We start from the raw sequence: 70,225 nt of genomic DNA on the forward strand, positions 1-70,225 counted from the left end.
CTACAGAAAGTCAAAGGTCAGCTGAAGGAATGACCTGCTCTGGTGTGCACAGCAAAATGCGCAGAGAGGAAAATACTAGTAGAGGTGGGCTGGTCTTGTGAATGATACTGTGCTGGGACTCAGGAGATCTGGGTTCAATTCTCCATTCCCCCACAGCTGCTTAGCTGCCTGTGAGCAAGTCACTTATTCTGTCTGCACCTTGCTTCCTGGGGATAACCATCCTTCGTCTCTATCACTTACTTAGCTTGTCGGCTCTTCAAGCACTGTCTCCTACAATGTGTTTGTACAGCACCACGCACAACGGGGTCCTGATCTCAGTTGGGTCCTCTGGGCGCTACTGTCATACAAACAAATGATGATAAACTGGCCAGAACTGGCAGTGTGGATTTGAAGCGAGATCAGAGAACGTACAGTGAGGAAAAGACAGTCCCACCCTGCTGTGATGTGCCGGAGAAAACAAACTCTGGAAAGACCATGGCCAAGGCATTCTTGGGAGACTCAGACACAAGGACTTGATCCGCTTTTGACCAATGCCTGGAAAAGAAAAACTCCCCAGATGAGAGATGTTTTGGGAGACATGGGAGAACTGCAGACTGAACTCTGAGGCTCTGTAATGGGGATGCTGGCAGCCCCTCAGCCAGCTGGCCCCACACCGTGGAATCTTTGGCTCCCATCTCAGCAAAATAGGAAGCAAGTTTGGCTGAAATGCCTGTGGAGACGGTCGGTGTGATAAATGGGGCTATGAAGCGGAAGCATGTGGGAAGCTGCTTTCCGGGTACTTTTCAGCACAGTCCCAGTGTAAAGCTCCCAGCTGAGGAACAGGACTTCCCTGTCCAACTATACAGGGCGATGCAGCTTTCTATACAGGTTTTGCTTTCAAATTGTTTGTAGTGAATTTTATGGAGCAGAGTGGATGGCCCTGGAGATAGAAGACCCTTGTATTCATAAAACAACATCAGCCAGGCAAGCTTGCCCCACTGTGCCCTGCTAATGTGCCTCCGTCCTGATATAGGGCATGTCTCCAAACACGGCAGTCACAGGGTGTGACTCAGCATGAGCAGACATAGCTAGCTTTGATCCATAGCATGGGTGCCGACATCTGGGGAGCCAGGGTAGCTTAGGCTACCTGCCTGAGTATTTACCCAGGGTCCTAGGCGGCTTGGACAACCTTCACTTGTAGCCCATGTGGCCTCATCTTCTCAGCTGTTGGTGTACACGCTCCCTAGATCCAACGAGCTCAGGTACATCTACCCAGGCTGCAATCACCTATCTGATGGCAGTGTAGACAGACCCTTAGAGATGCCACCTCTGGAGTGAGAAGGGACTTCAGTCTCCATGGCCTGTTCAGTTCTCGGTCTCTTTGCAGTGACTGAAGAAAGGGTCCACTGTGGTGGAGTTGGACCCAGATCGCAAAGACGTTTCACGTAAGCCACTGAGTAGCATCAGACAGCAACATGGCTTGGGCACTGCCAACTGACCTGAACCGGTCACCGTCTCATGCTCAGTCCCCAGGGCCATGCAGCATCCTCTGCAGCTCATATGCATTGCTACTAGCAGGACAATGCCTTCTGTTCATTTCAGCCTATGGATTTTAGCGTCAATCATCAGCTGCAGCCTTAAAAGCATAAAATCACTAGACACTAAGTGGAACTTACAGACCTCTCATTATTCATTATAAGCCCCATTTTTTCAGCATTTCAGGTACATGCTTCTCACTAGCTCCAAGGCAGGTCTGTGCTAGCTAGTAACATACTTTATTGTGAAATTTCTAAGTATGCAGCTAGATGACTTCATCAAAGTGCTTTTATTAAATACAGAAAAGAAATTCCAAGTGATTATCTAGTCTAATCAGCCAAAACAGCAATGCTCTGTCAGTCCACTTCCATCTCTAAAGTAATTTATGAAATGCGGGTACAAGGTAGAACTTTAGTTGCAACATTGATTGCTGTTTTTCAGCTATTTCTAGCCAAGAGGAACTTTGCAATGCATTTGGATGGCATCTTAGCCCATGAACATGCAATGTGAGCTACTTAGCTATGTAGCGACTGGATAATGATATCTAACAGTATTATCTCTTACACAGCCTGAGAGTCCCTGTGGGGAGCTTGGTAGAAACCCCTGTGGAGTGGAGCTCAGACCGCTAGTTAAGGGGAACCAGCTTCTACACTTTGGATATTATTTATACCTCTAGGCTCACATTAGTTTATTTCCAAAGATGGCAGGAGAGGCTGGGTTTCATGTGTACCTTCAGTATTTGCCTGAGCCTCTCAGACCAAGCATCTGCCTCTGCTTTTATCTCATGATTTACACTAAGATGAATGTCAAGCTCAAGATTGTTTTCCTGGATCCCATTTCATTGCTGGGTGGACACTCTCTGCCCAGAAGCACTCATTAAACTGTAAAATGAGCTGTGAATCCATTGCAGCCTCTCTTCCGTCTGACCTCTGAGATTCCTCTGTTAGCCCTGCAGAGGCAGTGTGTGGGGGAAGGCCCTTCAGACTCTAGTAACTGCACGGGACAGAGAATCTGAACTCAGGGCAGTGATTTGTTTGGAAAAACATTTCCAAAAGCATGGCACAAGATGTACCCCCTCCACCATCCGCACCCGCTTCCACGGGCAGAGGGGAGCAAAGATTGGAGGGCGTGGGCAGCCAGGGCTCAGACACATACTCTCTCATCCCTAGATGCATGTCATGTAAGGTCAGGAGTTAAAATAGCAGGGCCCTGTAAACGAGGGCAGATTTCTGGGTGGAAATACACGTGGGAGTTAATGGTGCTTCCCACTGCTGTGATGCCCTCTCTGCACCTTCTGAGAGCCTGGAAGGTCCAGAGGCAGCAGGACTCAGCAAGGCAGCAACAGGAAAGGGCTGGGATCACAACACAGCCAGGGTTCAGCTCTACAAGCGGATGGAAACCCCTTCGTAGAGGGGAGAATGAGAAGGGGGCTCTGCAGGTGACCCTGTGGTACTGCTTCATTTGGTGCTGTGGCTCAAGCAACTTCTTTGCTTTCATAACTGACATGCCAAGCCCAGAGGTGCCGGGGCTATGAACTGCCAAGCTCAGAGGTGCCAGAGCTCAGCCCTGGCAAGTCCTGGCACAAATTAAGCACTGCCCTGTGGACCTTTTCCCTCTTGGGGGTGGGTTTCCCCAGGGTTGGGGTGACCAGACTCTGGGCTCTGTATTGCCAGGGGCTACTTTGATTATTTTCTTTTCCCCTCTGCCTCTCAAACCAAAAAAATAGAGTCTTTTACACTGTTTTTTCACTCCAGACAGGCCTACAAGGGTATTAAATGTTTATAAATCTGCCTGGATGGCAGCCAGTCCTGCACTGTGCCAAAGTCGCACATATGGGAGCATTCCTGACAATTGCAACAGAATTGAAATGTTGCATTAGTAAGTTACCAGGCTAAGCTATGAAACCAAGCATCATCATTACGGGGTATAGGACGTGCCTGCCAGCCATCAGGCTACAGTCAGATGTGGCACATATGTTCTGATCAGCTTCATTTCTGATACATCCTCTCCCTGGGGGCTGAGAGAGAGTGGGATTCAAGGGGACAGGGAATCTGGGTTCTGCTTCTTGCTCTCCCATGCATTCTGTATGTGACCTTGGGCAAGTCATTCCCCTGTAGTGCATCAGGTTCTCCAGCTACAAGTCTGAGATGAAGATACCGACCCACCTGGGTAAAGTGGGTGAGACCCATTAGTGACAGGTGTTCCAGAAGCAGCAGTAGGATTCTGATCTCTCATGCAAATTATTTTATCTCTGTGAAGGATAAGGACAAATACACATTTTAAGTGGTAAAGATGAGCCACAGACTGTGCAGTTTGCATCTTTCTCTGCAGCTTGGAAAATATTATTTAACTGCTTCTCCCACACAGTATTTATACAGCCTACCTGAGAAAACCAATTCCATTTCATGACAACTTTTGAGGTTCCAAAACTTGTTTTCGTTTTGCACTGGAATGAGATGAGATCTTTAAAACGCTTTGCAAAATGGAATTGTGTTGACAAGGCCAGGTATTGGATTCGGGTCTCTCTCTTTCTCTCTCTCTCTGGCAGTGATTTGAGACTTCAGAAATCTTCTTGATGAAGAACTTTATGGAAACTGATACATCCTTCTGAAACATTTCAGCTTTGACAAAACAATATTTTTTTCTATGAAGAAATGTTTAGCCAGAAATGGTCCAACCAGCTCTAGTGTGTGCGTGCGTGCGTGTGTGTTTAAGAGGCTAACTGCTGTCATATTACAATGCTGAGATTATTATAATTAGTTGATTTGTATTACTGTGGTTCGCAGGAGCACCAGTCATGGATCAGGACCCCACTGTGCTGGGTGCTGTACCAACACAGAACAAAAAAGGTCCCTGCCCCAAAGACCGTCCAATCTAAACATAAGACAAGAAACAACAACTGGATACAGACAGACAGGGGAGTGCAAGGAAGCCATGAGACGACAGCGATAGTACCCCTGTGTTGCATAGCAGATGGAGAAAGATTACACTGCAAGACATTAGGATCCAAAGCTTTTGTTCAGACTGAAACATCTGGTATTGAATACATACATACAAGAATACAGCCCAGACACACTCCATTTATCATGCGCTAATATTGCTAAAGAGGATCCACAATGAAGTCAGCATTCAGGCAGTTCCTGGGTTGATTTGTAGCTGGCTTTGGTCTCAAGTACCCCCAAGAGCTTTCGTGAGGATGCGTGTGCAACCCTCAAGGCAGCAATGTGCAAATGATGAGATTATCTGGGTTCAATGGGACTGGGGTTAGACCAGCCACAGATATTTGCTGACACCACAAGAAACAGTTTCCTTAATCCCATCCAAGCGAGGCGATCTCAAAGGGGACTGAAGAGCTCTGTGCAAAGAGATGTGGCTCAGCTGCTAAAACGGAGCACAGGAGAAGGTGACAGTTTTAATGATACCGGGGGATGTTAACTCAAAGCGTGTGGGACCTGAGTCTGAAATCAGGACTAAGGATAGCTTTTATTATAGAGCACTCAAAATGTACCAGCATCTATGTTTTGCTGCTGTTGGACTAAACAGAGGGAGGGTGAAATCACTGGCAGCAGGAAGTCACAGGAGAAAGCAAGCAGCCAGCATTAGCGCTGTGAGAATATGTCTGGGAACGTTTGTACAGATACAAAACGAGGGTTCCCTTTTGCAAACATTTTTTATTATTTAAACTACAGCACTAGTGCCTAGTGGCCACCACGTGAGAATAGGGCCCAGTTGTGTTGGGTGCTGCACAAACACGTAGTGACAAACAGTCCCTGCCCTGACGAACTCACCACACTCCAGATAGACACAGAATGGGAGGTGAAACAGAGGCACGGAGCCATAAAGTGAGTTGTCCCCAGTCACCCAGGTCAAATCCAGGAGTCAAATCCAAATCATAGACGATTAGGGTTGGAAGAGACCTCAGGAGGTCATCTAGTCCAACCCCCTGCTCAAAGCCGGACCAACCTCAACTAAATCTCCTGACTCCCATTCCAGTGTCTCATCCACTATACCAGATGCCTTCAGGTTTATTTCCAACAGGCATTCCTACAAGTGCTTTTGGTTTGCAGAGAGTAAAAGTCTTCTGAACTTGTTCACCAGAATTGTTTGCATGTCTTCTTTGAAAATGCTTTGATTTCTCTCCTCCTATGTACATTTCATTTATCCAATCAGAAAGCAGAAGCAACTTGCTATGACTTAACTGGCCAAGCACAGCATGAATAATAAATCCAAGATTCAACTGAAGCAAATAATTTGAGAAAAAAACCCAAGGACTGACCAGTCAACCACACACCTCATTTGGAACTGCAAGGATGCAATCAAGCAGCAGCAGAGACCAAAAAAAAAAAAAAAAAAAAGCAAATACAATACAGTACAGTACCGTGTTAAACATAAACTACTAAAACACAAGGTGAAAGTAGCATTTTTCTTCTGCATAGTGAAGTTTCAAAGCTGTATGAAGTCAACGTTCAGTTGTAAACTTTTGAAAGAAGAACCGTAACGTTGTGTGAACATTTCAGAGTTATGAACAACCTCCATTCCCAAGGGGTTTGTAACTCTGAGGTTCTACTGTACTTGTCCCAGCTGCCAAAGCATGAGCCCAGCAAGGGGCTTGCTTTGAGCAGCTCAGGCAGGCAAACAGAGCAATGTTCCTAGCAAATTAATACCCAAGTAAGTAATCTGTACCTGATAACAGCACTGAGATGCAGCATCCTTCAGCACAGGTCTTGTCAGAGAAGTCGGACATTTGGTGAGAGAAAACTCTCCAGATCCCCTGCTGGTGTAAGTCTCCAAGCCAGGGGTGCTCCATCAAAGTACAATGGCCATGGATCTAGCCCAGAGTGCCCGCAAACGGACTAGACCCTGGAGTGTCTGGTATCAGAAACAACAAAACTGAGAGAAATTCTGAGGCCAGGGACCAGATCCTCAGCTAATATAAATTATAGAACTACACCAATTTACCCCAGCTGGGGATCTGATAACATTCAGTTCTCTGAACTACACCCCAAAACCAGCCTCCGAAGGCTGGGTAGAATGCACCTTGCTGGGAGAAGAATCCAGGGGCTAGTGGGCCTCAGATGTTTCTTGCTTCTTATTTTTGGGTCTTTCCTGTTTTTGTGCTTCTGTTTCATTGAGTAGCTGGAGGTGCCAAGTAGCCAGCTCCTGCCCTGGTTGCAGTGGAGGTTTGGGGGTACAGCCTATGATGTCCATATCTTTTTCCCATCATAGTTACTGTGCACAGACTATGTGGGTAAGGGGATGGTTCCCAGCACCACAAGGTGAGCGCTCTCATACATCTGGGCCAGTATGGACCTGTGCTGAGATGGAAGATCCTGGGTTAGCAGGCCAGGGTAGGGTGGAGCCTGGAAAGGGACTGTGGAGAAGGGGGAGGGAAGCTCCAAAATGGCCCCAAAGCACTCACATAACTTTGGTACTGTCTCCGTCAGCAGATGCTGTCTTTGGGTACACTATGGAGGGGAGGGATGCAGGATGCTCCTGATCCAAAGCACATTGGACTCAATGGAAAGCCCCTCCCCCATTGACTTGGTTGGGCTTTACATGAGAGCCAGAGAGTGCACAGTGGGGAAGACAAGGGTCCAGTCCTGCCGCCCTTGACTCAGGACCCCTGGTGACCTGCATCCCTGACTGCCAGGGGCACAGAGCTCCTGACCCTGCATGGGAACATCTGCACCAGAGGGAGCAGGTCTGCCGCGGGAACACATGGACACATTCCCGGGGGCGGTGGCCTCTGCACCCAGGGCCAGTCCCTGTGCGGGGAAGCGCCTGGGACAGGACATTTCCCGGGGCTGAGCAGTGTAGGAGCCGCCGCTGCCCGTCATGGGAATGAAGGAGCGTTTCGTGTCCTGCAAGGATAAAATATAAACGCAGACGCGTCTCTACCAGCCAGGGTCCCCCTTTATAACGCGTCCTGTGGGCTGGGAATACATCTCAGCGCAACTCGTGGAATAGTTTCATTCCTGCCAAGTGAAAAGCCCCCCACCCCCAGCAGAGAACCAAACGGCCCCCGCCCCGAGCCGGCCTCTGCCCCCTTCCCTTTACACACCTCGGAGGAACAACTCGCTCGCCCGCAGCGCCTCAGACGTGCGTAACGGGTGTAGTTTTGTCCTGAACTCCGCTGTCATTCCCTGTCTCAGGCCTTCCCCGCGAAGTTCTAGCGCCCGGCAGAGGAAAGAGACTAATGGGCCCGTGTGTCCGCCAGTGGAGCTGGCAGTGCGTACCGGAGACCGTGTCCGTGTCCAAACGCCTTGTAAAGTGGGACGAGAGATGAGGCGCGATGCCATCTCTGTGCCCACAAGGCTATGTGTGAGAGTAGCTCCCTGGCTGCAGGGGAGACGGGAGAAAGAAAGACAAGGTTTCTTCCTATGCAATGAGAGAAGTGTCGCTCCTCGGGGAGCATTTTGGTGTCCCTGACTCCCACCTTTTCGAACCGATTTGTGTTCGATGGAGCGGGGAAGGAAATTGACACTTTCCGCGGACTGGAGGGGAATAAACGCCTCGAGCCAAATGCAGAAAAGTGTCATTCTCGCTGGAGGCAAACGCGTCACCTCCGTCCCAGTGTCTGTGCCTGGCATCCTTGGGTTGTTCCCTCTTCTCCACACGTGCTAATTGGGCGGACAAGGGGGAGCGTTCGTGTGTGTGGGGGGGTGCGCCTGTGTGTTTGACCGGCAGACGGCTGCAGTTTATGTGATGGGCTTTAGCTTCAGGGGTAACCCCCCAGGAAGAGGGAGTTTGCTGTTTTGCAGCTGTTGTGCGGCTGGGCAGATCTGCCAGGCGCAAAGTGCCCGAGGGGAGAGCCTGCTCTTGTGCTGGGACACGGGTTCTTCTCCTGCCGGAAAGTGCCCTCTCTGCAATGGGCAAACAGCAGGGGGCTGTGGAGAGATGAAGGGACGCAGGAGAGTTAAATTCTCGGCCCCAGGAGAAGGTGCAGGGGAGCGGGAGGGGGAAATGTTGGGATCCAAGTATTTAAAATCCCCGCGGGGGCGGCAGAGAAAGGAGGGAAGGGAACAGACCCGGAAAGAGAGATGCAAAGGGGCGTGTTCCAGGCTGCTTTTCTTTTTTTCAGCGATCCTACGAGTGGGGCAGCCCAGCTGCGTCCTGTGCCTTTAAGGGCTCCTCCTCTGAGCAGTGCCACCGGGGTGTGTGTAGGGGGGGAGCCCATCCCCTGCGGCAGCCTTTCCAGTGCTCCCGGGGAGATGGCACAGGCTCAAGAAGCCGCTCACACGCCCTGTATGGAGCCGAAACTCCGAGCGCTGCGGGGAGTTTGCCCTTAAAAGCTGGCGCCCCGCGGAGCGCGCAAGGCGCGGAGACAGGGGCGCACGGAGAGGCGCGGGGAGAAGGGCGCACGGAGCTCCCCCGCCGAGATGGCTCCTTGGCCCCAGGGCAACGCCACCTCCTGGGGGGACGCCGCCACCAACTGCACGGGGGCCGCCAGCCTGAGCCAGCAGTGGGCCGTCGGGGCGGCCCTGAGCCTCACGGTGCTGGTGATCGCGGCCGGCAACCTGCTGGTGATCCTGGCCATCGCCAAGACGCCGCGCCTGCAGACCATGACCAACGTGTTCGTCACCTCGCTGGCCTGCGCCGACCTGATCATGGGCCTGCTGGTGGTGCCGCCGGGGGCCACCATTGTGCTGAGCGGCCACTGGCCCTACGGCACCACGGTGTGCGAGCTGTGGACCTCGCTGGACGTGCTGTGCGTCACCGCCAGCATCGAGACCCTGTGCGCCATCGCCGTGGACCGGTACCTGGCCATCACCTCGCCGCTGCAGTACGAGGCGCTGGTGACCAAGGGCCGGGCGCGGGCCGTGGTGTGCCTGGTCTGGGCCATCTCCGCCTTCGTCTCCTTCCTGCCCATCATGAACCACTGGTGGCGGGACGGGGCGGACGAGGACGCGCTACGCTGCTACCAGAACCCGCGCTGCTGCGACTTCGTCACCAACATGCCCTACGCCATCCTCTCCTCCATCATCTCCTTCTACGTGCCGCTGCTCGTCATGCTCTTCGTCTACGCGCGGGTCTTCGCCGTGGCCAGCCGGCAGATCCGCCTCATCCAGCGGGACAAGGACCGCTTCCTCCCGGGGGCCCCCGGCGCCAAGGGCCCCCGCCGGAGGAGACCCTCCCGCCTCCTGGCCATGAGGGAGCACAAGGCGCTCAAGACCCTGGGCATCATCATGGGCACCTTCACCCTCTGCTGGCTGCCCTTCTTCGTGGCCAACATCGTCAAGGTCTTCTACAGGTCCCTCATCCCCGGCCAGGTCTTCCTCCTCCTCAACTGGCTGGGCTACGTCAACTCCGCCTTCAACCCCATCATCTACTGCCGCAGCCCCGACTTCAGGAGCGCCTTCAAGAGGCTGCTCTGCTGCCCCCGGAGCGCGGACCGCCGGCTGCACGCCGTCTCCAGGGACCTCCGCCGGTGCCCCTGCGCCTTCGCCTCCCAGGGGGCCGCCCCGGCGGACAGCAAGCCGGTGGCGCAGGGGCAGCAGCCCGGGCAGGCGGGGGAGGAGGACGGGGGGACCAGCAGCAGCAGCAGCAGCAGCCGCTCCAGTTGCAGGACTGAGGAGACCAACCTCTCCTACCGCCAAAGCAATGGGCATGGCAGCGCCCCGCGTCCCCTTAGGGAGGCCCAGCTGCAGGGCACCCAGACCACGCTCTGTCCGCAGCTGGAAGAGTAGGTACCAGAGCCTGCAAGGCGGGGCGGGGTTAGAGCTGTGCCAGGGCGAGCCCCTGGGTTCGCAGGAGGTCAGTGCAAAGTACTGGGGGCTGATACTTGGAGAAGGGCAGAAGGGTGGGGTTCAGCCAGAACGGGCTCCACTCCTGGAAGAGTTTAAGCCAGGGGTAGTCAGTGATTTTTTGTTACGGTCCAAATTTCTTGGTCAAGGTATAGTCAAGGTCCGGACTCCAGAGAAAATAAAAATAAACCCCAATGATAATACCTAAATAAAAAGATTCTGGCCTGTTCAAAAGCATCTGGTGGGTCCAGATTTGGCCTGTTGTCTGCCTGTTGCCTACCCCTGGTATAAGCAGTCACTCTGGCTGCAAAGCTATGGTTGCAGAGGCTCCCCCCCTCCCAGACCAGTGCACTGTCACTGACTGATTTAAAGCAGGCTAAGATTTCCATTTCACACTGGGGATGCTTTTCCCTAGCTAATCCAAGTGTCTGCTCAGACAATGCAAACTGCAGGCTATCCAGGAGATTGTTTATCCATCGGTGGGGAAAGGGTGTTTTCTGCCAGCAATAGATGAGCTGGCAGAGATGCCTGGGCCAGCAACTGGTGCAGTTATAGTGACCTGGCTCTTTGGAAAGAGACACCTTGGGAAAACCACAGCTAAGTCCAGTTAGTCACTTCCAAATTTAATTTGGTATGGGAAATCCCTGACATTGGCTAATATCTGGAAGGGAATGAAGGCCAGATTTGTAAAGTTTTTAAAGGCATATGGTACCTAGTGGGCTTTTCAAAAGTACGTGTCTTTAAAAACTCAGCATTTAATCTATATTTCCCTGCTTCCAGTTTGATTTGCTTAGTCATTGTTTTTCAATCTAATATAATCTAATGTAGCCTAATTGTTTTGAGATTTCAAATGCCCTCATCCTATCTTAAAATTAGAGCTTTTGGGAGATTTATCAGGTAAATAAAATGTCAGTGATAAACAGAAAAATGTGATTTTTTGTGTGTTTTCTAACAAGCTTTACTCAAAGTGAAGTTAGCTGTGTAAACATACAAAAATCAGAATTTTCCTTCATAAAGAACAGAAGAAATTGGAGTTTGGTTACTTTTATACATAAATAACATCCAGTAACATCTTGCGGAGAACAGGAACTTCGATTGTATCTTTGCTCAGTTCTGGAGCTGTCGCTGGAATAAGCTTTTAGTTTCACTCTGGTGTGATGGTTGTTTCTCGCGTGTTTTCCAAAGCACCATGTTTTCTGGGGGTGCACTGCCAACCTAAGCCTGAATCCTGAATACCTCAGTCAGTCCATAAACATGGAGATCTCCCATTACAGCCGACTGGAGTCAGTAAGGACTATATAGAGTAATCAAAATCTACCTGTTTCTACCTACTAACATAATCCCATCACCACAGTATTTAAACTCTATTCACAGGCTAGCTATCCATTTCTGATCAGTGGCCTAAAAAGCACAAGTGTTTTGAAAACATAAGCTCATAGGGATTGCTGACAATTAATAATTACTTCTATTATTTTTTATTATTAATACACTATTTATTTCCAGAACAAACCGCGAAGTCCCGATTGAGTCCTAGAACTGGTTTAAAATGCTTCCATGGGATTTTCTGGGAAACTTTTACTGGATTTGCAACATTTTGAAATTTCATCAAAATGTTTCAATTGTCAAATGTTTTCAAGCAGCTCTATGGACAGTCAACCTGCTCCCCACACACGCACACAACACTTGTCAATGAATTTTTTAATTAAAAAGAAATAGGGGAGAAGAGGGTTGTCGATCAGCAACAGAACTTTCAATGACATGTTTTGCCTGACTCAAAATTCAGGAAAAGTTGATTCCGCTATTTAGTTCTTAGTGAAGCAGAACTGCAGTTGGAGATCTCCCTGTGTAGGGACTGACTGAGGGCTTCAGGATTCTGTCTTGTCTTGGCACTGCACCATCAGAGAACGCAGCGCTTTGGGAAACACCTGAGAAATACAAGGCACCTGCTGGAAGACTTTGCACTGTGAATCAGACAACTGAAGTACACAGGGCAGCATTTCAAGGGCACAAAGGCATAGAGACACTGTGAGTGAAGAGATGAGTGAAGCCATAATGTACAGTCCTCCCAGAAGAAGTGAGTTTTAAGGAGGGATTAACCCATTACATACTCCCTGATTAATTTCTCATAGAAGCAGTCAGTTTCATGCATGGTACATGTGAGTAAAGCAGAGAGACTGTAGCTGTGATAGATTTAATAGGTGAGAGGAAGCTGAATGCTTGTTGGTGTGTCTGTTTTGGAGCACAAATCTGCGCAAAATGAAGCAGAGTTACTTTGAAGAACACACCACACCAGACACAATTTCTCAGGGTCTTCAAGACAGGGGTGAAATCTTGGTCCCATTAAAATCAGTGGCTAAACTCCCACTGACTTCAGGATTCCACTCAGGTTCTTTTGCATCTTTAAGCAAATGACACGATGCATCATACTTGTTTGTCTGGCTATTCCCTTGTCGTGGCCATTATAAACATGTGCAAGTAAATAATAGAAATTAGCTGTAAATGATCTCAATTATTAATTCATTGTCTTTTTTTTTTAAAAGATTTTCCTGCAATGAAGCAAAAGCAGGTCCTTGAGTGTGCTTGAAAGGGAAGGAAAAAGAGAAGAATGTAAGTATAGATTTTTAATCACCTGGAAAATTTTGTGATATTCCAGCTACTAACAGTGTCAAATTTTCCGAAGAGCTCAGAGCCAGATATCCAGGTGCTCAGCACCCGCACTCAGCATCAGGTTTCAGAGGAACAGCCGTGTTAGTCTGTATTCGCAAAAAGAAAAGGAGTACTTGTGGCACCTTAGAGACTAACCAATTTATTTGAGCATGAGCTTTCGTGAGCTACAGCTCACTTCATCAGATGCATCAGCATCAGCATCAGCATCAGGTTTTCAATAGAGCTCAGTACCAGACATACACCCAATGTGCTGAGTTCCTCTGAAAATCCAGTCACCAATTTAAGCTTTGTGAATGGAATTTTGCATCTTTAAACATGACTTAGATAAGGAAGCCACAGCCCTGAATTTCCTTTTGAAGTTGTTTATCCTAGTGAGGTATCATTCTAATCCACGATCACTGCTTTACACTTTCATGTGGAATTATCACACCGTTATCTAATAATGCTTAGAACATAAAGATAAGGTGGGAGGGATATCTTAGTAGTTTGAGCATTGGCCTGCTAAACCCAGGGTTATGACTTCAATCCTTGAGGGGGCCATTTAAGGATGGGGCAAAAATTGGGGATTGATCCTGCTTTGAGCAGGGGGTTAGACTAGATGATCTCCTGAGGTCCCTTCCTATCCTGATGTTCTATGATAAGAGAGAAAATAAGAAAGGAGGGGAAAAGGCCTAGATGCTCAAAGGTATTTGGCTTCTTAACTTCACTGAAATCTGTGGAAGTTAGGAGCCTTAATACCTTCAAGGCTCTGGGCCAAAATGCTTTGGCACCCATTGGGATGGGAGGCACTGTAGAAGTGTTTGTTTCTGTAAATCAGTTTGGATGAAATGAGCACCGGGGATGGGGGAATGTCTGGAGTTCACAGTTTGGGTATGGATAATGTCAAAAAATTACGATGCTTCTTTCTCCAAACTGCCTGAGTGTGTAAAATGGGGCTTCAGAACAGAATTCCCCAGGAGAGTGCTGGGACCTCTGCTTGTATTCCTGGCTGGAAACTAGGAAAAAACATCAGATCCAAACAATTCAGAACCTTTAAGATCATTCAGTCCAAATGTTACACTAATAGTTAAAGGTTCAGAGGGCTACTTATTGGATCATTATTGATTCCCTTGGCTCTCAGGAAAACCACCCCAAACCTTTGCCCCAAAAGTGACCTGGAGGAGAAACTTTTCTGAGACTTGAAGAAATTTTCTTCCCTTTTTTGGTTGATTTGTTTGTGCTGCCCACTGTGTCTCCTGGTGTGTGTCTGGCCTGAGAGCAGAGATAGTGAAATGTCATCAGAATATAGAAAGGTATCTTGGCCCATCTGAAGTTGGGAAGTACCAGGAAACTTTCGGGAAAAACCTGCTCCCATGACATTTCCAGAACAGAAGTGCAGAAACCAAGGTGCCAAGCCATTTGCGGTTTGCCCATCCCATCTTAGCAGCAGCTACAAGCCACCTCGGCTCACTGGAAGTGCAGGTTCCCATTGTGTCCGTACAGCTCTGCATGCTCCTGTCTATGGTATGGATCCTGATCCAACGAAGCACTTAAGCGCATGCTTAACTTTAAGCTTGTGAGTACTCCCAGTGATTGCTATGTTACTCTATGCATTACTAACACACTTGCGTTACTATATTGTATATGCTTTTGCTTCCCCATGATGGATTTATTTGAACTTCAATGGGACTTAAGCATGGGCTTAAAGTCAAGCATGTGTTTAAGAGCTTTGTTATGTCAGGGCCTAGGATGCTGGCATCTTGAGAGTGGCTTTGATTATAGATCATTTCTGTTCAGAATTCATTCACTATTTTCCTTTCTTCCAGGAATGTGTCAAAGCCCTCAGCTGGGTTGTTGCTCTTGGCTTATGTGCCAGCTACTATCCACCTGAAAAAAAGGAATCAGACATGTAAGGCCATAGTCTTTGAACTTTTGATGCTGACTCAGGTATTTTGAACGCACATACCTTCATTTCCTGCCTGTTTCTCCAGACTTGGACATAGCATAGAGGAAACTGTGCCTTGAAGAAAAGTGTTACACAGGGGAGGCAGCTCTTAAAACAATTTTTCCTGTATACACAGCAAATGTGTAGGAAAGAGGTGGCCTTTTGCTGTCATTAGTTGTTTTCAGTAAGAGCCCTTGACAAATGCTGGAATTATACCAGGGTCCCAGAGGGCTACGCCTAGATCGCTTACTATGGTTTCAATATCTCTTGTGAGGGCTGGCTAGAGTCAGGTCTAGAAACAGCCCCAGCGCCTCTTGTGATGTGAAGTTGGACCCAGTATAAGAGACCTCCCTCTCCAAGGCTAGGTAGCTGAATTCCAGTACTGCTCAGGACACTGGTTAGATGAAGAACTGACCGACCTAGATGTGAACAGTATGTGTAATCTCCAAAGATGCTACAAGGGAAGAAGGCATGAAGATGTTTCCTGTATAGATTGCAAGAGAAACTACTACCTCAGAAGCAGTACTTCAGAATGCAGCTGGAGTTTGACTTTGGTAGCCAGCCATGGATTCACATCGAACATGGCACTGAAAGTGCTGGGGTTTGGGTACACTGGACCTGATTCTCCCCTGTGCTTTGTGCTGTCATTTACAACTATGTACCCTGGATGTAAAATGCTACCAAAGAAGAAGACACAGGTGTAAATGACTACACAAGGTGTAAGGCTGGGCAGAACCGGGCCCGGGATGCTGAGGTAATGGACTGTGTGAACATTTATTTGCCTAGACGCATTAACTTTGTGCATCAAATATGATTGAACCATTGATGGAACTTTTATTTTCCTTTCCTGATGCAAATGTTGCTGAAGATGCATGCACAGAACATAGCTGAATCCACTGCAGGGCCCAGGCGGAAGGGAAGAAAGGCCTGCCACAAACAAGAGACCTTTCCATAGTCTTCTCTCCAATTTCAATCTCCGAATCGCTGCCAGTTTGGGCAGAGTCAGAGCTGGAGCTGGGGAAACACATAGGGTCTGCCTACACAGCAATTACAAACCCACCGCTGACCCAGGCCAGCTGACCCAGCTCATGGGGCTTGGGCTAAGGGCTGTTTAATTGCTGTGTAGAAGATCAGGCTCAGACCAGAGCCCAGGCTCTAGGACCCTGCAAGGTGGGAGGGTCCCCGAACTAAGGCTGCAGCCAGAGCCCGAACGTCTACACCACAATTAAACAGCCCCGTAACCCAAGTCAGCTGGCACAGGCCAGCCAGGAGTTTTTAATTGCAGTGTAGACAGACCTTTTAAAGGCCTCAGTGCTACAGAGTGAGCCTGCAGTAATACGTTTAACAAATAGTAATGCAAACAAGAGAAAACTAGAGGAGGGGATGCGGGAAGTCATTGAATATTTAACTCCAGCTCCTCAAAGGTATTTAGGAGCCTAACTCCCATTAATTTCAATGGGAGTTGGGCACCTAAATATAGGATCTGTCCCTTAGCGTCAGGAGAAAATAAGTTCTGAATGGGTGGGGCTGCTGTGAGCACAGGAAGGATGTGGACAAAAATGCAAATTCAAGTATTTTAAACCATATTCTTATGTCACAAAGGAAACCGATTAGTAAATCAGATCGACTGTAGATGGTTAAAAAACACCAGCACTTTGCTACAACCAGCGCTGGAGGGGAAAGCAGCGTGGTGTTAGCATCAGGTTCGAAATGCCCAGACTTCATGCCCAGAATGTCATGTGTGAATCTTGCAAGGGAGGTCTAGCCCTTCGCCTGCCAAAGGGGATACATAGAATTCCATGGAGGTCTTTTTAAATGAACCCTTACAAGACAAGATTCTCTTTGCTCTGCCTGGGCATAAAACTTCCCTTGGCACTTTTTGTGAGAGTCAGAGGTTGGCCAGACTCCCCCACCTCCTCCACCTGTGCAGTGTGATATGTACCTGTTGGCTATAGCCCTCCACCCCAGAGGCAGCTGCACTTGAGCTGTGTTGTGTATATACAGTTAGCAAAACATTTTAGGATTCTCCAGAATGAAAAGTATTATTCTTGCTAGTACACACTCAGCAATGGAGATAAACTTGGACAGGGAACAGCAGTCCAGCTAATCTCTGGACCCCTGAAACAATCCCACAATAAAGTGGTAACTACATTATGTTCTGTGCACCTGGGGCTGGACCCGGCCAGGCATGGAGCACCTGGGAGAGAGCACCTTGTAGGATTGGGCCAATAGGGCTCCACATATTACTCTTGGTTTCTGAGATGGGTCCTGCAATCTCTAAGGCTCAGATCCCCAAAGGGATTTAGTCACCTAACTTCTACTGAAACCAATGGGAGTTAGGAGCCTAAATACCTTTGTGGAGCTGGGCCTAAGGGCCTTTCTTTAGAGGCTTTGAGTGCCCACAACTCCCAGCCAGTTGAGTGGGAACTACAGATACTCGGCACCTTTGAAAATCAGGGCAGCGGGGCCTATTCCAGCTCCCATGGAGGCCAACAGGTGCAGGCCCCGAGGCAGAAAAGCTGCACCCTAGCTCTATCTTCAGGCCCAAGCCCCAAGCTGTGATGGCAGATCTCTGAGAATAGCTGTATATATACCAGCTGTGCCCCGGATGTAAATCCAGGAGAACCTCAGAGTTATGAACTCACTGGCCAACCACACACCCTCTTTGGAACTGGTAGGGCACAATCAGGGAGCAGCAGAGACAAAAAAAGCAAATATAGTACAGTACAGTGCTGTGTTAAATGTAAAGCAGCATTTTACTTCTGCATAGGAAAGTTTCAAAGCTGTATGAAATCAATGTTCAGTTGTAAACTTTTGAAAGAAGAACCATAACCTCCATTCCCGAGGTGTTCGTAACTCTGAGGTTCTACTGTACGTGCCAAAATCACGGCGCTGAAAGGTCTGTAGTTCCTTGAAGCAGTAGCAGGGTATGCATTTGGGGTCTGAGTCTCACTCTGGCCATGGTACAATGCTGTAATCATGGAAAGGAGCCGGAGAGTGGCTAATTTATTCTCACTTGAAGGCTCCTTTACACTGCTGGAGTGGGGAAAAGTGGTCTTAGTGTAAATGAGAATCAAACCCTTGGAGTCCAGGCTGCATGATAGCTACATAGACACTGTACACATTATCCAGTGTAAATAGCATTATGTACAAATGTGCCCTTGTAGTTATGGTGGTGTGCATATACCCTGCTAGCTTGTTATATCTTTCTCTGGGATTTTTTTTGTTGTAAATATGATGGTGATTGTCATTTTCCCCCCATGTGAAATAAGCCTTCAAAAGTTCCCAACAGTCACTTGTAAATAAATATATATACACCTAAAACCCTGTGAGTATTGAGGTGTTTCTTTTGTACAGAAAGAACCGTCTGCGGTTCTTCTCAGAGCTGGCTTTGGAGCGGTCTACGCTTTGGGAACAATGTGGCTCCAATGGTTAGATTCCACTGAAGTAGCCCTATTTCTGTCTCCTAGGGTGGCTTCGCTGATACCAGATATGGGATTCAACAGGTAAGCAGAGAGATGGTGAGTACAGCGGTCCAGTGCAAGAGGACACAAGTGCCAGCCCTGGAAAAGGGAGATTTTCCAAGGCACAAAGGGCAGTTCAACACCCAATTCTCAGGGCTGGTTTACACTGGGAATTGACAGTGGCATAACCACATCGTTCTGAGGTGAGAATTCGTCCGTTGACCTAGCTACCACCTCTTGGGGAGGTGGAGTACCTACGCCAAGGGGAGAACCCCTCCAGTAGATAGTGTCTACACTGAAGCGTGACAGCAGTCCTGCTGTAGCATTTCAAGTGTAGACAAGCTTTCAGTGGGAACTGGGCACCGAATTCATTTATACCTTTGAAACCAGCTCCCCATTTTGCAGTAAAGGAGGAGCTTTCTCCAGGAACTCAGTGTTATTCAATGGAATTCACCCTTCAGGGCAGGCAGCCCCTTTTGGCCCAGAGAAATTTCCATGAGCAGTGGTTGCAACCCCAGGAGGCTCCGTAGTAAAGCAGTCTAGAGAGTTCCATGCTTTGCACTAGAGTGCAGCATGCTTGGGCTCATGTGAAATCAACAGAGCTGTGTGCATGGATGTATTTCCAGGCCACAGACCACCGTTTCCCATTAGGCTTTAAGATTTTGACAAGTGCTTAAACGTGTGCTGGAGACCCCAGATTAATACTTACTTTGCCTTCGTTAGCCAGGGTTGGTAGCGCAGACCCATAGAGCATGTGTGATCAGCACAACTTTAACAAACTGCTGGGCCAGGCCTGATGCTCTGGGTTTGACATCAGAGTTTTCCTTCTCCTGGGACCTCAGATCAGCCCAGGAAAAATAAACACTTCCTATAGCTAGGAGAGAACAGGCAGTTATAACGATTTCCACAGCAACTGGAAGCAATGCCACAAACAAAAGATTATTTGAGACGTTAGATGGGGGGGAAAGCCTGAGGAGCAGATGTTGAATAGGCAAAAGAAACCTTGGCCAATGTGCATGGAAGTGGGGTAATAAGCTCGCTCCTACTGCTGGGGCCAAGATGAAAGGAGACCCTTATAAACAAAACTTGCCAAAAATCCTACAGCCTCCAACAATCAAAGCATGGAGAATTTGGAGTTACTGTGGGATTTGCTGTGGGATGAGCCTGCCCTGAAAAGCAATGAGCTTGTTAGCAGTAAAAATCCTCTTGCCATACAAATGTTCATAGCAATGAATAAAAAAGGGGAGAGAAATCCAAAGCAGAGGTGGGTACGGGTCAGTTCAGCAGGGAGGTTCTTTAGCATGCTGCTTCTAGCAAGCATTCCGAAGGTATTAGCTGGACAATGCTGGTCATTCATGACATTGTTGGTAGCTTCCATGGGGCTGTATTTCACCTGGTCTCCATGTCCACCAAGGGTAGGTCAAGTAGCAATCGGCGTAATCTGCAGCAAAGGAGATTCAGGTTAGAGTTTAGGAAAAACTTGCTAACTCTAAAGATAATGAAGTGCTGGAATCAGTTACTGAGGGAGGTTGTGGAATCACCATCACTGGAGGTTTTTAAGAACAGGTGAGACAGACACCTGTCAGGGATGGGCTAGGTATACTTGGTCCTGCCTCCATGCCGGAGGATGGACTAGGTAATCTCTTGAGGTCCCAGCCCTTCATCTTTATGCTTCTATAGTTAGTGCAGGCAGCTCAAAAAGCAATGTCTCCCCTTTTAAGAAAGCAATGCGGAGATTCCCAGCACCACCTACTGGCACAAGGGAAGAACACCACCACACCAAACCTGGGAGTTTTACTAGAGAACCAGCTGGACTGATCTGTGAATTTTAATGTGGATAATGAGCAGTGTTTGTTTTTAACTGTCATTGTTTGTTTCTTGGCATATTTTATTTTTAATATTTTGCAAGTGTGAAATTGGCAAACAACAAATACAAAGAATGGGAACAACAGGTTCAATTTTATTTTTAGTTTTAAGTTCAAACATTCAAATTCACCTGCTTTTCCCCCTTCAGTCAATTCAGTGCTTCTGCAGAGTTCCTGGGGTGTTATTCAGAATCACCTTTACTGACTCATTTAGAAACAGCTTCTAATAATTCATCCCAAAAACCTGATCATGAACTTCAGAATGTAAGAAACCTCACCACCTCTCTAAGGGCCTAATCCTCAGCTGGTGTCACTCCACTGAAACCAATGGAGTGATGCTGATTGACACCAGCTGAGGATCTGAACCTACCACAACTGCAACAATAAAACTTCTTAGCAAGCCCCAAGGATCAAACCAATGTCTCTGAGTTTCTGACCTCAGTATGGGGAGACTGAGGAAGCTCTTTAGAGACATGGGTGAAATCAATCACCCTGCAATGTGTGTCAGTTCTGTTTATTATTTATTATAATAGAGACATTCTAGATGTTTTAGAAGCTACTGCTATTGGGAACTGATCCCAAGCCCAAGGAAGTCAGTGGAAAGATTACCATTGACTTCAGTGGGTTTTGTGTCAGGCCCCTGTGTCATTGCAAACATTTATGCATATGCTTAACTTTATGTACTCTGAGAAGTTCCATTGACTTCAGTGGGTTTATGGGGGCAGCAGGGCTCGGGCAGGGGGCAGGCAAGATTCAGGCAAGCAACAATGCCAGATGTGGTGAGAGGTGCAGGCCCTAAGGCCCTCCCTGCTGCACTAGAGCAAGGAATGCTGGCAAGCGATGTATGATTAATTTCACCCACAGACAGGTGTGCTCACAGGGCGTGTGTCTTTCATCTGTATTTCCTGTCACTCTATTACTTAGCTAGCTCCCCATCTCATCCACCCTTCATTTGTAATTGGCCCAGGACAGCCCAGTTCTTTTCCCCCCTTAGCTTAGGAGGGAGCTAATCTTGATTGCCACAAGTACTCCTTTTCTTTTTGCAAATCTTGATTGTGAGCATATTCATGGAGCAAGCTTTTTACAAACTTAGGGTTTAGAGAATGCTTTCCATCCTAATTCTGACAATGTCAGGGGATGAAATCCATGTGGTTATCTGTGTCTGATATTCTCAAATTGTCCTAGATTGTCTCTTCCTTTGGTAGTTGAAGTCCCAGCACCTGACCTGGGCTCCCCCCCACCCCCCGGGTCAGTTAGAGTAATGTAGATTCAGTAGCTATGGCTAGCTCCATGCTGGGAGGGTATAAAGTCCAGTGTAAGTGCTGAGCTGTATTCTAGAGGCTTCAGAAATACTGGTAGGTTCTGGGCAGTTCAAATGAGTCCATGTTGAGAGAGTGATCCCAACCTCTTCTGTTAAATCTGTTGTCTTTAGTTCCCCTGAAGATCTCAAGTACCAGTCTGGCCTGCGAAAGGGAGGAGTTGTTCTCTTCAGTGTCCTGACTTTTCAGATCTCCCTGCTTAATTCAGGTTTGTAAAATCATCATGAAAACTTTACTAGCCCAGGCAGAGCAAACTACTTGTTCCACCTGACCAAGGTGATTGGCGTGGGGAGAGGGAGGGATTTTGTTATTCGAAAAATATAAAATGGCAAGAATAGCATCTCAAGCTGCGTCTTTATTACAGATGCATGAGCAAACTACTCTTTAAAAACCCTCTAATATGGAAAAAAATATCTCTGTAACGCTCCTCACTGGCTCAGTGACTTCAGTGCAATACAGGAAACTTGAAGAGCTTCAGTCGCTTATTTTTCTTCCTGCTCCCGCTCTTGGTTTGGTAACAAAAAGATGCATTTTGCCCGATCTGCCATGTTCATTCCTGTAGGCGCTGTTTGGTGCCCAGGTGGAGTCCATTCTAGAGCAGAATGAGTTCATCTCTCCTACTCCTGAGTCCGCGCTCTGAAGAAGAGAAACCCGTTGCTGTCTTGTGGGGTAAGGGTACAACTGCGAAGGGGTGAGCAAGATGACGTGTTCCCTGGGTTCACAGAGCTGTTTGTGTGGCTGGTATCTGCCAGCAAAACGGGGGAGGAGTTGATGGGCAGCAGGTGGGGTCCCTGGTGAAGAGGTTGCAGAAATACTGCCACAGGATGATCTAATAAAAGGGGTGGGTGTGAATTTTCCCCGCCCTAAGGGCAGTGGATAATTTCCATCCAATGGCGTAGACTGCATTTCCCCCTTACCTCTTCCAAGTGGGGCCTGGGCCCTACCATGCCACATTGTGATCAGAGCAGGACGTGCCTTCCCTGCTAGCCTCTGAGCAAACTACCCATCTGTGCTGAAGGAGAGCACCAGCCCCTGTGATTAGGCGTGAGCATTGCATATGCAGTCATGCTACAAATATAAGTTTCCCCCACCCCCGCATTTCCTTTCTTCAAGTCTCCAAGCAGTGCGCAATATTGGCTTGGTGGCTCTTGTTGACTTACTGCCTAAGTACGTGCTTAGCTGCTCCTTGAACTCTACTGGCCTCCTGAGGATTCAGTTTTAGCCCTGCCTTTAGCTGCTGTACAGTGCTTCTGGCATCTGCAGCACTTAGCTTCCCAGGATCAGTGCTGCTAACTTCATTCCAGCTTCTTAAATCCAGCCTTAAATCCTACTTGTTTTCTTTGGCTTGGGCTGAATGAAATGATGAAAACCAAAGCACTGGATACATGGTGTCCTCATTAAGCTCTTGACTGGCGTATCTATGTATGAAGGTCCGTTAGGATTGCAACTGCTAGGGAGGGGAATACAAAGAGCTATTGACTCTTTCCAATACTCCAGCTTGTATTTTGCAAGTTGGGGTGTTGGGAATACAGCCCATAAGGAGTCAATAACCTTTCAGAGCAGAGTTAGAGGCGAACCTCACTCCACACAACAAACCGTATTATGATAGGCTCCAGTCCAGCCAAACCACTGGGCTGGATGCAGGGATTCCTGGGTGGATTTCTCTGGTCTGTGTTCTCTGGGAGGTCAGACTAGATTATCACAATTGTTCCTTCTGGCCTTAAAGTTTCTGCCCATGGGAAATGCCTGTCTATGTCTCTGACCTGTGGCATGTGTGTGTTCTGGGACTAGAGGGATTTCTTTGCTCTAGAATTTCCATTAGCAGCTGCAGTTTTTCTTCTTGTATCTTGCAGGGTTTGTTTGGGGGCAGTGATGCCCCCACAAATCCAGCTGTGTTTTTCCCATAGGCTGTGAGCTGAACACCAGCACCAGGAGGTGTGTGGTGATGGAAGAAGATGACTTCTTGGAACACCTGGTCTTACTGAAAACTGTAAGCCATGTAACTTGTCGGGGATCCCCTCTGACATTGGTTGAAATTCTCACCTTGGGTTACACTGGTGCCACTCTCCCATGCAGACGAGGCTTGAGGGTCAGTCTGAGAGGAGCACTGCTGGGTGGGGAGCTCTGCTGATCTCTCAAGCATTCATGGCCTTGACCCCAAGCCCAGCAAAGGTGCCATGCTCTGAACACAGACTATGTTTTCCTTTCCTGGGTCTCTTCAGGTCAGGGTGAAAGCACTCTGGGGAGGGAGCAATCCTGGGGGAGACTTGCTCCCCCTGCCCAGGCAGAAGAGAGGGTTTCAGCCCCCAGGACTTTAATCAGCTCCGAAATCCCAAGCAAACATTTAAATAACACCTTTAAACGCTGCCTGGGTGTGGCCTGTGCCGTGGCATGTTGGAGGGGAACTGGCTCAGTGAATGTGGGGATTGCTGCCGGTTTTTGCCAGCTGGCAATGGGGGATGGCACTGACGCTGCTCAGGGCACACTGGACGGGCAGGGAGGCAGGCTGGCTGGCTGCATGGGGATTAGTCCACAGCAAACCCAGCTTCATGAGGATCCATTTCATTCCACTGCTGCAGATCTGTCTCAGTGCAGAGGCCGAGGATGAACCGCACGTGGTGGCAGTAGCTTCAAAAAACACCTACGGTGGCAACAGGCCAGTGCCCATCGCTTCACTGAGACTCTCTGTCCTACCCATGGTAACTCCTGGGGGAAACCTGCTGCATGAAGCCAAGAGATTGACACGACAACCCCCAGAACAATCTCTGCCCAGCAAGCAACTAATCTGGGGGAATTACAGTGTATGCACATGCCCTCTCGGATGAACGAGCGGATTGTTTCTCTCTCCTTTGCCTGGCGTAGCATTCCACTGTACACATTATGGTCCGTTCAACCTCAGACGAAATGTTAACACCCCAGCTATAGTGACTGAGAGCCAGTGGGGCAGGTTAGCACTCAGGCTAGGAACCAGGTGCATCTCAGCTCTAATGGTGATTCTCTGTAGCCCTGGTCAAGTCACTTAGTCCATATTTGGGACAGAGCATCCTATGGGAGCTGCCACCTCTGAAAGTCAGCTCTGAGCAAGCTTTCCACATGTACAACACACAGAAGTTACTTGTCCCACAAAGTTGCTGTGCAGGTTAATTTGTGAATGCTCCTCTCCCATTGTGCAGACCAACATGCATGGCAGAGACGATCTATTATTGTTATGCAGGAGGTCAGACTAGAGGATCACAAATAGTCTCTTCTGGCCTTAGGATCTAAAACTGACCAGAGAGTAGAAAGACAGAAGTCCAGAGACAAATCAAAGCTTAAAATTAAAAAGCGCATCCCTGTAAATAGGACACAATCCGATCTTGACTAGAAACATCTGTTTTTGTTTTACTCAAGGACTCATTGATAGCACTCGTCCTGATTTAACAAAGGACTGGGCTAACTTTCAAAAAGAGCAACTGTGCTCTTCTTTGGGGCTACCTCCCATCCCCTGGCCTGCTTCGCTTTTCTGGTCAGCCACTGAAATTGGATGTATTGTCTTTGGCTGGCTGGGTTGTATTTGTAAATTGCTAGAGATCTTCCCAGCTCATGATGGGAGTAAGGACCTATATACATTTTGCTGTCTAACGAGACCCATGTATGAAGCAGATGCTTGGAGCTAAGCACGGAGTTCAGTGAAAGGTAATACTGTCTTTGGAATTAAAACATCTCTGTGCGATAAGTTACTTGATTGTTTAGGAACTGCTCTGAATACACACCTGCTGCAAGCTGCCACCCATGGACCGGAGTCCTTATGCTAACGATTAGCTGAGACATGCACTGGAATTCAGAGAACACCTTCTAGTGCAGCTCCCCCTGCCAGGAGAAAAAGCAGGCCAGAAATCCCATGTCTTCCTGCTCTGCTCTCCATATCCGCCAGTGGCGAGTCAAATAAGTGTAACTTATCTGTCTTCTTATGAAGACAAAATTTAACACATCTACTAACTCAGTCAGGAAAACAAACTCTGAGCCTGATCCAGTCACCTGGCCATATCTGCAGGGTGCTGAAAGCATAGTCTCTGTGCTGTGCAGTTTGGCTGTGGCATCCGTGCATCCGCTGCATGCCATCCACACCTACTGTACTGTGTGTGTGGGGGGGGTGTCTGCCTCCAAACTTTGCCCTCGGTTACACCTGTGGGACCCCACTGATGTCAGTGCAGTTGTGGGTGTAACTGAGGGCAGAGCTTGGCTTGAGCATCAGCAGGTGCTTCTTAAAGAATGTGTAGTGACCGGGGGGTCCATGTAAAGTCCATTTGCTCTGGAATGCCCCCACCAGCTGGCTTTGCTTCAAGTTCACTGAGTCGCTCCCGAGCCAGATTTTCTTCTCAATATTTCAGTGATTCTGGATTTTTTTTAATTGTTTTGTTTCAGATCAGTCTTGATGGCTTTGAATTTATCCCTCCTGTTGCCTTTGAATTAAAGTCTGGAACTGGGCCGGTTTATCTCAATGGACAACATCTGATCTGTGAGTAAAACTGGTCCTCCAAGTGCCGGCACTGCTTAAATGGAGGGAGTGTTTGTTTGTTTGGGGGGTCAAATCACAGCACTGGGAGCCAGGCCTCCTGGAATCTATTCGCACCTCTGACACTGACTTGTCTGTGGCCTTGAGCAAGTCACTGTGTCTCCCTGAGCTTCGCAATCTGCGACGAAGAGTGAAGAATGGCCTAGCAGAGGTGTTGAGACTTGATCTGTTCATCTTTATGAAGTGCTCTGGAGGTATTATAAAAGAGAAATGATCCATAAAAGTCTGCAGCTCTCCCCACTCCTCTGCTGCTATCCTCTTTCACTGGCTGTAACTTTCCCTTTTCCTCTTCCTCCGCTGTCCATCTTCCTGGCACAGAAGTCTCGGTGTAGTTCCCTACAGGGGTGTGTGTGTGTGTGTGTGTGTGTGTGTGTGTTTACACAATGTATTCCTTGAGCTGCAAATTTGCAACCAAACCTAAGGTCTCCTTGTGTGCAAAATAGGGGATCCTCTACAATCACCTGCTTTTTGTGAATGACCTGAAGTAATTTGGCACAGCACCCTAAAGAAACAACGGACATTGGTGGTGGAGGTTTTTGTTGCCTGTAACGTTGCAATTCTCCCTTCTTTCCAGTGGAAGATGATGCCAAATGCGAAGCCAGAGGAGGATGGCTAGCAGAGGAGTCGTTATCTTTGGCGGTAGTGGAAGAAGATACAGTAACTAAATTTAATTCTAGCTGACTTCAATATGGTTTGTTTTGTATTTGGTGTAAATAAGAGGAAAAAATTAACAATCTTCCAGCTTTTCAAAGTAGTTTTAACCTCTTTCCAAGAACTTGCTTTTTGTTCTCATTCCAATCTGAGATACTCTGATCAACACTTTTTCTTTCTTTTTTTCATGCGACACTAAGGAGAAGCTGTAAATATCTTTGATTCCATGGACAGGTAATGAAAATGACACACCTCTGCTCCAGCAACAGCTTCTAATGTTGGGCAACAACATTGCTTTTAGATGGCTAACCTCTTTGGTCTCTTTCCTGTTAGGTCTCTGAAATGTTTGCTCCAGGTATAATGGTCCAGTCAAGCCCCTCTCCAGTGTGTTTAATGCCTTTCTACTATGGCAGCAATAGATCCATGGGTCAGGATGTGCCAGTGATTCATGGAAATCTAGGACTGGGGAAGGGCCAACTAGGTTCCATCTAATACAGGATTATTCCTACAACACAGCTTCTCGTGCTGCGTCCAGTCCACTTCTTAACTATCCCAAATGACTGGGCTTCCAGCACTGGGCTTAGGAGGCATCTCGTTATGGGGGGAACACTCTGCATTTCCCTTTAGTTTCATTTCCTTGCCTCCTAGTTGTGCCCCTTCCTATGCCTTCGTACGCTCTAAACAGTGGGCCGCTGCTAGTCCCACCACTGGAACAGCTCACCGGTTTGGAACGCTCCAGCTACTTTGTCCTACCAGCTGCAGGCTTCCTTTGGATGCTGGTTGGAATGTTAGACTTTCCAAAGCTGCCATTTATTCCTCAAAATAAGTGGCTGGCTTTGCCGCATCCTTTTGGAAAGACAGCGTGTGTTGGGTGCTGAGCTCCTTCTGAAAATCTGGCCCTTCAATCAGGGCAGGTTCCAGGAGGAGGCGTGACAGGGTTAGGGAGGGTAAAAGAGCCCGGCATGACAGGAGGAACTCCTGCATTGGTCTGGGCAGGCACCTAATCCAATGGTCCTCTTCTGGCTCTCCCATTTTGGAGGGTGTGCAGCTGGAGGCATCATTGTCCTTCGCCTGCCTTGCTTCTGAGCTGGCTCTTGGCCCTGCTGCAGAGTGAGTTCTGCCTTAATGCTCTGCTTTCCTCCCAGGACAGGTCTGCTGAAGCTGTCCAGCCCCCTCCCGCAGTGTGTGTGGATTGTACCAGCAGGACTCTGCCCCTGGAAAACTTCAGACTCTAAGCCAGGCTGTACCGCCCTGGGATGGTTTATCTCTGCTGCGGTAAAACTGCTGCATCTCCTCACCTCCAGTGGCCTCTTCTTTTACTCATTAAACTTCCTTTGTTCCCTAAATGGCTCTGTTCTGGAATGTGTCCAGCTGTGCACCCGCCCAGCAACCTTTGCCTAGACCTTCCTTAATCAGCAGCGAGGAGACTGCCCCCTTCCACGACCCAGTGAGGAGGATGTGGGGACTGCGAGGAGGATGCGGGCACTAGGTGTGGTGGGGGTGGGGTAGAATCCTCCCTAAACTGCAAGAACTTCATATTGCATCTCCGCTAGGGTAGCAGGGGAAGCTGGGTCTAGCATTGTGACTTAAATGCAATGTCAATACTTCAGCTGCCTAATGCCTCTCCTCCGAACTTGCACTTTCTTTAATGTCTGCTTCCCCGTTCAGAATAGTCCCGAGGCCAGTGCGTGGCTGCTCACTTGAAAGGTGACAGAGCCTGTTCAAATCCCTTCTCCCCCACAGGAGAAGAGGGGACTTGAACTGGGGGGTCTCCCATTGCATGGGGGAGTACCCTATTCACCATTCTAACAGTTATAGAGAGCCGTGGCTCCTCCCTCCCCTGGCTGTTTTGTGTGAACTTGTCTGAGGGCCCCAATGCGTGGGCCTCAGGTGGTCTCTGAGCTTGCCTGCTGGATTGGGCCCCTGCATGCCACATAGGCAGACGAACTCCCATCTTTCCTGGCTTGTGACTTGGGCTAGGGCTGGGGTAGGAGGCAGGAGTCTGGCGCCTAGCAGGCTGCAGCAGCGTGCATGCCCCAAGGAAAAAACACAGGTGCTGAGTGAGCTGAGGCAGCAGCCGAGCAGATCAGTGGATCACAGAGGTACCTAACGATGGGACTTCGGCACCAAGGCACCTTCCTGGATCGCACCCATTCTGCCTGGGCCCACTCGGAACAGCTGTTTCCTGGGCAACTCCTGTCCCAACATTCCATTGCCGGGCAGAGCCTGGGGTTCTCCTGGGGGCAGCTGAGTGACCCTTTGGGTGCAAGCGAAGGACCAGCGTGAAACCTGCAGGGTCCTCTTGCCGATGTTGGGCCATGGCCGCTCTCTCTCTCTTCCTTGATGTCCCGCTCATGAGGGAAGCGGACCGGCTCCTGGATGCCTACCAGGAGGATCCATCCCCAGACAAGGTGTACCTTGACCACTGGGGTAGGTCCTGCTGGTTGGCTGCCACACACTCTGGGCTGCAATCTTTTCCCCACCGGGCACAGAATGTCATCTGACTGCAGGGGAGCCTAAAACATGGGTCTGTAGTCAGCATTCACAGCACCACGCCTCTTCTAAGGGCATTGTAAATTCCGGCTTAAGGAGGCATAACCATGCTAGCTCTGATCAAGCTGCCATGCACAGCAGTGTGACTGGCAGCAGGGGTGAGCTGCCCCTCATCTCAGCTGGGGACATGCTTGGGGCAGCTAGTCCCTCATGCTGCCATGGCCACATTCTGTTTTTAACACGTTAGCTTGAGAGCTAGGAATTACACCCCCAGCTTGCAGTGTAGACAGACCCTGAGTAAGATTTCCGGCTCTAACGGGCTGGAGCTAAGTCCTGCCATGGGAGTCTGGGTTTCTTTTCTCTCTGCTGTGGCTGGATCACATTTGCTTGCTTTACTGAACAGAGGGGTGAAATCCTGGCCCGGTTGAAATCAATGGGAGTTTTGCTGTTGACTTTAATGGGGTTCAGGATTTCATGCACAGTATGTTAACAACCAAGGTGACAAAACCTCCCTGGGGGTGTCACCCTTCTGCCTGTGACACCATCACCAGCCATAATGACAATCAGGAGGAGGCATGAATTAAAATAGGCCCCAACTCATGCTCCTGCAGCTGTGAAGTCAGCAGTGATGAAGCCCATGTACAGATGGGGCAGAGAGGCAGTGTAGGAAGGTGACTTCTTGTACAGCCCCTTGTCTGATTCTGGCCATGCTGTAAGGATTGCAAATGTCTCTGGCAGGTAGGGCAGTCACAAGTGGTTTTCTCTTGTTAAAGAAAAAGCCCCCTTAAAAATGCAATGAAATAAGTTATTGCTTGTAGACCTGCGGAGTCCTGCCAGTGAGGACCTGCTGCTGGTCATGGGTACCTTGTCCTGCTATCTCTGCAGTCACTGCCGGTTGCCACTAGTGCGATCAGGCATTAACCATTGTCAGAGGAGCCATGGATGCCTGTGCTCACAAACCCTGGTACCTGTGGGTTGGGGGTTGAGATTCTCTAGTGCATATGTGGGAAAAGGAGAAGCTGGAACTGCTGTTGTCTGGGTACCTTCTCGGCGGCTAAGCAAAGGCCACAAGTGTGCAGTGCTGCAGACATGCACCTCCCAGCAGCAGTCGGGTCATGTAGAATTTTACTTAAAGGAAAGGATTTTTAAAAAAAAACTAGCAAACCGTGTGTGTCTGGGACGGTGAGGCACCTGTCACCCATGGACAGCTTGGCCCGCTCTTTCTTCTTGCAGACTGCCAGACTGAAACTGGCAAAGTATGGGTCTGCCCAACCGTGAGACAAATCCTGCTGCAGATCGCCAACGACCCAACCCTGGACCACGAGTACCTCCCAGTGCTTGGGTTCCCTGAGTTCACCAGGGCAGCTACCGAGCTGGCGCTTGGCAGGGAGAGCCGTGCTGTGATTGAGAACAGGGTATGGACTCTGCAAGCTGCTGCTGGATGCTGAAATCTTTGAGTTTGGAAAGACCCCCCACCCCACCCGCAAGAGAAACCACCCAACTCTCCCCCACCCTCTACAGACAGGCAAACCCCATGGGCCCCATGCCTTAAATCTTCTGAGCCCCTGCTCAGTACTTCTCATGGTAACTTATGATGACTTCATCAAGCCTCTTGGAACCAGCCTGCCCCATCTAGCCCCATCCCCCCTCTGCTAGGGCCAGTCCACACACAGGTTTTTGTACCACTCTAAGTGTCAGTGAGTAACCAATATGGTTACAACCATACAGATCCCTAGAGTGGGTGCAGTTATACTGGGCAATGGCAGATCTGGCTGGAGCTACCATAGACCAGGGCAACAACTCCACCAGGGAGCATAGCCAGTTCCCGCCTTTAGCTGCGTGCCTGTCTCTCAGACACCAGCCCCGGTAACCCAGATGCAACCCTTTAATTCAACTGTTGGTTTCCTGATTCCTAAGCCCTTAGTCTAACCAACAGTCAAATTGCCTCCAGAAAAATATCCACTGTGCTGTCATCTCCAGGCAGCTTTGCATGGACTTTAAAGACCCCGGGACTCTTTTTGTAAGACCTGGGGAGAGAGGAGTGCCAGTGTGCAGTTGGACAGAATGTCCACTATCTAACTGTGGTCTAGTTAGTTATTGTCCTGGAAGGCTGGCCTTCTGGTGGTGGTGCTGGCCTGGCCCTCGGGAGACCTGGGTTTGATTCCCAGCTCTGTTACAGACTACCTGTGAAAAGTTATTGCATCATTCTGTGCCTTAATTCCCCATCTGTAAAATAGGCCAATAATCCTTCGGTATCTGTGTCGACTGTAAGGTCTGCAGAGGCGAGTCTCTATCTCACGGTTTCTTCGTGTGTCACCTAGCACAATGGGGCTTTCAGGCACAACCAGACCAACATTGCTAAGGAAAAGGTCTCTGTGTTTCAATGGTGGGTAAAAATGATTATTCTGAGTTATCTACAGTTTTAAAAACACCTCTCCTAGACTCTAGGCTCATTGACACAACTGGAAAACCACCATTTCCTACAAAACCAGTTCTGATTGGAAAATCTCCCTCCAACTGAGATGAAAAACAACATTGAAAATCATGGCAATTTTTGTGAAACTATTTCTCCCCCCCCCTCCTTTCTGCTGTCTGCATCCTTTGTGAGGGGTCCTCAGTGCAAGAGATGATCTAAGGACAGAAGCTGCCAGCCAGGGTAGGGCTTTTCTGTCTAGTTTGGCTTCCTGGCGGAGGATGTACATTGTCCCTGTCGAATTGCAGAAGCATGGTCTATGTCCCGCATGAGGCGGTGGTAGGGTCCAGAATAGGCTAGTTTGAATGCGTGGGACGGGGGCCCGTGTACGAAGGGATATTCTTCAAAGCCCTGCGCAGCACTGCATGCCCTCAGGTGGTGTCATTATAGCTTGTCTCTCGCAGATATTTCCAGTAATGCCTTGTTCTGGGGGGATCGTGTTCTAGTTTACTAGAGATGCAGCAGCCCTGAGACATTTGGTCTAACAGGCCGGTGATGTAATAGATGATGCTCTCTTGTCTCCATGTAAGTCAGGCAGGTGGTGTTCACACAGTAGGAGGGACGGGAGCTGTTCGAATTGGAGCCGAATTCCTCCGGCGCTGGTACAATAGAAGTAGCCCGAGTCCCATAGCAGTTTATATTGCCTTGCCGCAGTGGGGTAAGTCATGTATGCTTGAGCCCTGGTTCCAGTATTGCTCTATATGTGATACGTGGGACAGGCCAGTTCGGTAACAGGGTGAGCACAGGGTGGTCGTGTTACGAAGGAAAACCAAACGGCGTTTAACTGTGCAACAGCAGCTCTGAAACTCAACAGAACTCTCAGCGTGTCTAACGATCTAACGACCAGGTGCAGCGAGGACAGTCCCATGCCTCGTTTAATGCTCGGCCTCTCTGCTGAGCCTGCTGGTGGTTGTAACCCCTGAGACGCGGTGTGTAGCTCGGATGATCCCCAAGGGGCACTCCTCTCCCATCTGTTTTAAGCCTGGGAGCAGGCGATATTTTGGTGCGTACAGGAATCCTGCTCAGCACTAGGAATTTGGTTTGGGTTCCCCGCACTTTTCCCACAGCTATTGCTTTTCTCCGCCTTGCTCACCAGCAGTTTGAATGAAGTCCCTGGGGGTGTTAGCTCTTCACATGAGAACGACACTATGAAGAAATCACAGGGGCACCGCTGGGTTCCGGATAACAGCTTCTAACTCTTGGACTACAGTGAGCACCACGAGAGAGCTCATAAACTATTTCCAGGGCTAGTACCCAATCCTGTCCTCTACACCCCTGCTCACCTGCCCGGTTTATGTCCCCACAGACAGCCTCCGGTGTATATTCCAAGATGCCGGCTTCACAGAGATCCGGCCATACCATTACTGGGACACTGTGAGGCTGGCTGTAGCCATAGACGACTTCCTGGAGGTGCTGGAGGTATGAAGCTGGCTGGAGCTTTGCAGGCGCCTCTCGCCCTAAACTCAAGTCTATTCACATCTCGCAGCTGCTCAGTGGCTGCCTGGCCTGACTACCAACAGCAGGCAGCCCATGCTGGCAGCTCAGGCTCTCTCTTGCTTTTAGAGTGCCCCGGACTGCTCCATAGTTTTGCTGCATGCTCCCGAGGAAACCGGCCTGACTCCCAAGCAGTGGGAAGAAGTTGCCAGGGTCATGCGGGTAAGTCTGAGAGCAGGGGCTTTTCTCCAGCTCCTGTTGCCACTGGCCCTGCCTACCATGTGGACAAAGTCTCACTGTGTGCTCCGTTCCCCACTGTGTCCCCAGAGGAAGCGCCTCTTCCCCTTCTTTGACGTCCCAGCTCAGGGGCTGGCCTCCGGAGACCTGGACAGAGATGCCTGGGCTTTGCGACACTTTGTGGCCCAAGGGTTTGAGCTCTTCTGTGCCCAATCCTTCTCGAAAACCTTCGGCTTATACAGTGAGTCCTGGGCTCACAGCCGCACACGTAGAGGGTCCGGGGGAGAGCTGGGATGGGAGGCGGAGGGGAAGCCTTGACTTTCTGAAGCAGGGTGTTTAATTTGGGCGGCTTCTCCCCACCACTCTCCCCGTGTGGCCTCAGGTGCCTGCTAAGAGCTCTCTGAGGCCAGAGCTCAGGAATACAGGATGGTCCCGGCTGGCTCGCGTCTCCTGCCCCTCAGGGTGATGCCAGCAGGGGCTCCTGTGAGACAAGGGCCAGCCTGGTTCGGTTCTAAGGATGTGTCTACAATGCAGCCGGGAGGGTGAATGGCAGCGGATGGCGACATACCCCGGCTGGCTGAAGCCCGGGTAGTTGGGTACCTGCCCTAAGACAATGCTGGACCCCCGAACAGGCACTAGGTGTCGCTGCAGGCAGTGGAAAGGACACCTGGAGTCTCAAAGAGCAAAACTGAATGAACGGGCTCCCTTCCCACAGCAGGGGTGGTGTGTGTGAGCTGGGGGGCAGTCCACGGGCTGGAGGGGGCTGGGGCTGGGAAGGGCAGAGCCTAGGGTAGGGCTGGCTCTGGGGACAGGGAGGGGCCCTTTGCATGGGGGGGGGCACGTCCTACCTGCCACGCTGCTCTTGTCACCTGGGCAGATGAGCGAGTGGGGAACCTGATCGTGGTGGTGAGGGACAACGAGACGCTGCTGGGAATCCGCTCCCAGCTGCAGAAGCTAGTGATGGGGATGTGGTACACTCCTGCTAATTTGGGAGCCCGGGTCATCGCCACGGTGCTGAACAACCCAGCCCTGCTGAGCAAGTGGTAAGGGGGAGAGGGAGCGACTGCTGCACCAGGCCAGATAATCCACACGTAGTTCATGCTTTCCAGCAGGACACTAGGGTTACAGCCTTAGGCAGGCCCAGGGCCCCTTTCATTCTGGAGCAGCCTAAGGTGCTTTGCAAATTGCAGCCAGCTCTGGGATGCGGGGGGAGGAGACACTGGGGGGAAAACCCCTCTAAGGGAATTCCTGACCTATATCATCCCCTCTGGCCAAGTATGGTGCTGATGAAATCTGCCTCAGTTTCTCCTTCACTCAGGCTCCCTTAAAAAGCCCACATAGTTCAGATATCCTGGGGTCCAGTTTATTACATCCTGCACAAAGTCTTTCAAAATAGAACTCATACTTTCATCCCAGTTCCCACCTGGGCAGCCCCTCCGCCCGGAGCGTCTGCCTTCCTTCCACCATCTCGTGCCTCAAGCCCGGCCTTCCCTGCTGGCACCTTCTCACCTTCTAACACAAGGCCCTCCAGGGCCCTTCTTACTTCCTGCAGGGTCTGCAGGCAGATGCCCCCTCCTCTGCAGCTGTCTCTCCCTTTATAAGACCCAGGTGCCTTCCTTAAGCCCCATTGGGCTGCAGGTGATCAGTCTGGGTGCACTGAACACTGCTTCCTTTCTTGCAGGGGCCAGTCACCCTGTGACAAACCCCTTCTGTGACTGAAAGGGCCATGTGATCATTGCTGTCTACCCAGAGCAGCCAGGACCTGCCTCACCAGACCCGGACAGGTCGTGTGAGCTGGGGTTGGGGAATTCAGGAAGACACACACACACCCTGCCCCCGCCCAGCCCAGTGAAGCCATTAGCCCCTTGGAAGGGGAAGTCAGATCCCTGTAACCCTCCTGCTGCACCCTGCAGGAAGCAGAGTCTCCAGACACTGGCGGAGAGGATCATGCTGATCCGGGAGAAGCTGAAGGAGAAGCTGCGGATTCTGGGTACACCTGGCTGCTGGGAGCACCTCACGGCCCAGTCAGGGACACGCAGCTTCACTGGGCTGCTCCGTAAGTACCCGCCTGCCCCTCCTCCGTGCCGCCAGAGTCCTGGGCAACTGGGTGAACGTTGCGCTCCTCCATTCCCTGCTGTGGCAGTGAGCCAGGGTGCTGGGAACGGCCTTTCATCCTCAGAGGCTGGGCAGCAGCCTGTCCTTGCTCCTGGTGGGGCATGAGTCAGTCCACCCTTTGCCCTTCTGTCACCTTTTCATTGCGGGTGTATGGGAGAGGTAGCACCTTTGAGTGATTTGAACTGCCGCACTCCCTGAGTGGTTCTTTTCCTCACTGGACACCCAGCTCTCACCTGTGGCTCCGAGGAGTTGTAAGCATGCGACAGTGGCCAGACCCCGGTAAACTGCCTTGGCGGGTGGGCTAAACCAGGGGAGGGTAACCAGCAGTGTGGAAACTGACAGCGATTTAGGGATTGCCCTCCCAAGCATACAAAGACTGTTCTGGTAGCCAAGGTGAAGGAGACTATATATTGGTCCAACGGCTTGAAAAGCAACATCCTGTGGAGGGCGAAATGGGGCACTGCAGAAGTCCTGGCTATCCACTGCAGCTAAAGCAGCCTCCAGCTCTAACAGTCTTTGTCCACTGAGCCACGCTTCATCAGCCGAGAGAATGGGATGGTCCCAGTGCAATGACTCTCCCATTTTAATTGACCTCACGTACACGTCATTCCTGCACATCTCTCTCCAAGAACAGCAATAAAACCGGATGATCTTGAGAACGCTGCGTTAAATAGATCAGCCTGGCCACACACAGCACTCAGAGCTTTCCAAGCCTTTGAAGAGGACAGAAGTCACCAATTGTTAGCTGCAAGGGGAAAGCGTCTCACTTACGGCTACAGCTACCAAGACGCTCACCAATGACTTTGTCTGCCCGATCTGCTCACAAGCACGCGCGTCACGCTTTGGACTCCAGAATCCACAAAAAGAGAGAGCATGAAAACGTCGTCGTCGAACTGACGGACTACACAGATCCCTTTTGAGCTGAGCCCTCGGCTCTGCAGGGCTGGTATGAGCTGGGTGTGGGGATCCATGTTCACCATAGCCAGGCTTCAAACGTTGGGAGCTTCAGCATCCTGCTGTGGTCACTTGTCAGAGGCTCGTCAGGCTGGGGCCAGGAGTCCTGTGCTGGGCAGGGCAGGAGTCCAGGCACAAGAGCCTTTCTCGTGCTGGTACAATATTCCAAAGCCAGCTGGAAGCACGCAGCAGAGTTTAAAAGCCCTCCTCTCTCCAGGCACTTGTACGACCCCATCACCACAGTATCTGAGTGCCTCCCAACCTGTCATGTGTTTGTCCTCCCAGCCCCTCTGGGAGGCAAGGCAGTGCTGCCATCCCTATTACAGAAGGGAGCTGAGGCCCAGAGAGACTAAGTGACTTGCCCAGGGTCAAACATGAAATCTGTGGCAGAGCAGATAATTGGATCTGTGTCTTCTAAGTCCTAGGCTAGTGCCCTAATCACTGGACAATCCTTCCCCATCTCTTCCCTCCAGGGCAGGACTAATGCATACCGGCAGGTGAGGGTCTGTGTGTGGGCGGGATTGTGCCTATGCTATGGTGCTCTTTGGGTAGAAGACTTCAATGCCCAGGGCTGTCTCCTCTTTTTGCTGCTGCTTATACTTAGTATTTCCCAAATACCTTCCAAAAGGAAACCTGCCTTCCTCAGTGTCCCCATCTGTAAACATGGGATAATACCACTGAACACCTGCCTTTGTAAAGCAGCCATCACCTCTCATCCAGCAGGGACGGGAGACTTCAGCATTCATTAATATTTGCAAAGCACTTCAAGGAAATGCGCTGCTGTTAGAGTGTGAGATCAGCCTAGCAGGGACTGTGTCTCTCCGTGTGTCTGGACAGCACCCAGCACCGGTGGGGCCTGATCCTGACTGGGGCAGGTGGGCACCCCTGCAGGACAAATGAATAACAAGCAAACGTATGTGCTCACCATTATCATTGCTGTGTCGAAAAATCTTTGCTGTAGCCAGGAGGGCTTGCAGGGAGGGCCCTGCAGCCAGGGGGGAAGCTGGGGAGAGGAGGGCTTTGGCCAAACCTCTACCCAGCCTTGGCTCTGGGTTTCAGCTGGCGCGAGTTCTTCAGGACAATGCCTGGTCTTGGTGGCTTCTCCCTACTCATGGCAGTGAGACCATGGCCGCTGCAGGGGGGCCTGGTGGAGACCAACCAAAACCCTCCCTAAGCAGGAAGAGACCCTCCAAAACATGGACCCTTCCAGACTGGTGCACATGGGAGACGTTTGGGGGCGGTGGCAGGGTAAAGCAGTGGTGTTACGCCATCCCTGGTGATACATAGCCAGGGCGTTTCGCCTGGCCTTTTCCCCCAGTAGAGATGACTGCTGGCTCAGCTGTTAGAGTGATGTTCTTTACTTGCTTATTGGCCGGGGACGCTTGCCAAAGGCTTCCAGCCCCCAAGGGGAGTGAAATCCCTAGGCTGGGATGGCTAGTGGCTAGGAAACACCTACGGAATGATTGGAGGGATGTGGCAGCATTGTTCCCTATTAGGTATATTGATTTCTCTACGTTTATTTCTTGCAGCTGACAGATAACACCGCTCAGAACTGATAGTGCGGCTAGTGCCTTGCATCTGCAATGACCCTGCCCAGACCCTCTCTCCATGACCTGGGAGGGAGGGCAGTATTTCTAGTCCCAATTATCGGAAAGGGAAACTGAGGCACAGGGACTTGCCTAGAACCCCTTGACTCCTATCTCCCGGCCTGTTCTTAGATCACTCGGCCATACCCCAGCTCTGGGCTCGGGATCGTAGGTGACTAATGAGGCTTGTGTCTTCTGCTAGCGTCCCAGGTGGCTTTCCTAGAGAGGCACAAACACATCTATCTTCTCGGGAACGGCCAGGTCAGTGTCTGCAGCATCAACTCGCACAACCTGGATTACGTGGCCCAGGGCATCAACGAGGCCGTAAGCGGCAGGGCGGGCAGGGCGCAAGGCCTGAGCTGGGCAGAGATGGAGTGAGATGGAGTGGTTTTCGGTACTATGGGTACTGAAGGCACTTGGTGCACAGACAGCCCCGGGAGCACAGAGCGCTGACTGAATAAAGACAATAGGGAGAATATCGGCTCTTTGCCTTGTTCCAGCCCTTCTGCCCCCGCCCCTCAGAGCACTTCCCAGGCATGAATACAGTGAGCGGCACGGGGGGACCAGAGGCACTGAGACGGGAAGTGACTTACCCAGCAGCTCAGTCCCAGGCCTGAGAAGAGAGCCCGGGCCCTGCACGCTGGGTCGGTGTGCGGGTGTAATGAGGGGCTGGTTTGTTACGACATCCCTCCTCTTGTGCTCGGGCTCCCTGGGCGGCGCTGCCCACCCGCACCTGAATAATTTTCTCCCTTTGTTCACTGCAGCCCCCCATGCTAATCCCCAAACCAAAAGGAATCTCTGCTTCCCCTGCCCAGTCAGCTGGCGAAGAGCACGGAGCCAGCCCTGTGATGAAAAGGTGGATGCACAGGAGAGGAGAGGGAATTCAGGCACTTCCAGCCACACTCCAAAGGGTAGCAATCCCTGCTGGACAGGGTTATTAGCCTTGAGGAATGTCTTGCTGGGAAGTGCCGATGCCTTGTGACTAGTGCAGGCAGCACAGAGACCGGCTCCTCAGGAAGCCGCCTGGCCTCCCACCTAGGCCCCAGGTGTTCAGAGAGTGCGGCTGGATGGGTCCTCTTCCCTTGCTGAGGACTTGCGGGTGAGACCAGATGAGCCCTGAGAGCTGGCCTTTTCTGCAGACTCCTCAGCTGTACCCATGCCCTGCAGCAGGCGTTTTCATTAGCCCCCTCATCCAGCCTAAAGAGCGTCCCAGCAAGGGGGACAAACTCTCGCTGTAGGTGGGGTTTCTGATGACCCACTTGGCCAGGAGGTTGCTCTGTGAAAGAGTGCTCTCTGTCCCTTGCTAGCTAATGGTTGTGTCTCCCACCCATCGTCATAGAGCACGGCTCCAAGGAGGCTGAATGCCCCTCAGAGCCCGCCCCGAGCCATGGGTCCTCCAGCTCAGTGCTCAATAACCTCTCACCTTGGTGGGGCAAAGGCCCACGCTCCCCTAGCATGGATTATACCTGCTTTTCCTCTGCCTGTGTTCTGTGGCTTCAGCCTCCAGGAGCTGCTAGCTCAGCTCCCTCCACCAGCACAGAGCGTCTCTCACAAGCCCTGGGCAGAATATGCCACGAGAGAGATCAGTAGATTCAGATCGACCCCCTGAGCAGCAATCGAGAATTACCAGGCGCTGCTAATCAGAAAGCACCACTTGGAGAACGAAAAGCAAGGGATGCTCTGCTCCTCCCTGCTGTGTTTGCAATTAGACAAAACTGTCACTCAGCTTTTCAGGTTTCCAAAGCACCAGGCATCCCACCTGGAGCTGGTGTGCTGTGGGCATTCCCAGCCTGGCTCGGGGGCCCTGCCAGCTGCGTTGTTACTGTGGGTCTGTAACCATTCCCTGCACAGCTTCCCTCCCTCCACCCCAGAGCCCGGGGGTGAGGAATCCCGTCTGAGGCTGATTACATAGCCCTGCCTTTGGTTGTCATGGCTTCCGCTGAAGGTAATTTCAAGGCAACAAGTTGCTTTGGCCTGAAGCCAGAGGATAAGTGGGGGAGAGACAGGGCACGAGTGAGCGGCCCTGCCACCACACCGCACAAAGGCAAAGCCGGAGCCGCAAGTTGCTGCAATCTGCCTCCTGCTGAGGCGCAGGTCACTGGAGACTCCATCTGAGGAAAGGGAGGGCAGGAGTCTAACTCCACAGTAAACTTCCGGGAACGCCTGGGAGCTAAGATGCAAACCCCCAGGGCTGGAGGCTCACAGTCTGCCACGCCTGAAGCTCCGGTCACTGTCCCCTCTGCTTGTTACGTGTCTCTTCACCGCAGTTAATCCTGGTTGCACGAGGTGTGTGTCATCTTATGCGGTGTGAGACCCTTTTCAGAGCGCTCCGCAAGCCTGCTCTGGCCGTGGTCTCATACTACAGGCAGTGCAGCTATTCATTATGTTCTATTTATTGGGACAAATGTTTCAATAATGTAATTTTGATGTTTCCAAATTGAGGTGGGTTTTTTTTCCCCCAGGATGGAAATTCCATTTTCTCACTAGCTCTCGTCTTCTCTCACACATCTGCCTTTACACACGTGATTTTGTGTGTGTCTGCTCTCCTACAGCTGACCTCCCATGTGTCTGCTCTCACGTGCATTGTCTAGCCCAACCATAACATCAGGTGGGCTGGCTGTCAGATGTGTTGGACAATGGTGCCCTCAGATGCTGAACCACAAAAGAGGTAGATACCAAAAGACTTTTTTTGGAGAGAGAAAAAGAAAAGAAACAAAAGTGAGAGAGGCAGACGAGCGTTTGTGGGGACAGGGAGATTTAAGGAAAGTCCATTAAGCCAATAAACCTTGAGTATTAGGGGGCATTTGTGGGGATATTCTACAACTGCCAGGCGGAGGTCATGGCATGGAGCCCATTTGGAAACTTTTATGTCTCCTAATTGTCCACTCACCTCTAGAGGGCCTTCTGCCAAGGCAGGAGGGGCAGAGTGAAGGTGAGGCTGGGGAGAGAAGCCTGCACTGCCACTGTCCACAATGTGCCCTTTTTGGAGATAAAGAGAGGCCTGGTCCCCAGGGCCCTCAAGCCAGCACTTACCCCCAGAACCAAATTCACTTGATAAGAAGGAGGCGACTTGAGCGGGCTGTAGCCTGGCTGGAATACAGGTAAGGTCCTGTCGACATGAGAGGTAGAACCATGTTTCCAGCGTGCTCTGTAGCCCTTGGTGTGGCTGTATTTGTCAGGCAAGGGGACCACACGCTTCAGGTGCTGATGATCCAGAGCAGGTTAGGAGATGTCACGTCCTACATCCCAGATCCGTTCTGTACTGAGGGCCATGGCTCTGTTCCTGTGTTCAGGACCCTATAGATCAAACACCAGCAGCTGCCTTTCCCCAGCTCCCATAAGAATAGCGGTTCTTTATGGGAAACATTTACATAATACAGGCTGAAATGCTCACTCAGCTGATGGAAATGCCTCCCATCCATGCCTACGCACTCTGCGAACTCAGAGCAGGTGTGATTTAGGGTTTGTTGCCATCTTCCATGTCAGGAGTGTAAGTCACACTAGCTAACTGGCGCCTGCTCTGACATTGTCAATCTGTGATGCAGCATGAGGCGGGAACACCTGCTGACAGCCAGGCATTGATGGGCAGATACAAGAGGAGGAGAGCCTGGGAGGGAGGAAATTCCAAACTCGCGGGGCAATCAGAGCAGATAGCTGCACGCTCCGGCCTGGTGTAGGCTTGAATGCTCCTCGTCAGGCACTGGCAGCTGGAGAGCTGGCAAGAGTGTGCCAGTCAAAGGACCACTTCCAGGGTGCCTGGATTGCTCAGGAGGTTTGGGGAGGGGATACAGAATTGCCCACCTCTAAGGGCTGGCCTACACTGCACTCAGAGGTGGCACTGCACTCAGATGGCACTGCACTCATAGGTCACTGCACTACACTGCACTCAGAGGTGTCACTGCACTCATAGGTCACTGCACTACACTGCACTCAGAGGTGTCACTGCACTGAGATGGCACTGCACTCATAGGTCACTGCACTACACTGCACTCAGAGGTGTCACTGCACTCATAGGTCACTGCACTACACTGCACTCAGAGGCGCATATATACCCACGCTAGCATCGGTCTAGCTCGCTTGCGTAAGAGCAGCCGTGAAGCTGCAGCAGCATGAGCTAGCTTGCATGTGTCTACACCTGCTGCAGTTGCACCTCTCTGGTTGCTGTGTAGGTGCAGCCTTAGTCACTAGGCTAAATTCTGCTCTTGGCTGCACTGGTGAGAGTGCAGAGTAACTCCAGAGAAGGCAGTGGTTACCTTAGATTTGCCCTGGTGTACCTGTCAGCACCCTCTGGGAGAGCCCTAGGGAGTTTATTAGGTACTCACCACTCCGCTCTGTGTGTTGGGAACCACCCTGTGGAACTGACTAGTGAACGCCGTCCGGGCTAGAGCACGACACAGGATGGGTCAAACACCTGTTCCAAGGAGTTTATTCTCTCTGAAAGCCTATGGGCCTGATTTCCCCCTGCAGTCACATGCACCAGTGCAAAGTAAGGGCAGCGTGGGTGTAACATGTTCCCAGCTCAGATCACGCTTCCTTTGCACAGGTATAAAGGGCCACACAAGGCACAGGCTGCAGAAATTCAGGCCCTGTGAGGTTTTACAGTGACAGCTATGAAGCCCTGTTGGTTTCATCCCCATTAATCTCTACAGGTCTCTTCATAAAGACATGGTTAGACCCTGTCCCTAGGCCCACAGGTGGAGGGGATGCTCTACATGCATCCGGCCCTGGCCACGGAGCAGGGAAGTCAGCACTGTTCCATTCCACTCCAGATGCTGCAGAAGGAGCTCTGAAGGCCAGCGATCTGCAGCCAGCCAAGGGGAAGGATGGCAGGGGCCACAGCAAGACAACAGGAGCCCAAACAATGAAAAAGCCAGGAGGAGAGGGGAGAGATGAGGAATTAAAATTCATGAGTCCTGTGGCTGCCCAGAGCTGGACACGAAGAGGAGGATGAATGCCCCCTTGTGCCTCTGTTCTGGTTATGTCTATGCACAAGGACCATTACACCCCATTTCCCCCTAGCTTGTTATATTATCAGTCCATCAGCCTTTATTGTGTGATGCACAGAGGAACGATACTTTCACCTTGGTTTCAGAAGCCTCCCTCCGAGATCTCTGCTCTGTCAGAGCCTTCCCGTCTGTGCAGTCCTCAGCCTGCCCCCTTTGATCCATTAGGAGAAAAATATGTGCGATGAGTCACTTCGTTTGGATACGTGCAGGTGCATTAATGATCTGCCATGAGTAAGGAGAAGGTTTTGTTAGGGATAGTTTTAGTAACAGTCACGGACAGGGCACGGGCAATAATGAAAATTCATGGAAGCCCGTGACCTGTCTGTGACTTTTACTAAAAATACCCATGACAAAATGGGTAGCCTGGGGAGGGGGGAGCTCCAGGGTTCCCCTCTGCTGGTGGCTCCAAGCTTTGGGGGTCCCCCCACTTCCTGCAGCGGCCAGGAGCTCTGGGAATCCCCCTGCTGCCTGTGGTGGCCAGGAGCTGCAGGTAGCAGGGCACCCTGTAGCTCCCAGCCTGCGCTGGCTGAAGTCACGGATTCCATGACCTCTGGGACTAAATCGCAGCCTTAGCCATGATTACCCCTTGGGAGATGCTTTAGCTGATCTAGTTTCTCTTCTCTGCACTTGATGACTTCATAGGGGGAGGGACAGGCAGGACATAGTGGCCTTTAGAAACTGCACTCTGTGCCAGCAGGAGTCGTGTTGGTGCTTTAATTGCTGCCTGACAGATGTGCTGGGAAAAACTGCATCTCCAGTGCTGGCCCCTGACCCATGCTCATGCCCCAGTGGAATGGCCCGTGGTAGCTATTTATGCTCTGCTGATTGCTGGACTACCCAGTAGCCTGCTTGGTAGAGATGCAGTGGGAGCTCAGCCCCTCTGAAAGCCAGCTGCAAGGTGCCAGAGGATGCTGGCGCTGCCAAGTCAAAGGGGACAGCAGAACGAGGAAGCAAGATCATGGGGTTGCAGTACCAGCATGCTACTCAGAGATCTGCATCCAGTCCCCTGCACTGCTGCAGACTCCCTATGTGATCTCATGTCACCTCTCTGTGTCACTTTCTCCATCTGTACAATGGGGCTAATACTCCTAGTCTCTTGGGGGTGTTTGTGAGGCCAAAACCATATGTAGTTGAGAGTTGCCCAGATACTACGGTGATGGGGCTTCATCAGTCCTTAAAAGCCACAGCAGCTGCAGAGTTAATCAGAATGGGGCCACTTTAAAATGTTGTATCTACTATAAACTCATTTCAGCAATTAGGCTACAAACAATCTTGTTGACAATAATTTTGTTCCGAGACTAATTGCACTGACAATTTCGTGTTTATCTGAGCAAAATTAAGTTATGTTTCAGCACCGTATGACAGGCAAGGGAAAAATATAGCGAAGGGGTCTTCCGAATGAGCAGTGACAAAAATAATGTAATTAAAGCTCCTACTTTAGAATAATTGCCTGAATCCATTAGACACATGATATTAGCAGCAACCCTTTAAAGAGGCACACTGAGTCCCCAGGCAGAGTGGGGATGGGATGAGGGCAGAGAGGCACTGAATATATTTTCTTGTAATCTCAGACTAAAATAAACTAAAACAAGCTAAATTCTCCTTTCATTTTCCAGTAATCCCTAATGAGAGGCAGGAGATGGAATCAGATCAACCCCATAATGGGTTCCTAATGGGCCAGAGTTGTGTACCGAGCACATGCAGGCCATAAATAGCCAGTGGTTGAGTTTGCTTTTCACAACTGCACGAAAGCAAGATCTGGGCATGCACTTTGCTCAAAGGGAAGACCCTCAACTACGCTACTCTGAGATTGAGTCCCTGGCTTCAGCACCTCTTCTGCTCACCAGGGCTCCTTCGGCTGGATGCAAAGGAGCTGGGACCCCTGTTGGAGAATTCTCCTCTTGGCAGCTCTGCAACTAGCCGATGTTTGCAGAGATGCAGGGCAGTCTCTTAAAAACTAGGCAGCATTTATTAGGGATGCAGGATTTCGGGCCATTTTTTGGTTGGAATGGGAAAGCAAAGGCTACATATACATTTCTCACCTAACTCATCAGCATTGCACCCAGTGGGTAACAATGGAAAAGTGAATGGGGAAACTGAGTCATGTGTATACATTTCTTAAAAATAATACAGACATTTCCCATGTTCCCCACACACCCATGTGGTCTTATCACCCAGAATGCACCACAGCAATTTTGCAGCACTGCTTATGAGGGAGGGAGGGAGGAAATTCCTGCCTGATACCTGCAGTGAGGAGTGGATGCTGTGAAGTATGAGCTTTGACTGAATTTGAATGTTACTCATGGGTATTACACTATATATCCTGGTCTTGGGAGAGTATTAATACTTTGTCCTTCGAGCATGTCTTTCATCCTAGCATCAGAAATCACTTTACTAATGTTAATTACAAGTCTTGCAATCCGCCCTGCACTCCCTCTCCTCTTACTGAAGGTATCTATCTATCTATCTATCTATCCCCATCCACCCCCTCTATCTATCTATCTATCTGTCCCCATCCACCCCCTCTATCTATCTATCTATCTATCTATCTATCTATCTATCTATCCCCATCCACCCCCTCTATCTATCTATCTATCTATCTATCTATCTATCTATCCCCATCCACCCCCTCTATCTATCTAATCTATCTATCTATCTATCTATCTATCCCCATCCACCACCTCTATCTATCTATCTATCTATCTATCTATCCCCATCCACCCCATCTATCTATCTATCTATCTATCTATCTATCTATCTATCCCCACTCACGCCCCTCGATCTACGGGTCTGTCAGTACAGGTATCACCCACCACTGAAATGCCACCGGAAAGCAACAGCCTTTTCATACTGTTGTGTCCAGATAGACCCGCAGGGTGTATGTTGGGAGGTCGAATGTCGTTGCCAAAGATGGAATTTTGGAACGACCCAGTTCTTACGAACAGGGCTACCACCAGCTCTTTAAAGTGCTCCCCGGGCATCCATTTTACATTTCATCTGAGAGATGATCCCTAGTCCGTCACAAGGCTTGTCTCAGTGGTTTCTCTTGGCACTAGTGTACACAGGATGTGTAGGTGCTGCCGAATATGGGTCCTTTCGTTACTCAGAGCAGCCTTTAACATCCTTGACTGGGCTTTAACAAAGCCTTGGAACAGTCAGGAGCTCATTAGAAGGCAAATAACAGTGTGCACAAACTGGCACATGGATGAAGTTACAGGGGTAAAAATAAAAATGAAAGGAGGAGGAAACTGGTAGCAACATTGCAACAAATAATTCATGTTGTGTTTGCCTCTGAGGCTGCTTCGCTGGTAACTAACCAGAGATGTGACTGGTTTTCCTCCACTGCGTATGCTGCCTTTCACCGAGGGTCAAACAACGCCCCCGTCCCGAGGGCACCTTCCCTGCCGCCCACATCATATGGAGATTCTGCTTTGGAGATGTGTCTGGGGGGAGAAATGGGGGCTTTCTCATCTCTCTGCAAATGAACCCATCTGAAATGCCTCCCCGGAGTGCTATGAATGAATACTAATATTTCAGCTGAAAGTTTCGGGAAACCAGAGCAAGCAACTTTCCATGTGAACTCGCTCCTGCTGTCCCCACTTCATTCCTGACGCCGCCAGCTGCATGTGGCTAAGGCAGGAGCGGGCAGAGGGCCCCTAGAGTCCTCCCCTGCGGCCTATGGACAGCCTTCACTTCAGAGACAAAGCCCATGAGCCTACCCTCCTGCATGCGGGACCCCATCCGGACCCACTCAGCCGACTGCACAGCACACGGGGACCTGCATGGCGCAGAGGCTGCTTCGAGCGCTAAGCTGCTCCCTGTTACGGCAATCACGCACTGACCACCCCACCCACCCCCCAGCGAGCTCGCAGCACAGCCTGCCGTAGGGGGAAGGTCAGGTGGCCCTGGGCTGTGTCTGGTCCTCCCCCCCTCCCCCCGCCGCATCGTGGTGAGCTCTGAACATCCTCGCTGTCTGTCTAGTGCCATCAGTGTGCACAAAGCCACAGAGAAGGGGTCTGTGTCCCTGCCCCAGAGCTGGCTGGCGAAATGCACCACTGTTTCAGTGCATCAGGCCCAGGACAGAAAACCAGAGGCACATGCTTTCCCAGCTGGATCTGGGTGCAGATGGAGGAGAAGGGCTCACTGGGGGCACGCAAGCTGGGCTAAGAAGGCACAAGGAGCGGGCAGAAGAGAAGCAGGGGTGGGTGCCGAGGGGGCCTGGGGTGAGGGCAGAGGGCAGTGCGTATGGTGAGTGTAGGAACTAAGCGGGTAGGGGCTTGAACCGGGCATGGGAGGAGCGAAGGGATCAGAGCAGGAGGGAGGATCACTGAGGAAGTCAGCAGCAAGGGGAGGGTCTGAACTCACGTGTCAATGCCAGGCAGTAGAAAGCTGTCTGTGGCCTTCTGAAAACAGAGCCCCCAACCCACTCCAGTCAGGCTTTTTCCTGCTGGTGGGGCTCCCTCCTCCCAGCCCCGTTTTGTTTTAACAGCTGGGAGAAAGCTGAAACGCCCGAAGAAGGAAGTCCCATAAGAATGGCCACACTGGGTCAGACCAAAGGTCCATCTAGCCCAAGATCCTGTCTTCCAACAGTGGCCAGTGCCAGGTGCCCCAGAGGGAAGGAACAGAACAGGGAATCGTCAAGTGATCCATCCCCTGTCGCCCATTCCCAGCTTCTGGCAAACAGGCTAGGGACACCATCCCTGCCCATCCTGGCTAATAGCCATTTATGGACCTATCCTCCATGAACTTAACTAGTTCTTTTTTGAACCCTGTTATAGTCTTGGCCTTCACAACCTCCTCTGGCAAGGAGTTCCACAGGTTGACTGTGCATTGTGTGAAAAAATACTTCCTTTTGTTTGTTTTAAACCTGCTGCCTATTCATTTCATTTGGTGACCCCTAGTTCTTGTGTTATGAGAAGGAGTAAATAACACTTCCTTATTTACTTTCTCCACACCAGTCATGATTTTATAGATTCAGTTATATCCCCCCTTATTTGTCTGTTTTCCAACTGAAAAGTCCCAGTCTCATTAATCTCTCCTCATATGGAAGCCGTTCCATACCCCTAATAATTTTTCCCCTTTTCTGAAGCTTTTCAATTCCAATATATCCTTTTTGAGATGAGGCGACCACATCTGCATGCAGTATTCAAGATATGGGCATACCATGGATTTATACAGAGGCAATGTGATATTTTCTGTCTTATTCTCTATCCCTTTCTTGATGATTCCCAACATTCTGTTCACTTTTTTGATGGCCGCTGCACATTGAGTGGATGTTTTCACAGACATATCCACAGTGACTCCAAGTTCTCTTTCTTGAGTGGCAACAGCTAATTTAGACCCAATCATTTTATATCTATAGTTGGGATTTTGTTTTCCAATGAGCATTACTTTGCATTTATCAACACTGAATTTCATCTGCCATTTTGTTGCCCAGTAACCCAGTTCTGAGGGATCCTTTTGTAGCTCCTCACAGTCTGCCTGGGACTTAACTGTCTTGAGTAGTTTTGTATCATCTGCAAATTTTTCCATCTCACTGTTTACCCCTTTTCCCAGATCATATATGGATATGTTGAAAAGGACTGGTCCCAGTACAGACCCTTTGGGGACACCACTATTTACCTCTCTCCATTCTGAAAATGGACCATTTATTTCTACCCTTTGCTTCCTAACTTTTAACCAGTTACCAATCCATGAGAGGACCTTCCTTCTTATCTCATAAAAGCTTATTTTGCTTAAGAGCCTTTGGTGAGGGACCTTGTCAAAGGCTTTCTGAAAATCTAAGTACACTTTATCCACTGGATCTCCCTTGTCCACATGCTTCTTGACCCCCTCAAAGAATTCTAGTAGATTGGTGAGGCATGATTTCCTTTTACAAAAACCATGTTGACTGTTCCTCAACAAATTATGTTAATCTATGTGTCTGACAATTGTGTTCTTTACTATAGGTTCAACCAGTTTGCTCGACACTGAAGTCAGGCTTACCAGCCTGTAATTGCCAGGGTCACTTCTGGAGCCCTTTTAAAAAGTTGGTGTCACATTAGCTATCCTCCACTCATTGAGTACAGAAGCTGATTTAAATGATAGGTTACAGACGACAGGTAGTAGTCCTGCAATTCCACATTTGAGTTCCTTCAGAACTCTTGGGTGATACCATCTGGTCCTGGTGACTTATTACTGTTGAGTTTATCAATTTGTTCCAAAACCTCCTTTAATGACCTCCTCACAATATTAGGACAACTGATGCCTGGAAGGGTTCATCCAATGCAGCCCTTTGTGCTGGAAGATGAAATCACCCCCAGTCTCAGGAAACTGTAAAACTGTACAGACATGCATGCAAATGATATCTGTGAGATTTCAGTTACCTTGCTTGTGGCATTATCTATTTTCATTCCCTTAGCTAGTCTGTCTGGCTCTGGCTAACCTCTCCTCTCAATTGCCCTGGTAACCCAGAGGAGAGGCTAGTCTATCAAGTCCAATTCTGTTTTCACACCTGAGTAAATCAGGAGTAGCTCCATTAGAAACAGGGCATAAAACAGGAGACGTCCCACTGGCTGCATCTGGAGGGACTCCACATAGACACTGGTGTCAATGAGATTGGGATCTGACCCCAGGTCCCTGGCAGCTTGCCCATGATTGCTGGGCAAGGCAATACATTGGAGTTCCCCCTGCAACATTCTCAATACCCCTGGGGCCTGGCAGGGGGCCCTACACATGCTCACTGCACTTGTATAGACTGGGACTGCCAACATGGAGACTGTGACCAGATGCAAAGACTCTGTCCAAAGGCTGGCAGGTGCCTCTGTAGCTGGAGAAAGACCACAGCTGAGGGCATTCAGGGCCGGGCCAGTTGTAGGGAATTAATCACACCTCCCCACACAGTACATAGGGTTGGTGTGGCAAGGGGGCTGGTTTGCTTGTAGGTAATAGCCTAGGGCTGTAGGTGCTGTTATTGCTCCATGCAGGAGTCACAGTGGCATTTTAACTGCTGCCTGCCCCTCTAGTATTGTCCTGTGCATCCGATGGGCTCTGCTGGATGTGCTAGTGACCCAGTGGAATGGCCTGTTTAGGTATTGAAGGTGTGTCCATTGCTGTGATGTTCTTAAGCCACTCTGGAGTTTGGCAGAAGTGAGCCAGTTTTCGTTTCAGAGTGGAAGCCGTGTTAGTCTGTAACAGCAAAAAGAATGTTAGTCTCTAAGGTGCCACAAGTACTCCTCGTTCCTACAATCCCCTCTTACAATCTGCCCTTCTTACAATCTGTTACACTCTCGTGCTGTGTCTTGTCTTCCATCTGTTTGTAAATTCTCTGTGTCTGGGGATGTTCCTGCTTGTGTGTTGGGGCAGCACCTAGTGCAAGGGGGCCATGGTCCTGCCCAGTATCTCTGGGTGCTGTTGCTCTCTAAACGCAGACTGGCGGGGGGCTGATCTGAGACCTCCATGTAGGTTACTGAAATCTCATCAGAACTGGCTACCCTGACCAGCAGTAAAACCAGGGGATAAAGAGCCCTGAGTGATTTTGGCCTCTACAGAGTGATCAAAGACCGTAAATAAATCCACTTCCATGATGGGAGTTGGGACAGGTCAGACCTAAGCCAGTTTAATGTTGGTTTTATCTCCCTGCTCTAAAGCTTCTGAGTGCATGGCAAAGGTTCTCTAATGGGCTGTGCGGGGCTGAAATGTACAGAGCCCCTAGTCCCCTTTTACTGTCTCTTCTGTAAACCTGGCCTGTCTCATCATGAGCTAATGACCCATAATTGTGTAGGACTGGCTCAGGCTGATTGCACAGATACTGAGGGATAATGCACGCTAGGTGGCTTCCGTCTCTGGAGCAACTCTACTGCAATCAGTCTGGGATTAGGCCAGTGGTGGCCTTACCCCACTGCTGCCCATTAACGATCTGGCCACTGCATCGCAGCCATGTATAATCTCTCGGGCAACTACCCTGCGTCCACCTGTAGTGACAAGAGTTCCTTCACTGCCCGATGAGCGAGCAAGCGGCGTGGGAAGTAGCAGCAGCAGTGCATGTGTTCACGGAGCAGTGATGGGCAGCGGCATTATTCCCGTACAGTCGTACTCCACTCCCAATTCCTTTCACCGTCGCAGCTCCAGGAGCGCAGATGGTTGCCCGGCAGGCTTGTTTCTACCTGGCTCTACAGCTGATGAACAGTGCTGGAGATAGGCAGTCCTGTCCTGTCTCCCCAGCGTCAGCACCGAATGGGCAGACGCAGGGTAAATTCCTCCTGGGGTCCCCGTAGCAAACCATGCCCCTCCCTTGCTCTCTTGGAAGATCCCCCTAGCAATGCAGTCTTCAAGGCCCCTGGGTTTTGTTGCTGACTCAGCTGACCCCATGTTAGCCATTGGTTAGGAAGGGCTTGTAGCTGTGTGCGCGCTGTGGGCCTGCTTTAACTAGCAGTGATGTTGGGGGAATCTGTCCATTGCCTTTAATGGGAGTTGGAACAGGCCGCCTGTGTTTGCTTTTGTCTACTAAGGCTCAATTTTGCCAGCCTTACTCACAACGAGTAAGGTTTTTCTTCTTGAGAAGCCCCATGGAAAGCCATGTAACTACTCACAAAGTAAAGCGTTACTCAGAGTGAGTGAGGCAGAGCTTGGTGCTCAGCAAAAATAATAATGAGGGGAGGAGAGAGAACACAGCAGCAGGCTTGAGTTCTGCAGGTCTCTCTTCATGAGAGCGGCACTCGCAGCGGAGAAACCCCTCTTGAGAACGGCAGGTTAGATGAACAGGGCGATGGCTGCATTGTCGAGACACACAGTGTTGTTCATGCTGTTATTGAACAGCTTTTTGCCTTATTTTTTCTGCAAGGACGAACAGAGACCCAAACACTTTATTTCCCTACAGGACGTTAGTGGCTCCGTTGGCTTCTTTTCTGATGTCTTCTGATCCTCTACGCTCGCTCCGCTATAGCTGTCAGTTAATCCCCCATAGTGAAGTGGATTCTGTGTAAACACGTGGGGGTGGGAGGGATCACCTGCTGTCAGGGCCATTCCAATTAAATAGTCCATCTAATGCTGTGTACAAAGTCTGGGGGGAAAACAGCACGTAGCTTCCATGTGGACACATCCCAGGGGAAGGCGAGGAGCCCAGCAGAATACAAAGCCTGGGAAGCACAGCAAATCTCCTGCATAGGTGGCATACTGGGCTCCCATTACTGACCTCTCCCTGGACCCAAATCCTCAGCTGTGCGGGAAAGCTGAATCTAATCACTCCATAGTCTAGGCAGTCTTTTTGTGCCAAAGGCGAGCATGGCTTTGTCTGGCATGAATGAGGACTGGCTGCTTGGAATGGAAAGCTTCAGGGTCAGCCATCACTGACCGAAGGGCTGGCACCAGAAGGCCAAGATATAGCAGAGTCAGACTGAGAGGTGTGGCTGTCTCTCAGAAACACAGGAGATAACGACCACCCTGGAGGAAGATGTTTCGTCATATGAAATGGCAAGAGGAAGGGAAGAGTGGGGAAATCCTGGTAAAAATGGGCTTCTCTTTTAAAAACACGGGGAAGTGAATGACTATCAGGGTTTTCTTCCTTGGTGGGGCTAGGAGTTCCCACCCAGGAGTGGTAGCATCTTGCTGGGACCTGATCAAAAATGACCTCATCTGTTTATTCTGCATGCCTAGCTTTGCTTCATCGTCTTCAGCTGAGGTCCCCTTTACAGTCCTGTCTGGTCCAAGAAAATTTGAGTTTCCTGATGCAATTTACTCTTCTCCATTCCTCACCGCTGAGCTTGCTCAATCTAATGGAGAGGGAGAATGAGTCCGAGCCTGAGACCTGGGTTCTATTCCCTGCTCTGCCACAGAGTTCCTGTGTGACCCCAGGCAAGTCACTTAGTCTCTGTGCCCCAGTTCCCCTCTGTAAAATGGGGATAATAGCACTGTTCTGCCTCCCGGGGGTGTTGTGAGGATAAATACATTATAGATTGGGAGGTGCTCCAATACTGCAGTGATGGGGAGCCAGGTAAATACGATAGATAAATGGATGGATAACTTATACCGTGCATAGACCCTTTCCAACAGTCCCGGTTAATGAAAGAGCCAGCTGTTGGGGCTTAGGGGCCAGTGGAGGCTATCGGGCTGGTAGTAATTGGGACGATGTGCAGAACAGCCCTGTTCCGGTGCTGTTGCATGGCCTTGTAGAGCAAACTGGACAGTCTTGTGCTCTCAGGCTCTTGTGATCCTCAGCATGTGGCTGTTGTTTAAAAGTTGCCCTTCGACAGGTCTCCACAGGCTGCTCCCTGCTGAGTGGCCTGTGGGAAAAGACTTGGGGCCAGATGTTTAAAGGGCCTGTGGATTCTGGGAGACTTGCATGAAACAGCACAGGGCTGCTGCTCCACTCCAGCCAGCCCCTTTCTTCTTCAAGCGCTTGATAATTTACTATTTCAGCTAAATTGGTTCCCCAGATGCAGGGACAGGCATCCAGGAAGATGCTTTTCATGTTCTTTTTTTGTTCTCCAAAATTAGCATCTCTTTTGCTTTCCTGGACTCCTCACTCTAGTATTTACCAGCTTGTTTAAGATTCTGCAGTCTTATAAATGGGAATGAGAGTCAAACATTAGCAGTAATGAGTGGGGGAAAGACAGAAAGCTGCTGAACCACTTCAAGAGGGAGTTTTTACTATTTATGGATGTGCTGGAAAGGAAATAATCTTCCCTTTGGGCTAGCAAGTGGCTGCCACCTCTGCCCTTTGCAGGAAACCCTGTCTTCCAATATACATATCCCCATCCTAATGTGTATCATTTCACTCGCCCTTGAAATTCAGCTGCCTCTAGATTGGAACCTGGTTAACAGAACACAGCAGTAAAGGATGGTAAGCAAAGGCGAAGAATGTATCCCATTGGCAACTGCAGGGGAAATTTAGGGAAACAGAATTTGGCAAAGAGACCAGTTAACATCCCTACCCCTCCTGAATGTACCAGGTGATCTGGAATAACCACTTGTGACCAGGGCTTTGGCTTCATGTCTCCTCTAAAAGGTACCACCTCCAGTAGCATGGGTTCCCATCAGCACTGCGCCAGGGCATTGATTCAAAGCAACTCTCTAAATTTCCCAAGACTATTTCCCATAAAGTCTGGGCTTGCCTTGGCAGGCTCTGGGTTCTCTTCTAACCAGCCCTGCCTTCACTTGGCGTATGAGATCCCTTGGAGTCACTGCTCAATGCGGTAAGGATACAGCAGCATAGACCGGGATGTTCTGGGGACAAGTGGTTAAAAACCGAGATTAAGGGCCCACTTGTGCTTTGGGTTACCCAGGTGTAAATTTAGAATCACTCCATTGTCTTGCCTTGCATTTACGTAGGCATAACTGAGGAGAACTTGGCCCTGTTTCCATGATCTTTCTCAAAGATTATCCAGAGTCTCAAGTTACTCAGCTCTAGCAACCAGCTCTATTATAATCTACCCTAGCACCTACTATTGTTCACCCATTATCTGGGAATCCCAAGAATCCCCTTCTGGCATCTGAAGCATTCTCCATGCAGGTTTCAGAGGAACAGCCGTGTTAGTCTGTATTCGCAAAAAGAAAAGGAGGACTTGTGGCACCTTAGAGACTAACCAATGCTCAAATAAATTGGTTAGTCTCTAAGGTGCCACAAGTCCTCCTTTTCTTTCTCCATGCAATGACTGGTGGAGTGTAACAGGAATCCCTGAGAGAGCTAGTGCTGGGGGTGTGGGACAGGTTGGAGAAGACTCCCAATAATAATTCCTCTGATAATGGTAACATCTATCATTTGCCTTCTGTGGTTCTAGCCGAGCCAGTGGTGCAGCGCTGAGTAGATCAGCATTTGCCATTCTTAAAAACCTGGTGCACTAAGAAAAGTAGCCCAAGGTGCCCCTGATATGGGCTGCCTTTGAGTTAGGCAATGAATCTGATTCAAATCAAATGCTTGGGGAGGTTCTATTTGTACAGCCCCAGACTCAGTCGTGCTCCTGTTAACATCAGTGGAAAAATCCCATTGAATTCAGTGGGATGGGAGCAGACTAGGGTGACCAGACAGCAAGTGTAAAAAATCGGGACGGGATGTGTGGGGGTAATAGGTGCCTATATAAGACAAATATTGGGACTGTCCCTATAAAATTGGGACATCTGGTCATCCTAGAAAAAACCTTAATGAGTCTTTATTTCCTGAGTCCGCAACACAATGTTGCATGGGCCATTGCTCTGAAAACGAGCCATCATGTCCACTCTCTCCCCTGCACCTTCCCTCATGTGCCTGTCTGGGTACCAGGGTGTATGTTGTTTACCTGTGTGGGTGTGGTTGTGGTTGGATTTTAAGTTGCCATTTCACCTCTTTCAAGGGGGTGGGGGAATGAGCCACCCACACCTAGGGTGCTGCAGGCTGCTTCTCGCTGCCCGCAGCGGCAGAGCAAACAGACAAACTGTGAGTCTCTCTTTGCCTCTCAGCTCCAGCTGTTGCCTGACTTATTGTGGTCCATCAGTCAGTTTGCACGCAACACACTCCTCTGCCTTGCACCCTGCCAACCACTCAGACTCTTTTCATATTATTTCCACGTAGCTACCACTTAAATGGGTTATAATTGCAGCAATTAACATAAGTGTTTAGTTACTCGTGAGAGGGACGTCATCTCATGTAATTAACCATTTGTTGCATCAGAGGAGCTGGGGCAATTCCCAGGAATTTCCATGCAAGAGGGTCTGACTGCGATGCTGCCTCCTTCAGTTTGCCAAGATACCCCCCTGCTGTGTTCCCATGTAGCCCTGCCCGAGAGCAGAACTGAGCAGAGTTAAGCGGATAGGGTTGGAGTAGAACCAGGGGGGATTTCATGCATTTTTCTGCCCCCACCAAAAATGCAGATTCACGTCAAGTTTGGCTAATAGTTTTGGCTGGGGAAAGAAAAAATGGGAAACATTTGACTCCTGTTTTAATGTAGATCCAGGGCAGGAGCCACAGAAATCAGAACAACTTCACACACCTCCAGCTCAGGGGGTTCATTGGATATGTGGTAAGATTCATTCGGGTCCCATGCAGGGCCTTTGGGTTATTGGATGCTGAAGAGAAACTGGTAGTAGGGACATAGACTGTTAGGGAGACTGACTACTTCTCATACAGCCCCCTCCTCAGCGGGATGGGAAGGAGAACTCAGTGAGAGTGAATTTCCAGCCAACTGCCCTATCCTGGGGGCAGGTGTAACCACCCAGAACAGGCTGGGACGTCAGACTCCAAGGCTGTCTGCTCACACTGGGGCCCCACAGTCCTGCTCATCGGTAGTCAAGATGACCCATTGGCTTCCCCAGCAGAAACCAGCCTTGGAGACCTGCCTTGGCGGGCACGGGGCTTTCCAGAGAAGTAACTCTGGGTGTTATGGAAGATGCCTGAACCTCCAGACATGGGTGGTCTGGTGAAGGGGGATGCTATCACAAAGACAGCTCCCCCATTTTCCATGTAAAAGGGGTGCAGTCTGAACACAGAGGACCCCTCTTTGTATTTGAGTCAAGGGAAGATGATCAGGCCCTTAATTTTCCATCCGTTCATTCTTTCTCAGACAAAACTCCTATTGGCTTCGCTAGGAGCAAGCCTACATTCTGGGGCTGGATACTAAGAAGCATTCCCATTTCCAACGCAGGTCTGGAGGCTTGGAAGTTCTGGAGAATTTGAAGAAGACGAAGAGACTTCTCTCTGCCTCTGCCCAGCCTGAGGCATGTGTCCCCATGAACAAGCCCATGGGGCTAACAAAACAAAATGTATCTGAATATTCGGCATCTGGTTTATTTCTGCACAAAGAGTTCCTGGAACAGGATTTGAAATAAACTCAACACCAATTATGTTTCTTGAAAGCTACAGCAGTCAGGTTTCTTGGAACTATAAAGAAAGCCCACTAACCATTTCTTTACCTCTTTGAAATTCCTCCACTCTCTGCCCCCAGGAATACCCACTTTCAAGGGACTTCCTTTTTTTGGGCCTCTCTTGTTAATCCCTTCCCCAGTTTTCTCTTTGCACTTCTCCTCTTCCTCAATTTTCATCTGTTCCTTTTCGTTCAGTCTCTTGCCTTCTCTCACCACTAGGCACGATCCCCTTCTCCATCCCTGTGGTATTGCTACCCCAGGGGTTACCATAAAAACAGTTGATCACTCACTGTGTAGAGCCTTAGCATAATAGTTCGGGCAGACAGGAGGCAGTCCCAAACAAAAGCACTTTGCAAAAATAAAACCAATAGAACACTTTAGGCAACTGTCCTGGTACCAGTCAGGAAAACAGTCAACAAGAAATCATTGTGATTGAGAAACACTGAACACGTCAAAATGCAACAGAGAAGCAGCCATGGAATCAGGTCCTGATCTCAGCTCCTCCAGTGTACATAAGCTCTGCAGGCTCAGAAGTTTTCTCGGCACAATGGTTAGCTTCTGAGCCTGTGTTACCTGCAAGCTTCTGCCTTTTGCCCAGTGTGTTATTTCAGTGCAGACTGAAGAAGCATGTGAATGGACGTAACAAGATCAAAGCAGGAGAGCATTAAAGCTGCAACAGTGCGAGGCTCTGGTTACACACAGCCTGTGCTCACATTTAGACAAGGAAATCTGACTAAGCAATGTCCCATGGGGAGCTCCCTGTGGAGAAATTCCAGTCGTGAGGCCCTGACTATGAAGGGATGCAGTGTGTTAGTCATGTCTGACTTGGCTTGGAAATTAGCTCTCAATTAAACCTCTTAACTACCTCCGTTGTCACTGTGTTCTGCTCTCAGAGGAGACGTCTCAGGGTATGTCTACACTACGGAATAAGGTCGAATTTATAGAAGTCGGTTTTTTAGAAATCGGTTTTATAAATTCGAGTGTGTGTGTCCCCACAGAAAATGCTCTAAGTGCATTAAGTGCATTAACTCGGCGGAGCGCTTCCACAGTACCGAGGCAAGCGTCGACTTCTGGAGCGTTGCACTGTGGGTAGCTATCCCACAGTTCCCGCAGTCTCCGCTGCCCATTGGAATTCTGGGTTGAGATCCCAATGCCTGATGGGGCTAAAACATTGTCGCGGGTGGTTCTGGGTACATATCGTCAGCCTCCCGTTCCCTCCCTCCCCCCGTGAAAGCAAGGGCAGACAATCATTTCGCGCCTTTTTTCCTGAGTTACCTGTGCAGACGCCATACCACAGCAAGCATGGAGCCCGCTCAGGTAACCGTCACCCTATGTCTCCTGGGTGCTGGCAGACGCGGTACGGCTTTGCTGCACAGTAGCAGTAACCCCTTGCCTTCTGGCAGCAGACGGTGCAATACGACTGGTAGTCGTCCTCATCGTGTCCGAGGTGCTCCTGGCCGCGTCGGCTGGGAGCGCCTGGGCAGACATGGGCGCAGGGACTACATTTGGAGTGACTTGACCAGGTCATTCTCTTTAGTCCTGCAGTCAGTCCTATTGAACCGTCTTATGGTGAGCAGGCAGGCGATACGGACTGCTAGCAGTCGTACTGTACCATCTTCTGCCAGGCAGGCAAGAGATGAGGATTGCTAGCAGTCGTATTGCACCATCTTCTGCCAGGCAGGCAAGAGATGGGGATGGCTAGCAGGCGTACTGTACCATCTTCTGCCGAGCAGCCATGAGATGTGGATGGCATGCAGTCCTTCTGCACCGTCTGCTGCCAGCCAAAGATGTAAAAGATAGATGGAGTGGGTCAAAACAAGAAATAGACCAGATTTGTTTTGTACTCATTTGCCTCCTCCCCTGTCTAGGGGACTCATTCCTCTAGGTCACACTGCAGTCACTCACAGAGAAGGTGCAGCGAGGTAAATCTAGCCATGTATCAATCAGAGGCCAGGCTAACCTCCTTGTTCCAATAACGACGATAACTTAGGTGCACCATTTCTTATTGGAACCCTCCGTGCAGTCCTGCCTGAAATACTCCTTGATGTACAGGCACCCCCTTTGTTGATTTTAGCTTCCTGAAGCCAACCCTGTAAGCCGTGTCGTCAGTCGCCCCTCCCTCCGTCAGAGCAACGGCAGACAATCGTTCCGCGCCTTTTTTCTGTGCGGACGCCATACCACGGCAAGCATGGAGCCCGCTCAGCTCACTTTGGCAATTAGGAGCACATTAACCACCACACGCATTATTCAGCAGTATATGCAGCACCAGAACATGGCAACGCGATACCGGGCGAGGAGGCGACGTCAGCGCGGTCCCGTGAGTGATCAGGACATGGACACAGATTTCTCTGAAAGCATGGGCCCTGACAATGCATGCATCATGGTGCTAATGGGGCAGGTTCATGCTGTGGAACGCCGATTCTGGGCTCGGGAAACAAGCACAGACTGGTGGGACCGCATAGTGTTGCAGGTCTGGGACGATTCCCAGTGGCTACGAAACTTTCGCATGCGTAAGGGCACTTTCATGGAACTTTGTGACTTGCTTTCCCCTGTCCTGAAGCGCATGAATACCAAGATGAGAGCAGCCCTCACAGTTGAGAAGCGAGTGGCGATAGCCCTGTGGAAGCTTGCAACGCCAGACAGCTACCGGTCAGTTGGGAATCAATTTGGAGTGGGCAAATCTACTGTGGGGGCTGCTGTGATGCAAGTAGCCCACGCAATCAAAGATCTGCTGATATCAAGGGTAGTGACCCTGGGAAATGTGCAGGTAACAGTGGATGGCTTTGCTGCAATGGGATTCCCTAACTGTGGTGGGGCTATAGATGGAACCCATATCCCTATCTTGGCACCAGAGCACCAAGCCGCCGAGTACATAAACCGCAAGGGGTACTTTTCGATAGTGCTGCAAGCTCTGGTGGATCACAAGGGACGTTTCACCAACATCAACGTGGGATGGCCGGGAAAGGTGCATGATGCTCGCATCTTCAGGAACTCTGGTCTGTTTCAAAAGCTGCAGGAAGGGACTTTATTCCCAGACCAGAAAATAACTGTTGGGGATGTTGAAATGCCTATATGTATCCTTGGGGACCCAGCCTACCCCTTAACGCCATGGCTCATGAAGCCATACACAGGCAGCCTGGACAGTGGTCAGGAGCTGTTCAACTACAGGCTGAGCAAGTGCAGAATGGTGGTAGAATGTGCATTTGGACGTTTAAAGGCGCGCTGGCGCAGTTTATTGACTCGCTTAGACCTCAGCGAAACCAATATTCCCACTGTTATTACTGCTTGCTGTGTGCTCCACAATATCTGTGAGAGTAAGGGGGAGACGTTTATGGCGGGGTGGGAGGTTGAGGCAAATCGCCTGGCTGCTGGTTACGCGCAGCCAGACACCAGGGCGGTTAGAAGAGCACAGGAGGGCGCGGTACGCATCAGAGAAGCTTTGAAAAACAGTTTCATGACTGGCCAGGCTACAGTGTGAAAGTTCTGTTTGTTTCTCCTTGATGAACCCCCCCGCCCCTTGGTTCACTCTACTTCCCTGTAAGCTAACCACCCTCCCCTCCTCCCTTTAATCATTGCTTGCAGAGCCAATAAAGTCATTGCTGCTTCACAGTCATGCATTCGTTATTCATTCATCACACAAATAGGGGGATGACTACCAAGGTATCCCAGGAGGGGTGGTGGAGGAGGGAAGGAAAATGCCACACAGCACTTTAAGCACAGCACTTTAAAAGTTTACAACTTTAAAATTTATTGAATGACAGCCTTCTTTTTTTTGGGCAATCCTCTGTGGGGGAGTGGCTGGTTGGCCGGAGGCCTCCCCACCGTGTTCTTGGGCGTCTGGGTGTGGAGGCTATGGAACTTGGGGAGGAGGGCGGTTGGTTACAGAGGGGCTGCAGTGGCAGTCTGTGCTCCAGCTGCCTTTGCTGCAGCTCAACCATACACTGGAGCATACTGGTTTGGTCCTGCAGCAGCCTCAGCATTGAATCCTGCCTCCTCTCATCACGCTGCCGCCACCTTTGAGCTTCAGCCCTGTCTTCAGCCCGCCACTTACTCTCTTCAGCCCGCCACTTACTCTCTTCAGCCCTCCACCTCTCCTCCCGGTCATTTTGTGCTTTCCTGCACTCTGACATTATTTGCCTCCACGCATTCGTCTGTGCTCTGTCAGTGTGGGAGGACAGCATGAGCTCGGAGAACATTTCATCGCGAGTGCGTTTTTTTTTCTTTCTAAGCTTCACTAGCCTCTGGGAAGGAGAAGATCCTGTGATCATTGAAACACATGCAGCTGGTGGAGAAAAAAAAAGGGACAGCGGTATTTAAAAAGACACATTTTATAAAACAGTGGCTACACTCTTTCAGGGTAAACCTTGAAAGTTAACATTACATACATAGCACATGTGCTTTCGTTACAAGGTCGCATTTTGCCTCCTCCCACCGCGTGAACGGATTTTGGTTGAATGCCAGCAAACATACACTGCAATGCTTTGTTCTACAGTGATTCCCCAGTACGTGTTGCTGGCCTGGAGTGGTAAAGTGTCCTACCATGAAGGACGAAATAAGGCTGCCCTCCCCAGAAACCTTTTGCAAAGGCAGAACCGCAAATGCCAGGGCAAAGTAATCCTTTCACATGCTTGCTTTTAAACCATGTATAGCATTTTAAAAGGTACACTCACCAGAGGTCCCTTCTCCGCCTGCTGAGTCCAGGAGGCAGCCTTGGGTGGGTTCGGGGGGTACTGGCTCCAGGTCTAGGGTGAGAAACAGTTCCTGGCTGTCGGGAAAACCGGTTTCTCCGCTTGCTTGCTGTGAGCTATCTACAACCTCCTCATCATCATCTTCTTCGTCCCCAAAACCTACTTCTGTATTGCCTCCATCTCCATTGAAGGAGTCAAACAACACGGCTGGGGTAGTGGTGGCTGAACCCCCTAAAATGGCATGCAGCTCATCATAGAAGCGGCATGTTTGGGGCTCTGACCCAGAGCGGCCGTTCGCCTCTCTGGTTTTCTGGTAGGCTTGCCTCAGCTCCTTCAGTTTCACGCGGCACTGCTTCGGGTCCCTGTTATGGCCTCTGTCCTTCATGCCCTGGGAGATTTTCAGAAAGGTTTTGGCATTTCGAAAACTGGAACGGAGTTCTGATAGCACGGATTCCTCTCCCCAAACAGCGATCAGATCCCGTACCTCCCGTTCAGTCCATGCTGGAGCTCTTTTGCGATTCTGGGACTCCATCATGGTCACCTCTGCTGATGAGCTCTGCATGGTCACCTGCAGCTTGCCACGCTGGCCAAACAGGAAATGAGATTCAAAAGTTCGCGGTTCTTTTCCTGTCTACCTGGCCAGTGCATCTGAGTTGAGAGCGCTGTCCAGAGCGGTCAGAATGGAGCACTCTGGGATAGCTCCCGGAGGCCAATACCATCGAATTGTGTCCACAGTACCCCAAATTCGAGCCGGCAACGTCGATTTAAGCGCTAATCCACTTGTCAGGGGTGGAGTAAGGAAATCGATTTTAAGAGCCCTTTAAGTCGAAATAAAGGGCTTCATTGTGTGGACGGGTGCAGGTTTAAATCGATTTAACGCTGCTAAATTCGATCTAAAGTCCTAGTGTAGACCAGGGCTCAGAGTGGCTGTGTAAAGGGATGTGTGTAGCCTAATATGGAGACAGGGTCCCTGGCTGGCTCCGCTCGCTTTGAACCCTTTGAAGGGAGACTGGCTGAGATTCCATGGCTGGGGATTCCCTGTGTGTGCCGAAGCCCCCAGTGAGAACAGAATTAGTGCAGCTGCCTTCTACGCTGCCACCCACAGCAGGCCCTGGTGTGGGGTGAGGGGATGCCCAGGGCTAGCTGGTGCATGTCAGAGGTCAGAAGGAAGTGCACAATATTCTGGCAGTCGTCAGCTGACCCCAGCCTTAGGCCATGCCCACATTCCTATCGTAATCCAAACCCTAGATTGAGTTAATCTGAACCCCCCAACCTTGAGCAGCTGTGGCAGGGCATTTTTAGTGTGCGTGGTAAGTGTTTCAGCCCAGGGAGGTAGTATGACATAGCTAGTGCGCTTTTCATTCACACTGCGTTTACAGGGCACCAACTTCCACTTGTAGACAAGCCCTGGGGAGACTCCCGCTGCTAGGCGTGGGGGTAAGACTGCAGAGTGTGACACAGAAGTGGGGCAGCAGGGCAATTAGAAGGAATGGAGCTGAGTGGGCATGCTCCCCGTCCCCCTCGAGCTCGCTCCCAAAGTGACCATACGTGTTCAAATGCTGAGGTGTCTACCTGCTGTTTCAGAATAAAGAACTCACATTACAAAATGATCGTAAAGATCAGTTAAGCCTTAACATTTCTCCTTCTCACACAGCAATTGCTATGTCAGATAAAAGAAAAGGAGTACTTGTGGCACCTTAGAGACTAACCAATTTATTTGAGCATGAGCTTTCGTGAGCTACAGCTCACTTCATCAAGTGAGCTGTAGCTCACGAAAGCTCATGCTCAAATAAATTGGTTAGTCTCTAAGGTGCCACAAGTACTCCTTTTCTTTTTGCGAATACAGACTAACACGGCTGTTCCTCTGAAATATGTCAGATAAGCCACTAATGGGGCTTTGTGTCTATATCCTGATGTGCTAGGCAGATAGCGAGCCAGGAATAGAACCCAGGAGTCCTGATGCTCCTGCTCCAACCAGTAACCCACAGTGCTGTGGATGGGGAAGGGGTTTGGTCCCCTGCTGCAGTTACATTTTCGCCGACCCCACGTGAGTCCTGGGGGGAGAACGCTCTGGGAGGGGAGATGCTTCTTCCCAACGGCTGGGCTGGGAGCTGCAGCAGCTATTTTTGGAAGCAGTGTACTGAGAGAAACAAAGGGCATTTGCACAGGGTTGTGATGAACAATGTCTGTATTGTGTGTCTCTGCGTCCATCATGCCGCATTACCAGCACAGTTAATTGGGGAAATAAGAGAGACACTCTCAAGGCCAGCTAAAACGCTGTTGTAAATGTCACACAAGTGGGCTGCACAATGGCCCCACGTACCGAGCAGTGCCCGCCATAGGATGAGTCATGAGCTGAGCAGACATCGAGCAGGAGAGTTACAGGGCTGTGATGTTTGCAGGCAACCATAACTCACTTCACTGGGAGGCGTTCTGGAACTGCTCCTCGGCTGGGTAGGGGCCGGGTGCAGAGCAGGGCATCCCCTCTCCTACGCTGGCAGCCCCTAGGGGTTCAGAACTGTAGTACACACGGGTAAAAGCAGCACAGCAAAGGCAGGTAAGCTGCCTTGCAATGCGATGCTTTGAAATAACTCCGGATTCATGGGACCCTCCAGACTATGACGAGGGGTTTGTTAGATCCCCTTTATTTGTTAGACCAGCACAGGCCGGGTGTCTTATTCAAAGTATTGTGGGCATCCATTCCTAGGCAGAGCTGGGGTAGCAGGCAACTGCCTGCTCTTGTGACAGAGACAAGGTGAGTGAGGATGGGTTATGTCTTTTATTGGACCAAATTCTGTTGGTGAGAGAGAAGCTTTTGTGCTTACACGGAGCTCTTCTTCAGAGGTATAACCATGAAAACTTGTCTCTCTCATGAGCAGAAGTTGGTTCAATAAAAGAGATTACCTCACCCACCTTGTTTCTCTAATAGCTTGGGACCAACATGACTACAACAACAGGACATACACCACGCTGATGGGACAGTCACCCAGAGAGCTTTCTGCCTCGGGCGGTGTTAGGGAAAGAGAGAGGAGGAGTTGAAGAAGTTGGTAAGGGAAGGCTGGGTGATTACACTCTGGGCTCCCAGATGAGATGCTGAGCCCTCTGTCTGCATCTTCCCCTGAAGCAGCTGGAGCTAGCCCTTGTCAGAGAGAGGATACCGGGCTAGCTGGAGCCCTGGTCTGATCCCCTGTGTTTGGCAGTTCCTGTGTAACAAATGCATGTTCTAGAGGGACACATTATCTTGATTGGGGGTCATCAACTCCTTCCAAAGGGCTCTTTATGTAATAATCAGGTCATTTATGGGGCATTTTATCTGAGGGCCTAGGAATAGGGATCCCTGTATTTTTCCCTTCCCCTGTGGCTGGAGAATTTTGTTGGTTTATAGTTCTGCTCCAGATGTATTCTTCTTTTCTCTTTGTTCTTGATGTCCCCAGTATGTATGGCTAGTAACAAAAAGCATCAAAGAATAGATTTCCATTTATGTAGTAGTTGGCTGATGGGGAAGCTAATGGCTTTTGGGAGGCACTGGCTAATCACTGCCAAACAAAACCTAGCAATTGCTGCAGAGGATGAATTGCCTGGAAGGAGGCTAGGACATTCATGTGAAAAGATGTGTTCTTTAAAAACAAGAGTCTACCGAGCTGCATTAGCAACTGGGCGAATGCATTGATGGATGCCTGAAAGGGACAGGAGTATTGCTGACTACAGAGTAATTAGCGAGCAGATCCCAGAACCTGGAAGATTTAATGTCTTTACAAAAAAATTAAGTCTTAAATTCTTTGTCCTAGAGTTTAAGGCCCAAAGTCATCTACCAGACCTACCTAGCTTGATGTCCTGCACATCACAGGCCACTGAAGCCCACTCCCTTTACCTCTGTATTGAACCCCCTCATCTGGATCAGATTTAGGCCAGTCTACAGGCACGGCAGCACAGCTGTATCAATGCGGGTCTGGGGACAATGCTGTATGCCAGCGGTAGGAGAGCGCTCTCCCGTCAACATACAAAACCCACCTCCGGAAGCGGCAGAAGCTATGTCAGTGGGCGAAGCTCTCCTGACGACAGCGCTGTGCTCACGAGCACTTATGTTAGTTTCATTTAGGGCTCTGGTGTGGGGGTGGGGGGTATTCACATCCCTGAGCAACATAAATGATGCCAACGTAGGCTGTAGTGTAGACATAGCCTAACACATTACAGCCTTCAGAGGCGATACTATTGCATGGCACAGGCAGAGCATTGCAGGGCCGGGGTGCACTGCTCTTTGCGCGCCCTGCAGTGGCAGAGAACTGATCTAGTGAGCTAGGCACAGAGGATGCGATCTTCTTTTAGTGGGGGTTCAAAGGTGCTGGCTCAACAGCCTCTGTCTACACACCAGGCAGCAGGAGCTGGGATGGCTGAAGCCACACACCCAGCCAATGTGGCTCAACCCAGATATGGAGCGATCATATAGTGGTGAGAGGAGAGGTCAGGCTCCATGGCCCATTTAGTTCTGGACCTGCCTGCTGACGCAGCCAGCAAGAAGGCCAGTTAGTGCAGGAGATAGAGAGCTCCTCCCATAGAGTCATTCGTACTAGAAGGCCCTGGGAGATGAGTTTTTGACAGAAGAAACAAGCAGGCTCTGCTCCTCTTCAGTGTGGCTTGCACTGCAGGCCCTAAAAAAATAGATCAGTGAATTCTGGCTTGTCTCTTGGTCCCAGTTCCTTGGCCCATTGCCCAAAAGAGTTTGGGAGGAGGAGAGCGTCTTGAACTTCATGGCTTAGGCTGTGAACACACTACAGCTTATGTCGGTGTACGCTATATTGCTCAGCGGTGTGAATAACCCCCCAATGGATGTAAATTACACCAACCTAAGCGCTGGTGTGGCCAGCGCTGTGTCGGCAGGAGAGCGTCTCCCAATGACACAGCCACTGCCGCTCCCTGGGGGTGGATTAATTAAGTCAATGGAAGAGCTCTCTCCTGTCCGCTTAGAGCAGCTACACCACAGAGCTGACAGCGGACCAGCTGTACCGGTGCAGCCGTGCCACTGTAAACTCTCTAGTGTGGCTGTAGCCTAGGCCTTAGGACTCCTGGGCAGACATCACCTACTTTCCAGCTAGGGGGAGAAGCTTAATTAGCACCTTCGGAAAGTGTTTTCAGCTAGTCAGATAAAAAATCCACCCTGGGCTTGATTTTAAGTCCAGTGGGAAAGCTGCCACTGACTTCAACACCTTCAACACCTTCAACTTCAACAACTTCAACTCCAACGCATTATTAAGGATCTACAACCTATCCTAAAGGATGACCCAACACTCTCACAAGTCTTGGGAGACAGGCCAGTCCTTGCCTACAGACAGCCCCGCAACCTGAAGCAAATACTCACCAACAACCACATACCACACAACAGAACCACTAACCCAGGAACTTATCCTTGCAACAAAGCCCGTTGCCAATTGTGCCCACATATCTATTCAGGGGACACCATCACAGGGCCTAATAACATCAGCCACACTATCAGAGGCTCGTTCACCTGCACATCCACCAATGTGATATATGCCATCATGTGCCAGCAATGCCCCTCTGCCATGTACATTGGTCAAACTGGACAGTCTCTACGTAAAAGAATAAATGGACACAAATCAGATGTCAAGAATTATAACATTCATAAACCAGTCGGAGAACACTTCAATCTCTCTGGTCACGCAATCACAGACATGAAGGTCGCTATCTTAAAACAAAAAAACTTCAAATCCAGACTCCAGCGAGAAACTGCTGAATTGGAATTCATTTGCAAATTCGATACTATTAATTTAGGCTTAAATAGAGACTGGGAGTGGCTAAGTCATTATGCAAGGTAGCCTGTTTCCTCTTGTTTTTTCCTACCCCCCCCCCCAGATATTCTGGTTTAACTTGAATTTAAACTTGGAGAGTGGTCAGTTTAGATGAGCTATTACCAGCAGGAGAGTGAGTTTGTGTGTGTTTGGGGGTGGGGGGGAAGTGAGAAAACCTGGATCTATGCAGGAAATAGCCCGACTTGATTATGTAAAGAGTTGTCACTTTGGATGGGCTAGCACCAGCAGGAGAGTGAATTTGTGTGGGGGGGTGGAGGGTGAGAAAACCTGGATTTGTGCTGGAAATGGCCCACCTGCTGATCACTTTAGATAAGCTATTACCAGCAGGACAGTGGGGTGGGAGGAGGTATTGTTTCATATTCTCTGTGTGTATATAAAGTCTGCTGCAGTTTCCACGGTACACATCTGATGAAGTGAGCTGTGGCTCACGAAAGCTCATGCTCAAATAAATTGGTTAGTCTCTAAGGTGCCACAAGTACTCCTTTTCTTTTTGCGAACACCTGGAAAGATACTTGAACAAATTATTAACCAATCAATTTGTAAGCAGCAAGGAAAGCATAGGGTTATAAGGAATAGTCAGCATGGATTTGTCAAGAACAAATCATGCCAAGCCAACCTTCTTTCCTTTTTTGACAGAATTACTGGCCTAGTGGATGGAGGGAAACAGCAGATGTGATACGCTTGATTTTAGGTTTCAGAGTAACAGCCGTGTTAGTCTGCCGTCGCAAAAAGAAAAGGAGGACTTGTGGCACCTTAGAGACTAACCAATTTATTTAAGCATAAGCTTTCGTGAGCTACAGCTCCGATGAAGTGAGCTGTAGCTCACGAAAGCTCATGCTCAAATAAATTGGTTAGTCTCTAAGGTGCCACAAGTACTCCTTTGCTTGATTTTAGGAAGTCTTTTGACACAGTTCCACATGACATTCTCTGAAGCAAAGTAGGGAAATGTGGTGATGACATTACTGTAGGGTGAGTGTACAACTGGTTGAAAGATCATATTCAAAAAGCAGTTATCCATGGTTTGCTGTCAAACTGGGAGGAGTATCAGTCCAAGGTCTGACACTATTCAATATTTTCTTTACTGACTTGGATAATGCTTATAAAATGTGTGGATAACACCAAGCTGGGAGAGTTACAAGCACTTTGGAGGACAGGATTAGAATACAGAATGGCCTTGAAAAATTAGAGAATTGGTCTGAAATCAACAAGATGAAATTCAATAAAAAGTGCAAATCAATAAAAATCTACAGAGGTGAGGCCTTGACTGGAGGACTGTGTCCAGTTCTGGCACCACACTTTAGGAAAGAGGTGGACAAACTGGAGAGAGCTCAGAAGAGAACAAAAACGATAAAAGGTTTAGAAAACCTGATCTATGAGAAAAGGTTTAAAAAACTGGGTGTGTGTAATCTTGAGAAAAAACGACTGAGGGGGACTTGATAAGTCTTTCAAATATTTAAGGGCTTTGATAAAGAGGATGGGGATCAATTGTTCTCAGTGTCCACTGAAGGTCAGACAGGAAGTAATGGGTTTAATCTATAGCGAGGGAGACTGAGGTCGGATATTAGGAAAGGTGTAAGGGTGGTTCAGCTCTGGAACAAGCTTCCAAGCTTGAAGTTGTAGATCCCCATCATTGGACGTTTTTTATGAACAGGCAGGACAAACCCCTGTCAGTGATGGTCTAGGTTTACTTGGTCCTGCCTCAGTGCTGGGGGCTGGATTTGATGACTTTTCGAGGGCCCTTCCAGGCCGACATTTCTCTGATACTGTGATTCTATAATAAGGAGAGTATTTTCCAGAATCTAGTTCTGATGGAGTAGCCAACCTCCCAGGAAACTGGAGTAAAGCTGGTAAATACATTTCTTTTGTTTTCTGAGGTGGGAATTAAAGATTGGGCTAATTAAAAACCTCACTAAATGCCACTTGCTCTGCTTGATACAGCAACTGCATGAAGACTGCTTACTGTGGGAGGGTTAAGCTGTACAAAGAAATCCAGGAAGAAAGGAAATGCAAAGCGGATTAAGACCAGTACAAATGAAAATAAGAATGGCCAGGCTGGGTCAGACCAATGGTCCAGCTAGCCCAGGGTCCTGTCTTCCGACAATAGCCAGTGCCAGGTGCTTCAGAGGGAGTGAACAGAATGGGACACTTTATCAAGGGATCCATCCCCTGTCACCCAGTCCCAACTTCTGGCAGTCAGAAGTTTAGGGACACCCAGAGCATGGGGTTGTGTCCCTGACCATCCTGGCTAATAGCCACTGATGGATCTATCCTCCAGGAGTTATCTAATTCTTTTTTGAACCCAGAGAGCCTGATTGCCCATTGCTTTCTTATGTTGTCATTCACACCTGTGCAGAGTGGGTGTGAAATGCTACCCGATCATATTTCTTCACTTGCTGACCTCAGTGGTGGTGTTTTCCACCCCCTCTGCACTGATGGGAGTGACTGCAGAGGTGCAAGGCAGTGGAGTCATGAACAGGTGTCTGTGTTGCAGTCCCTGTGCGCTCCCTAAATCACGTGCAGCAAGCACATGATGAAAGACTCATGAACACTGTGTGTTTTCCAGCAGATCAGCACAAAGTAGCTCAGCACAGATGTCCCTGTAAGTGAGGCATTAGAGGAACATTGCAAGGTTTAAAAGTCCTTGACCTGCATGCTGCCAGCTCTGATTGGAAGATACAGACTATAGGTCAAGACTCCGGCATGAAAAACAGGGGAGACAGGGTGTGCTTTATTCCTGGGGGTATGTGGGGGTGAGAGAGCAGGACGCACAGGTTGAGACGTGGGAGTGCCAGCATCTGCACTGGGGGTTTGCCCCCGGTGTAGCTACTCCTATGTCAAACTCCGTAATGCAGACACGCTTTTAAGCTCAGCATCAGCATCTTGCAATAAAATTCCCTA

At 49.8% G+C, this 70,225-nt stretch overlaps 3 protein-coding genes across 3 annotated transcripts; all 3 read left to right on the forward strand.

Moving 5' to 3' along the window:
- The first annotated feature begins 8,622 nt into the window (after positions 1-8,622).
- On the forward strand, positions 8,623-14,820 carry ADRB3 (adrenoceptor beta 3). Its single transcript, XM_048829530.2, has 3 exons — positions 8,623-10,198; positions 12,800-12,866; positions 14,732-14,820. Exons 1-2 carry the CDS (start codon positions 8,895-8,897, stop codon positions 12,831-12,833), a joined length of 1,338 nt encoding a protein of 445 aa, XP_048685487.2. The 5' UTR covers positions 8,623-8,894; the 3' UTR covers positions 12,834-12,866; positions 14,732-14,820.
- A 653-nt stretch (positions 14,821-15,473) lies between these two features.
- Positions 15,474-28,050, forward strand: LOC125626493 (nucleoplasmin). The gene is made up of 8 exons (XM_048829531.2): positions 15,474-15,604; positions 18,321-21,706; positions 22,061-22,167; positions 23,406-23,488; positions 24,078-24,197; positions 25,903-25,996; positions 26,628-26,710; positions 27,850-28,050. Exons 3-8 carry the CDS (start codon positions 22,101-22,103, stop codon positions 27,937-27,939), a joined length of 537 nt encoding a protein of 178 aa, XP_048685488.2. The 5' UTR covers positions 15,474-15,604; positions 18,321-21,706; positions 22,061-22,100; the 3' UTR covers positions 27,940-28,050.
- A 972-nt stretch (positions 28,051-29,022) lies between these two features.
- GOT1L1 (glutamic-oxaloacetic transaminase 1 like 1) lies at positions 29,023-38,374 on the forward strand. Its single transcript, XM_048829464.1, has 9 exons — positions 29,023-29,134; positions 30,431-30,612; positions 32,205-32,328; positions 32,977-33,089; positions 33,234-33,326; positions 33,432-33,582; positions 34,219-34,384; positions 35,255-35,397; positions 38,199-38,374. The coding sequence occupies exons 1-9, from the start codon at positions 29,023-29,025 to the stop codon at positions 38,372-38,374; spliced, it is 1,260 nt and encodes a 419-aa protein (XP_048685421.1).
- Positions 38,375-70,225: the final 31,851 nt, after the last annotated feature.

This window comes from Caretta caretta, chromosome 26 (genome assembly GCF_965140235.1).
Source record: "Caretta caretta isolate rCarCar2 chromosome 26, rCarCar1.hap1, whole genome shotgun sequence".
NCBI lineage: Eukaryota > Metazoa > Chordata > Testudines > Cheloniidae > Caretta > Caretta caretta.

Coding starts and splice junctions, on each gene's coding strand:
- GOT1L1 (XM_048829464.1), top strand. CDS start 29,023: ATGGCCGCTCTCTCTCTCTTCCTTGATGTCCCGCTCATGAGGGAAGCG. Junction 30,613..32,204: donor GTGCTGTGATTGAGAACAGG/GTATGGACTCTG, acceptor CATGTAAGTCAG/GCAGGTGGTGTTCACACAGT. Junction 33,583..34,218: donor GAAAACCTTCGGCTTATACA/GTGAGTCCTGGG, acceptor TCACCTGGGCAG/ATGAGCGAGTGGGGAACCTG.
- ADRB3 (XM_048829530.2), top strand. CDS start 8,895: ATGGCTCCTTGGCCCCAGGGCAACGCCACCTCCTGGGGGGACGCCGCC. Junction 10,199..12,799: donor CTCTGTCCGCAGCTGGAAGA/GTAGGTACCAGA, acceptor TTTTTTTAAAAG/ATTTTCCTGCAATGAAGCAA.
- LOC125626493 (XM_048829531.2), top strand. CDS start 22,101: ATGAGTTCATCTCTCCTACTCCTGAGTCCGCGCTCTGAAGAAGAGAAA. Junction 22,168..23,405: donor ACCCGTTGCTGTCTTGTGGG/GTAAGGGTACAA, acceptor TTTTTCCCATAG/GCTGTGAGCTGAACACCAGC. Junction 23,489..24,077: donor ACCTGGTCTTACTGAAAACT/GTAAGCCATGTA, acceptor CCACTGCTGCAG/ATCTGTCTCAGTGCAGAGGC.